The following is a 72,089-nucleotide window of genomic DNA, read 5'->3' on the forward strand; positions in this document are numbered from 1 at the left end:
TCTAAATTGGATTCATTAGAGAAGACTATATCTAAAACTGCGGGTTTTGAAAAGACTTTGAATGTATGCTTAAATTGGCGAATCATTTTGAGAAGGAATTTACATGTTGAAAGAGGTCTGGTAAATGGATCAATGGGTAATGTTGTTGATTTTGAGAGATACAGAAGTAGAGATGGAATTGAATTTTTAAAAATTAAATTTGATGGCAGTGAGGAAGTACAGCTAATTGGTCGTTGCTCTGCTAGGTTTTTGCTTGTTAAAGACTTATATGTTCGCCGTAAGCAGTTTCCTGTTTGCTTGGCATATGCGGTGACAATACATAAATCGCAAGGTTTAAGTGTAGACACTGCTTTGGTGAATATTGGCAGTTCTGTGTTCAAGGAGGGTATGGCTTATGCAGCATTGTCACGAGTCAGAACTTTATCGGGATTGTACTTGATTGACTGTGATGTCACAAACATTTGTGCGGATCTAGATTGTGTTAAGGAATACAATAGGTTAAGAAGAGAGTATGCGCCACATTTGCCTCAATATCCTTTGTTTGAGAAACGTGTGGTAGGCTGGAAACGAAGAAATATCAGTAATAGTAGGGAGGTTGATACAAAAAGACCAAAAGTCGATGAACCCAAAAGTGGAAGCAGCAATAAAATGAATTCTGTTGAAAATGTTGTTGGTTTTAAATTTGAAAATAGTTCTGGTGTCAACTGCTATGCTAATGTAGTTGTTAATGTTCTCTTTTCACTAGAGACTTTCAAAGAACAGATTGTGATCAATTCGGAACAAAGTTTATGCTGTTTGTAGAATTCTGTGTTAGAGAAATGTAGTGCTGATAAAACGAGAGTAGAAAGTGTGTCTGAAATTCGTTTTCTGTTAGACGAATGTTCAGGTCAAACAGAATTCTCTGAAAATATTCAGCAGGATTGTCAGGAGTTTTTAATGTATATGCTTGATGTATTGCAAGATGAAGGTGTAGATGTAGATTATCTATTTGGCCTTTCTTATCAATGGCTGCGATGACTGCGAGAACTGTAGGCTATCAAGTACTAATAGTGTAGACTCAGAAAGATTTATATATTTAACTTTGCCTGACAGTAAATCAGTATCCTTCAATAAGCTAGTAAAGGCAGCCGATCAAAATATGGAGTGCAGCCAATGTAAGTCTGGAATGCTGTCCACGTTAATTTTACGAAGTTATGGCCAGTATGCCATTTTAATGTTCCAACGATGTAGGCCTGATGGAACTAAATTGACAACTTTAATTAATAATTTTGTGGCTTCGCAGTTGTCAATATCAGGAAGGACTTTTAAAACTACTGCAATTATATATCATAATGGTCCTTCAACTAATTCAGGACATTATACAGCCTATTTGAAATCTGGAAACGGCTGGTCATTCTGCAATGATTCTGTTTTAACTTTCCAAAAAAGATTGCCTTTCCACCTTCAAAATTCTTACCTGCTGTTCTTACAACCAAAATTTTAGGAAAAAAAGCTTGGGATTTGTTCAGAGGAATTTCAAGATGTTCTAATGGCTCCTACTCTATATGGCCTTGTGGATAATTGTAGTACAGAGCGAAAACCTTTTGTTTTTATAAGCAAAGTCAAGTAACAGATCAAAATAAGGAGTAGAGGAAATGTAAGTCTGCAATGCTGTCCACATTATTTATGGAAACTTATGGATGAAATGTCATTTTACAATTTCAACTACATAAACTGGAAGAAAATAAGTTATCCAGTCTAATTAAAAATGTTTTGGCTACATAATCATCGATTTCAGGAAGAACATTTGCAACTGCAGCTATTATATAATATACTGGTCCTTTGACAACATCTGGATATTACACAGCTTATTTAAAATTTATAAAATGGCTAGTCTTTCAGCAAACATTACTAATTGACTATGAAGCAATGTTGCCTTTTGACTTGTTTTTTGAAGTCAGAATTTAGGGTAGGTAATTGGACTATAATGATTCTAGGTGTTGCTGTAACTTAGTCTGCTGTTTCAAATTGCTTTGTATGTCTCAGTTTTCTTAAAACAATTGAGATTATGTTTCAGAAAGTGGCGGGCAGAAAATAGTAACAGCACAACAGAGTATAAGCTGTTCATAGGATATCCTTTGACGTCATAGAAAGTAAGTTACTTTGGAGGAGTTCTTATTTCTGCTTAGTTATATTATTTGGGTTTTTTAAACACAATCATTTTGATTGTGTTTTTTTTTCCCCGCTGTTATATGATGAATACCTTCAACTCACTGTTTTCAGTGAAATTTGATATTTTCTGATAACAGCAAAAATAAACCATTAAATATGTTTAATTAATTTTCTACTTTGAATTGTGATTTCTAATATATATATGGATTGGTGTGGCTCACTGGTTAGAGGTGGCAGACCCGGAAGCAGAGGTCAACCCGGGACCAGGGTTCGATTCCTGACGTGGCAGGGTCTTGGGCCATGGTCAGCGGTCTCGATAATTCTCGCCTCGGTGCCTACTCCAACCATGGGTCCCACTCAGCAACTCTGGGCAATAGCTTGCTTAATCTCTACTAACGGCTCCATCAGCGCCGGGGATGCCTGGCTTCACCTTGGGGATGCCCAGGAGGGATCATCTCTCAGGGAAAGCCAGGATGGGTTCCCCAGCGGTATACAGCGCTGGGACGCCTCTTTGCTGGGGCAGCTGTGCGCTTTACAAGTATACCACATTTAACATTCATTTTGTCTCATGCTCACACTTTTTTTACCACCTTCTATTAATTTAATTTTTTTTGTTCTTTCTTACACAGATTAAAAGTATAAAAAAGATAATTTAGTACGGTAATGACAATTAAAAGGTAAGTGTTTAGTACTCTTTACGTTACATGTCTATCAGATTTAACTTTTATTAGTTCCACTGCTTCTTTTCTTTAACCCTTAGTTTCCTGTCTTTGCTACTTCCTTTATTTCTTTTTCTTTTACTTACTTATACTACTCTTTTCACTTCTTCTATCAGTCCCTCTTTCAACAGTAACTGTGTATTACTCTCTCTATGTGTCTTTCTTTTCACATTACTCTCTGTTTATTTCTTTGTCTTTTTTAAAAAAATATTTTTTTTAGTTCGCTCCCGGTTCGCGTACCGGAAAGCTAACGGGGAAGCGAATCAAAAGAAATAGAGGATGCTAGAGTGCTAAACATTCTAGCAATTTTTTTAAAAAGGGAAGGTAGTTCTGAAAAGAACTTTTTTTTATTCTTTTTGATGTTTTATATTTTTTTTAGTGTTTTTTTGGAGGAAGGGGGGATTCACTTCAAAGGGCTCAACAGGAGCAATAAAAAAAAAAATTACTTTCTTGGACAGTTTGGACATTGATGATTTTCAAATGATGTATTTATTAAAGTAATACTCATCTCTCCGCATGAAATTAATTTTCCACATGCTAGACATGTAAATCTCATCTGCCCAAAGTTCTTTTGGAGATTTGGGACCGTTTCTCTTGCCGCTGACTCACTTATTGCTAAGTCATTGGTGGATATTTTAGCCGGTCGGGGGTTATCCATCAGATCTCGAAGTTGTGCTTTAGAATAATTAAGAGGGTGCCACCTCTCCATGTGCCGATGCATGGTATGATTACCATAGCTATATTTTTTTTCGGTCCCTCTCGAGAGTTTTTTTTTGCAGATGAGGCAGGTAACGTATCTGGCATTAACTTTCTTTTCATGAGAAGGATGAGAAAAAAATTGCTAGATAAAATTCACTTTGATATGGGACGTTCTTGGCATTTCTTTTAGAAAGCCACTTGTCCCTTGCTCCTGTTCCTCGTCTTCCTCTTCTTCTTCCTGGTCGAAGATGACCTGGCTAGTCGGTCCTGTCTTCTTTGGTGGTGGTGGAGGTGGTGGAGATCCACCAGCTGCAGCTAATACAAATGCCATGTCTTAGCAAACAAAAACAGGTCTTTCTCTCATTAAAATGAAAGTCGGAGTGAGGAAAAAAGGTGGGACTTTCATCATTTGAGAAAGGAAAATGTTCTAAACCAATGAAAAGTGTTTATTTTACGTCATATGCTCAAGCGTTCCATCATTAGGAAACTAAAAGTAAAATGAACCAATGAAAAGTTTTATTAACAAGTCACATGACCTGTTATGCTTACGTTACGCGCTGCGTGCCGCGCCCCGGATCGATTACGAGCCTTTACGTTTCGCGCCTTGGTTCGCGTTCCAGAACGCTTCGGGTGCGCTAATGCAGAACGTCTTAAGGGACATTACGTAGTGACGCGATATGTTGCGTTTACGGGACGCATCGCGATGTGCCTTTCTAACGCGGTATTTGCACTAACGGAACGTTTACCGTTTCGCGGATCGGCAGCGAAACAAGAAAAAATTATTTAAACTATAATATAAATTGAATTTAAAAAATATAATACAAATATATATAAAATATATTTATGAATTAGAATAAGAACATATGTTACAGCTATAGATATTTGCTATTAAAAAACCATTGAAATTCACTGAAAAACCATAGGTTATAGACCATATATAGTTAGGAATTAGCATTTACAAAACCTTGAAAATTCACTGAAAAAACCATAGGTTATAGACCATATATAGTTAGGGATTAGCATTTACAAAACCTTATTTTACTCGCATAAAACCATTGAAATTCGCATATATAGTTAGTTGCGCTAACTATATATCGCGCACCCGCAATCCACTGCTGATGATGTCACATATTACATCATTCATGACATGGTCAGTGACATCACTGATGACATCTCAAATGACATCACTGATGACATCTCAAATGACATCACTGATGACATCAATGATGACATCTTAAATGACATCACTGATGATATCTCATTTGACATTACTGATCACATCACTGATGACATCATTCATGTGATTATACGATGAACCTCTTTAGACTCTGATATAACCTTAGATACACTCAGTGTAAACAGACACTCAGAGACTGTCACTCATCCATGGAGTTACTCACACACCTAGTCAGTCATGCAAAGAATCAATCACACCTCCATTTCCTCAACTATACAGTTATACACATCTTACTTATTCAAACATATACTAACACATATTTACTCCCTTATACAATCCCTGATACAAGTTCACAATGATCCATACAGCCACTCACACATTCACTGGCTCTTATGCACAGTTATTTATATATGTCAACTCTCACATGTACTGTGTTTTACATATGTACTTACTTTGACATGTAGCACTGAGATATCCATTCACTCACCAATACACTCATGCACACAGTCAACCGCCCATGCAGCTGTTTCCACATGCACTTTTGAACCCATACATCTAGTGAATCAACTGCTCACACATCTATGCACAGAGTCATACACCTCCCAGCCACCCCCACACACACTCAGTCTCCCATACAAATACTTGGGCAACCAATCAATAACCCATATAGTTACTCATATAGCTACTGATCAACACATGCAGCAGTTTACAGAACAACAGACATAATGATGCACAAATTAAGACAGTTTAGTCACTAACCCATGCACTCAGTGAGACACATTTAATCACTCTCTCATACAGTCAGTCATGCACCTACTAAATCCTTCATCCAGACACGTATACATCCACTCATTCTTCAATATGTAAGACATATTTTCACTTTACAGAAACATACAGTCACTGGATGGTGTCATCAGTGATGTCATCAGTGATGTCACTGACCATGTCATGAATGATGTAATATGTGACATCATCAGCAGTGGATTGCGGGTGCGCGATATATAGTTAGCGCAACTAACTATATATGCGAATTTCAATGGTTTTATGCGAGTAAAATAAGGTTTTGTAAATGCTAATCCCTAACTATATATCGTCTATAACCTATGGTTTTTTCAGTGAATATATATATATATGAACTTAAAGCCCTACCTGGTAGAACTTGCACCAGCCGATTCAGATATGATAAAAATACATCGGAATATGAGGCTCTGATTATTAAATTGAAGAATAACAAAAATATCGTTGTGCGCCCAAGTGACAAGGGTGGGAATATTGTTTTACAGACCAAGCAAGACTATGACAAAGAAGCCTATGCCCGATTAAATAATAGAGAACATTATGAACAAATTCATGCTACCATGACCAAAACTATGCAGAGTGAATATCACCAATGTTTGTCAAAATGGAGAAGTAAGAAACTGATACCGGAAAATGAATATAAATATTTGAAGAATGATTTTCCAATAATACCATCACTCTACCATATACCCAAGATACATAAGGATGCTAACAACCCCCCTGGCAGACCCATCATATCAGCCAGGGGAGGATTGATGGAAAATACCTCTGTATATATTGACTATTTTTTACAAGACTTTGTAAAGAACCTGGATTCATATATCCAGGATACTGGTGACTTTTTGTCTAAATTACATAAGGTTCAATGGCAGCAAGGGGATTGGCTAATGGCTTTGGACGTTAGTTCGCTGTATACAAGCATAAGACACTCTGATGGCATTGCAGCGGTAAAGTATTATTTGTCACGTAGAGACCAAGTATTGGAAAAGCACAACGATATGTTACTCTCTATGTTGGAATTTTGTCCCAATCACAACGTTTTCATGAACAACAACTTAGTATATAGACAGCTTCAGGGTGTGGCCATGGGGGCCAGTTTCTCCCCAAGCTATGCATGTTTGCACATGGGGGCTTGGGAGGAACTGGTCCTCCGGGTCGAGCACCGGGAGATTATGGATAGACATGTGATAACATGGTACAGGTACATTGATGACCTTTTTATAATTTGGAGAGGGAGTGAAGCTGAAGCACTGCGATTTGTGGAAACACTTATGTGAATATATATAATCTTAAATTCACTGTGACTTTGAGTGAGGACAAGGTGGCCTTTTTGGATACTGAAGTCTACGTACAAGAAGGTAGATTAGCTACACGCTTATTCAGGAAAAGTACTGCAGGCAATACTACACTGCATGCTGGAAGTGCGCATACAGCTCACTTGATATCAAGTATTCCATATGGTGAAATGATCCGCCTTAGGCGGGTATGCAGTGAGGAACATGATCTACAACAAGCACAGGCCCGCAGTACAATGCAATTTTTAGAATGAGGTTACTCTATAAAAACCATCAATAAGGCCATTCAGAAGTCCATGTTCATTAGCCGTGAACAGCTTCTCAGTAGATACAGTATCTCTGAAGAGGCAGTTACATTAGAGATGACTGTACCCCCCAAATCGCCAGTACCAGTTGAACCCTTTAGGATTATTAGGGGGTTCTGCAACCAACATAGAGATTTACGCAGAATTATCAATAAAAATTGGCCCACGGTGCTACAGGATCCCATCATTGGCAACATACTTCCCAGACAGGCATCCATCACATACAGTCGTGCCCCTTCTATGAGAGACAGATTGGTTGATACTGGACTAGAGGTTTTGGATAAGACTACATGGTGGCAAACAAACAAAGGATTCTTCAAGTGCAAAACTTGTAAGACCTGCTCCCATGGTAGCAATAGACTAACATATAAAGATGGGTTCAGCAATAAGGAACATGATATAAGTAAAGTCCTTACTTGTAAGACTGAATACGCGGTCTATATTTTGGAATGTCCCTGTGCCGTTCGTTATGTCGGGAGCACTAAGCTCCCGGTCCATAAACGGATATTACAGCATCTGAGGGCCATTACAAACCAGGACAATACCTACCCGGTAGGCAGACATTTTAAAGAGTTCCATCAGAGCAATAATAAGGGACTCATATAATGTGTAATTGACTCTATCAATGCTAGTAGAAGGGGAGGAAACAGAGAATCTAGGTTAAGAAAGTTGGAAACCAAATATATCCTCCAGTTAGATAGTAAGCAACCAGGAGGGCTTAACCTGACGGAGGATATGTACACTTGTTTGCACTGATATCTTATGTACTGTTAATATGATGAAATCAGAAATTGTGTATTTATTAAGATGATTTTTAGATAACTTTTTAACAATTTTGATAGTTATTTATGCCTTTTATAATGTCAACTTTTAGAGCATTTGATCTATATTTATAGCACAATTTGCACTTTTGTACAATATGGTATATATACCTTTCTAGGTATTAATTTCAACATAACCAACTTTCAATATAACCAAGTCTCAATGATGTATCTGTCAGGCCGGCATGAATATCTATGCCTAGCAATTATAGGGCTGTTAATTTTAGGTCTAGATTTATGATTTTGTCTTATCTTTGGATGTGTACTTTCTGATTTAAAGAATTTTTGTAATTGTGATTTTAGGAATATTAATTTGGTTGGTAACAGGACTACAGCAGTGCCTTGGTTTGCACAATACTCACGACTGGGCTCAGCGTGGGATTGTGCAACTCATTAGATTATTACTTATCAGTATTAAATTTTCATGATTTAGCACTAGTTTTGCACTTTATCACATTAGGATTTTAGGGTACTAGTCACGTGTTTTGACTTTTGGCTTAAGGGGATTTAACCCGTTATTTTAGAAAATACTAATATATGTATATTATCGAGTTTAATTTTTGTTATATGACAATGAACTTGATGTTTAGCAATGTGTAGTGTGCAATATCATACTAAGTTCAAGAGGAATTAATAGTAATTTTTTAAGAGTATGAAATGATACTTTTTAAATGTATTTTACCTTCATATGACAGTGCTTGGTCACTATATCTGATTTTTATGAGATCTTCATTATGATCTCTAAAATATGAATTGTAAATATAGAATTAAGTCTATATTCTTAGTATGATGGTTGATAATGAACAAAATTGAACTGCTTCACACTGCATTTTAGAATGTCTTCCATGCCTTTCACACATGATTTGTTCAATTGGTAGCACTTACACTTTAAATTCATGGCTCTCACATAACTACGCTGTCATGTGATCAAGGCCTTACGAGGCAGAAACGTTATGGCGGCAGCACTGGAATAAAGAAATCAGCATCTTAATTTGGTGGTCCGTGTCCTTTCTTACCTGGCATCTGAGTGAGCAAACAGAGCAAGGAGATCGGAGTTACTGATATATATCCCCGTGGGCGCGGCCACAGACCGTTGAACCCTGGTACTCGTAGTGCCTCGTTGTTTCCCAAGTGGGTTGTGCGCCTTCTCCACAGTAATTACAAATTAAAAATTAGTTTTACCCCAGTGGGTTGCAGAGTACATCAGGGCTGCCACCCGCATCTGTTCACTCCTTCAACAGCTTCCTTGTCCTTACGCCGCCTCGTCGTTTGGCGGGGCAGCAGGACTGCATGGAGTGCAGCGGGACATCGTCCGCGGCTCAGGCGGGGCCGCTGAAACATCCAAACACAAGTTGCCTGCTATGGACGAGCCCACACAAGGAGATAAGTATGCCTTTTCATTTATTGAATGAAGCAGCAGGAGTAACAGCACAGTGCCTCGGTAAAATCTTTTGCGCCGCCCGACGCGTTTCGTGCTTGGTCAGCACTTCTTCATGGGCTCTGGGAAAATCACACTGTGAGAAGGCACAACAGATTAATTGCAAATGTCCAAGTACCCACCCCCGTGGGCGCGGCCGCAGACCGTTGAATCCTGGTACTCGTAGTGCCTCGCTGTTTCCCAAGTGGGTTGTGCGCCTTCTCCACAGTAATTAAAAATTAGTTTTACCCCAGTGGGTTGCAGAGTACATCAGGGCTGCCACCCGCACCGTTCACTCCTTCAACGGCTTCCTTGTCCTTACGCCGCCTCGTTGTTTGGCGGGGCAGCAGGACTGCATGGAGTGCAGCAGGACATTGTCCGCGGCTCAGGCGGGCCGCTGAAACATCCAAACACAAGTTGCCTGCTATGGACGAGCCCACACAAGGAGATAAGTATGCCTTTTCATTTATTGAAGGAAGCAGCAGGAATAACAGCACAGTGCCTCGCTAAAATCTTTTGCGCCGTGATTGTGTGGCTGTATGGATGAGTGTGTACTTGTATCAGTGATTGAATAAGAGAATAAGTATGGATTTCTTTCTGTTTGAATACGTGATGTGGTGTGTGTATAACTGTATAGTTCAGTAAATGGAAGTGTGATTGATTCTTTGCATGACTGACTAGGTGTGTGAGTAACTCTAAATGAGTGGTGGTGTGTGAGTGTCTGTATAGGTGTATGAGTGCTTATGATAGTATTGTATTGATGAGTGACTACATGTATGAGTGATTGTATGGGTGAATGAGTGGATGTGTGTTTAGACCTAGAAAACAGTGAATGCGTATGTAGTAACTGGTATTGGTGTGTCGATGGTTTCGAAAATGGTAGTCTATTTTACAGTGGATGTATCAAAGGCTATATTAGAGTGTGAGGAGGTGGATCAGATTTTCAAGTGGATGATGTCATCAGTGATGTTATTTGAGATGTCATCAGTGATGTCATCAGTGATGTCACTGAACATGTCATGAATGATGTAATATGTGATGTCATCAGCAGTGCATTGCGGGTGCGCAAGTTATAGTTAGCTGAACTAACTATAATGGTGGAATTTCTTTGGTTTTGTACGAGCGAAATGTCCAACTAACTATAACGTCCCTGAAACCTATGTTTTTTTCAGTGAATTTTTAAGGTTATTTAAATGCTAATTTCTAACTATAACGTGCCTGAAACCTATAGTTTTTCAGTGAATTTCAAAGGTTTTTTAATGCTAATTTCAAATTATATTGTTCATTAAACATTATAATTTTGAAATTTTTTTAGAGATATTTTGTAACTTTAATATCCTAAAAATAGTTTTTGTAATTTTTTCGGTTTGTTATTAAAATAATATAATGTCTTCTGTTTTCTTAAATATTATTATATATATATATTTTTTGTGCAAAAAGTGGAGTCGCGCGCCCATCATGTACCTATCTCGGTGGGTGTGCGGATTCCAACCGCCATATTGGTAAAGTCGTACAGGATGCGCGTTTCAGCCAGCCCACTCTGCTTACACTTACAGGGAGGGAACTACAATGCTACATGTCCCAGGTCTTCCATGTAGTGATCTGCTGATCACAGGTCTAGTTGTCAGCATGCCACAGCGACTCCTTCACAGCTGGTTTACACCCACACCACACCCATTCAGCACAGGCATCACAGGACATGTGACCTTGCCAATAAAAATGGTCAGGAGCACGTGCTCGAGGACATTTCCATTCTCTATCTGGGTGTGTTTGTGTGGTTATTATGTATGCATGAGGGCCAAGAGATCTATCACATCACATTCCCCACTGCCGGAGGTAACATGATGACGTCCGCACCATGATATTCAATCATAAAGGGCCCATAACTTGAGGTGCATAGAGTTGGTGGCAGCCGAGGCACTTTGGCTGACATGGGCCTCCTGCAACGTGGTGATGACTTGAGGTGCACAGAGTTGGTGACAGCCAAATCACTTTGCCCGACACTGGCCACCTGCCACGTGGCGATGACTTGAGGTGCACAGAGTTGGTGGCAGCCGAGGCAATTTGGCTGACACATCCCTAACGCCATGTGGTGATGACTTGAGCTGCACTGAGTTTGTGCCACCAGAGCTGAGTGGGTCTGCAGCCTGCCATGATGTGTAGGCCTTGATACACCATCCTGGCAAACAAGTTGAATTGTGAGCTCGGCTTGACCGCGTATATGCCAAATGTAGCTGGCTGTACAAACATGACTCCTCGGCGAGGTGCAGCAGGATGCACTGGGGGCCTGTGCTGCAGAATTTAGCAACGGCTGAGGAGGTTGCTCGGGCACGTGGTGGGCCCTCTTGGAGACACGCCATAGGCGGCAGGTGATCATTGAGGTCTGGGTGCGCAGGGTCGGGCAGTCATCGCTAGGCGGTGGACTTGTCTGAGGACCAGGGCTGGGATGCTTGCGAAAGATGTAGGAATCATACACACTGCCTGAAACGTTTGGGACGGCATTAGTGTACAGGTCCGGTGTTCCAGTTTTGCCAGCACGTTGTTGGAATGCATGTGGTTTCTGTTGCGGTGATTGTGTGCGGTGTCGGCAGGGGGCACAAGTAGTTCATGTGTGCAGTCATTTGCCTCCAACTTGTGCAGGAAGCCTGCTATGGTGTGGTTACCTTGCTTGGTCTCCAGCTGTTCATCCACAGTGTGGGTGAAGTGAACATGCAGGTGTATCAAGCTGAAACAAACCATGATGCTTACAGGTATGATAAATCCTGCATAATAAGACCGTAATAGCTGTTCGTGTGGTTTTACATTCCTTTTCTTTCCTACGAAGTATAAGCCCAAAGAAACTGTTATGGTCATTTTGTGCAGCATTGATCATACCTGTAAGCATTGCGGTTTGTCCAAGTGCAATACATTGTACCATATTATGTTTGTGACCATACTAACGCTTGACCATTGTCTTCATTTATCCAACAGGATTTTGAAGACGGAGTATTGGGATTTCCAGGACGATCTACAGTTATTTCGATCCACAAGTTGCCCTGATGATGTTCCCCGCTGGGAATGTCACTCATTAATTGATGTTTTTGTGTTGTTAATTTATATTTTTCTAATAAAGTATTGTTTTTCCACTACTGTTGACTACTATACTTCATGACCTGGCGCACCCCCATTTCAGTGACAACAATCTTGGATCTGGAGCATAGAGGTGTCAAGCAACGGCTGGGGCTGGGGTTGGTTGTGCAGGAATACTCCGAATTGTGATGAGCAGGTGGTGCGGATGCAGGGGCCCTACATTGGTTTTGTGGACATGCATCCAAGACGTGTGAGGAAGTTTAATAGGGCTGCCTGTGAGACTCCTCCGACTCTGGCAGTTGTTAGTTGTTAGTTGGAAGGTACCAGAGGCCAACAGGTGCAGCACAGCCAGCAGCTTTGTCTGTGGAAGGATGTTGATTGTCCGCTGTGTTAGTACCGTCAGCCTGTGGGCAATGTGGCAGTGTGCACCAACTTGAGAATGGGGCAATAATTCTTTCGCCATTTTTGCTGCGCTTAAGTGCTTATAACTCGGCGATATGTCCCCATTGTTGGGTTATAGGGTGACTCTAAAATAAGCCTTTGTGTTTATTAGGACTTTGTTGTAGCTACATGCGAATCACAAGAACAAAGATGAAAAAACAAGAAAAGTGGGCAGGGTACAAACACCGTGTGTCAGGTCCGGGTGTCCTCAGGATCGTACGATGCTCAATGGGTTCCACCACTAGACAGCCTCTAGGTCTGAATTACCACAGACACAAAGGAGTTGTCAAGCGAGGGACAAAAAAAGGGAAGGGTAGGATAGGGACAGCAGGGAGAGAGAGCTGTAACGAGAACAAGGCACTATGAGTCAAGCACATACACTACGACCACTTTACACATAGGTTACAAGTGATACATACTACTATTCTGTACATAAACAAATAAGCTGCAATACCTGTAAAGGAAAATAAGTGTGCTTTGCCTGGCAATCTGGATATGCAGAGAACGTCCAAGTCTAAAATGCAAAGAACTACAGGTTATACTGATATCAACAGATCTATGACATGTCTCCACAAAAGATATCGCCACCACGTACCAATTGATATATGTAATAGGCTTCAACAGGGGGCTTTGGAAAACAGCCTGCCAGGCGAAGCTCAAGTACCCCTGTTGCAAGGAAACAAAAGATTGCGCAAATGAGTAACTCAATAATCCAAGTCTAATAATTGCGCTACGGGTTGAACTCACCCTGAAGTATACAACATGAAATGGTTTCAAATGAAACTCAGAGAGCACCTAAAAAGATACTTCATCAGTGCCCGTAGGCGAGCACAGTAATTCAAAGTCACGAGTACTCTCTTACATCTGAGAGTCGCTCCAAAGTCACCTCCTAAGTGTCCGAAGGTGAGTACAGTAATCCAAAGCCACATATACTCTCTTAACGCAGAGAGTCACACCAATGTCGCCACTTCCGTGCCCGAAGGCGAGCACAGCAACAAAGTCACGAGTATCCTCTTAATGCAGAACTTCCGTGCCCGAAGGCGAGCACAGCAACAAAGTCACGAGTACCCTCTTACTGCAGAGAGGCACACCAAATGCATATGAGAAAACTTCCCTCCCCACTGCTGGAGGACCGGAGCTCCTACCGTAAGCAAACAAATTAAACAAACAGACTTCAGGTTAATGAACCGTAGGAGCACAGCCTTGAAGAACGAAACCAACAAGGAACTGGAACAGGAATAGAAACTGACTGGAAATCAGAACAGGAATAAGCTAGATTTGGTGCGAACACCCCTACCGTGATCTTCCCTGATGAACGCAGAATCAACGGCGGCGCTCCGCAGTTCCCGGCTTCCTCATGATGTTTTGCGCAATGACGTCACCTGCCTCTTCCGCCGCGTGCTTCCCCTTAGGAGCCTGGGAATTGTAGTATGTCTGAAAAAGAAATGTCTCAAGGCAGTGTTCGAGCCCGCACTCCGCCATGGGACACAACACCCTGACCCCCTAGGCCTGCTTAGGGCATCCCAGAAAAAACCCCAGGGCCCAAAAATCTTTTTTTTTTTAAAGCGGCTGGATGCGCGAATTTGAAGAAAATAAATAAAAAAAAGATGTGACATATTCTCAAGGACTTATCGCCGAGTTATCGGCAGTTTAGCGCAGCAAAATTGGCGATAGATTATCATCCCATTCTCAACCTGGTGCAAACTGCCCATATCGCCAGTTTTCCAGCGATGGCTTCTGCAAAAAACATCGCCATGAATGAGAGCGACCACTAACGCTAATGATATGGGGAGTAGGTGTTCCTATGCAAAAAAAACCCCATAAAAACACCACTTCCCGATGTTTTCAACAACCAGTCAAATCTGCGATGCGATCCAAAAATAGGCGATAAGCCGCGTTGGCAGTAAGAATTTAACATTTGCTTTTTACTGGTCTAAAGCAGGATGACTACCTACAGTATGAAAGGGAGCCCAGCCCAAAGCCACATTTGAAGACCAACACATGTCATAGAGCTACTGATCATGCAGCTCAGACACCCAAGAAGGCCACAACACCCAACGCCACTACCCCCAGGACCTACCCCCGGACCACTTCCCCCATACTACCACCGAGGCAGCACAGAACCGGACAGTGGACATTCCCAAAACGTCATGGCCCTTCAGCCACACAATAGCTGAATGTTGGGAGAGGTTTTAACCAAGTATGTGTGAAGGAGGCAAGTCACCCATCAATAACAATGCACACAATGCCAAGTGTAGCGGTGATGTGCTAGACAGACCTCACTATGCAGAGCACAGACCTCTCCATGTGGACATATGCTGCTGGTGCTTGTAGTGTTGCGGAAAGTGGACGCAACCTTGTTACCTCAGGCAGTGGGGAAGATGTCGGTCATGTAGCTGTGTTGTTCCCCCCCCCTGTAAGCGGAAGTGGAAGCAGAGTGGGCTGGTCCAACGTACGCCACTCCAGAGTAAGAGTGTGAATAAATAGGTCGGGCACTGGGCGTGGTTCATTTCTGGGAAGGCCAACGCGTCTGCCAGAGCGGCGGCCCTCAGCCTACCATGAGGCCGCCGCCATGACCGCTGGCCTCCTCGACACAAGCCCCTTGCGAACCCAGCAGCACAGCACCACAGAGTTATGTCTTTACAGACTACTGTCTTCAATGTACACTGTGGACAGCAGGGCTCACAAACAATTCAGATCGAGTCGCGATTGCAGATGATGCAGTCCAGTAGGCAACAGACAGTGCTACCAGTGCGGCCTGCCTAGACCACACATCATCGCAAGCTGCGCACACGCTGACTGCTTCTGGTGCCACTAACTGTGCAGCTCAACTCAACGCCACGTGGCTGTGGGCCCTTGCAGACCGCTGCCTCTGACCTTCAGGTGCCACTAACTCTGCGCAGCTCAAGTGAATGCCACGTGGCTGATGGCCCTTGCTGACTGCTGCCTCCAGCCTACACTGTGGTCAGCAGGGCTGACAATTCAGATCGAATCGCGATTGCAGATGACGCAGTCGAGTAGGCAACAGACAGTGCTACTAGTGCGGCCCGCCCGGACCATGCATCATCGCTGGCTGTGCACACGCTGAGTGCTTCAGGTGCCACTAACTGTGCAGCTCAACTCAATGCCATGTGCCTGTGGGCCTTTGCTGATCACTGCCTCTGTCCTACACTGCAGTCAGCAGGGCTCACAATTCAAATTCACTCTTAATTCATTAATTTCAGAGTCCAGTAAGCAACTAACTATAACGTCCCTGAAACCTACATATTTTGACAATGTATACCATACATATTTCATCTTCAGTTACATACACCTACACTGCGGTCAGCAGGGCTCACAATTCAAATTCAGTCTTGATTTAGTAATTGCAGAGTGAATTGTACTCTATTTCCTCGGATTTTGCCAAGAGGAAGTGACAAAAAGCATTCCTCAATGTCTGTGCTGACTACTGCCTTCGATCTACACTGCGGACAGCAGGGCTCACAATTCAGATTGAGTCGCGATTGCAGATGACACAGTCCAGTAGGCAACAGACATTGCTCCCAGTGCGGCCCACCTGCACCACAGCATTATCGCTGGCTGTGCATACCCTGAATGCTTCTGATGCCACTTATTCAGTGCACCACAAGTCACCGCCACGTGGCCTTATTGAGTCAGAATTCATTAGGCAAAACACATTACTCCCAGTGCGGCCCGCTCAAACCACGTATCATCGCTGGCTGTGCACACGCTGAGCGCCACTATTGCCACTAACTCAGTGCACCACAAGTCAACACCACATGGTTGTGGGCCCTTGCTGACCACTGCCTCCGGCTTACACTGCGGTCAGCAGGTCTTACACATATCCAAACCAATCCTGTCCTGCAAGTACACACCATCATCGCTGGCTGTGCACATGCTGAGCTCTTCAGGTGCCACTAACTCTGTACATAACAACTCATGGACCCTTTATGATTCATGCTGTAGACACCAGGTGCAACAATGTCACCTTAGGTAGCAGGAATATTCAGAAGGGACATTAACAATTTCTTCACATGAGCACACTCATCTCTGGTGCCCCTACCTCACTGCACAACAACTGATGGACCCTTTATGATAGAATTTTTTGTGGATAATATCAGATCTGCTGCCTCTACCTCAGCGCACCACAAGTCATGAACCCTTTACAATAGAATATTTTGTGTGTTTTTTCAGATGTGGTACCCCTACCTTAGTGCACCACAAGTCATGGACCCTTTATGATTAAATCTCTGTGTGTATTCCGATGATCACTGTTATCGTTCTTTCCAGCACCAACCATTCCGTGAGGGCTGGCTTACACTCACCCCACACGCATCCAGCACAGACGTCACTGAACATGTGACCCTGGTAATAAAAAGGGGCCGAACGCACGTGCCCATAGCCAATTCCACTATCTATCTAACTGTGTTTGTGTGTTCATTATGTATGCATGATGGCCCTAGGCCCTACCACATTACATTGTGCTGTTGTCTGCGCATGCAACCATGTTACCTCTGGCAGTGGGGAAGACCTTGGTTATGTCATTTTGTCTGAGTCATTCTATGAGTACATGGGTAGAGACTGGATGAATAGAGTACTGCAAGGAGAGTGTATGGTAAATTTATAAGTGCCTGAGGATTGGCGGAGTGATTGGATAAGTACATATGTTGGTGGAGCCTAACCCCCGAGCATGAACTTGGCTCTAATTGGCTGCCAACCAGTGGCAACCCCGGCGGAGCGTCACGATTAGAAACCAAGCCTCGGGAGAGCCGACGCTATGTACGGAGTGCTAGTAGGCACCCCGCCAGTTCCTAAGGTACCCGCCTTCTTTGCTACAGGATCCCCACAGCCTTTGCTCTAGTACCCTGGGTTCCTGCCCACTAAAATGTGGGCCCCTGGCTAGCGAGATGCCACATGGATGCCTGGAAAACCGAGTCCAGGTGCTTGGAATTCTCATTGTGGTATACTGCATTCTCATTCAGTGGATACCCTCCCAGGTCGTTGATCTCTGGATCACAGAATTCTGACTGTTGGATCCCCAGAGTCCCTTCCACTGGATCACCTAAAGCGAACTGCTGGGTCCGTGGAGCACTGGTAATAAAAGGCCCAGAACCCTGTCTGCAAGATATTCCCAGCCCCACAGCTGTATCATTGACATACGGCGGATAGAATCTACGGAATTCTGTAAGCATAAGTGAAGTTGGCAGAGACGGCGTATGCCAGTCAGGGGCGCAACTAGAGCCAAATTTCAGGGGAGGCTGATAAAAATGTGTGGGGCTAATTCTTCCAGTCATAGGCAGAGTGGATATGCAGGGGCTCTAAGAAGGGGAGAAAATACAACGAAGCTTCATTAACAGGTAATTGGTCTTTTAAAGACCTGTGAAGTAATCGGGTGCTGCGCTGAGAGTCGCGCACCCAGCGCGTTCACACGAGGGGGCCACGCTGAGAGCCGCGTTAGGATCACCACTCCAAACTTTTCTTAAAAAAAACAGTCCACATCCCCAAATCTTGAATGTTTTTATTAATCATTAGGAAGGGGTGCTGCCTGGTCCCCCTTCCCTTGTCCACTTCTAGCCCCCGGGACCCCATCCCCCGGGGCCTGGCATCTTCATTGGGGACCGTGGGGGGAGCCCAAGCAGGCTCCCAGCCTCCTGCGGGAGACAGCATTGCTGTTCCACACGGGATGCTGTGACATGCAGCTCCCCTTGTGGAAAAGCAATCTGGTTTGCTTCAGTGAAGCAAAGCAGGGTTTGCTATGACAAGACGGGAGCCATGTCCCCGCCCTGACATAGCAAACAGCAATGTCCTGGGGGTGGGTACCCCGGGACATTGCATGAGCCGGCCCTGAGGGGTGGCGGTCCGCAGGGCCATCAAGGGCTCAAGGAGGTGGGTTGCGCGGTCTCTTCACTCTATTTTCAAAGCCCCGGGGAGGTGCTGGTCCCCGGGGCTTTGGGGGGCCCGCGAGGCCCCCCCTGCATATTCAATTAAAGCCACGGGGTGGATGTCTGTGGGGCTTTGGAGGGCCTCGGAGGCACCCCACTAATTACAAAACAAGCCCTGGGAAGGTGGTGGTCCCCGGGGCTGCAGAAGGGCCCTGTGCCCTCCCGCACCTAATTTACATAGCCCCAGGGAGGTGGCGGTCCCTGGGGCTATGGGTGGCCTGCAGGCACCTGCAATATAATTATAGGTTTGCCCCTACGGCCTGGCCCACCCTTTGGCTCATTTAAATGAAGTGGGGGAGCCCCCACTTCATTTTAAAAAAACATTTGCCTGAATTTGCAAACCCAGCACGCATTCGGATGTTTTAAAAAAATATTTTAAAAAATTCTTGGCCTCTGGGTCCTTGTGAGACCCCCTGAGCAGGCCTAGGGGGTCAGGGTGTTTCTAGCCTGCCCTCTTTTCTCCTTTTACATTTTTTTATACAATTGTTTTCTTGTGGAAGAGGTGTGGCGCAGCGGCCAGGGTGCCTGACTCCGGACCACAGGGTTCACGGTTTGATCCCCGACTCTGGCGGCAAGTTAGCCCAGCACCATGTGACTTTGGGCAATTGCTTGCTTAATCTTCCCGACGGCCCCCAGTGCCGGGACACCTTCGTTGGAGGTAACTGTGCGCTTTACAAATGCGGGCATTTAAATTTTTTCTTGTGACTCGGTTCTACCGAGCCACAAGATGGCTGCCAAAACTTCCTGGTTTGGAGTGTTGGCAGTCAATCACAGTGAAGCTCGTGGTCGGGAGGGTTCACGAACCCACAGCTGCCCCAGATATCAAAACCTTTATTTTTTTAATTTCTCAGCAACTACTGAACGGATTTACACCATTTAAAAAAAAGGTCGCTTTCTGAACCAAATGCTACCTTTTTGCCAAATTTGGTGTAATTTAGTTCAACAGTTCGGGCTCTAGCCGTGGCTAAAGTTTCCTATCGGAAATTGATTTTCAGACTTTTATTTTTTGAATTTCTCAACAACTACTGAACGTATTTACACCATTTAAAAAAAAGGACTCTTTCTGAACCAAGCGCTACCTTTTTGCCAAATTTGGTGTAATTCCGTTCAGCAGTTCAGGCTGTAGCCTGTATTAAAATTTCCTATGGAAATTAACATGGATAAAGCACTTTTTGTGACCCCCCCTTTTTTCTCAGCCCCCGCTTCACAAATCACCCCCAGACTTTCAGGATAGGAGCTAACCTGGACAGACCTTTTGTTTGGAGAACTTCACAAAGATTCATCAAACAAAGCCAAAGTTATTAGCAAATCAAAAAACTATTTTCCTATGGAAACTAGATTCTAACTATAACTACCTCCTGGCGACCACCAGTAGGTAATATATATATATATCTAGTTGCAGCGTTAACAAGGGCACAACTTGCCAGAAACGCGTAGCTGCTTTCTGTTGTTGTTCAATAAAAACAACTCTGCTGATGTGCTGTGGTCCGTCTCCTTCCTGTTTGCTGGTGTGCTGCGAGAGTGCTGAGACACCGAGAGATCAGAGGAGTCACGTGTTGGATATATATATATATATATATATATATAATATATATATATATATATATATATATATATTTTATATATATATATATATATATATATATATATATATATATATATATATATATTCTTTACCACACCAAACTTTCCATCAAAGAAGGCGCTGACTTCGTGAATCTCAGTTCAAACGTTTTATTTCATGCTCAGTTTCTGCTCAGACGCGTTTCGGCGGCTTGCTCCCGCCTTGCTCACTATATATATATCTCAGTCCAAAGTGATCCTTCGACTCCGCGCGCTCAGCTGTGGGTGCTCTGCATAGGGGCCGGATCCTGACCCAATTCATGCAATTTTACACCAAGGATGCAGCACTCGGGGTTTAAGGTTTAACAGCATATGTTTATTTTACTTCTCCAGCTCAGACCAATGCGTTTCAGCCTTACACAGGCTTTGTTCACGGTAAGTGAGCTTTTTTCTATGTTTACTATTTATTAAGGGTGGGCGTAGTTCGCGAAGTAGCGCTACGCGAAGCTACGCGAAGTGCACTTCGCACTACGCGAACTTCACGTAGTACTACGCGAGCTGCGTAGTAGCATGTTCGCACTGTGCAAGATGTGTTTTCAATGATTGCACAGTGCGGACAAGCATCCGGCACTGTGCAATCATTGAAAACGGCATCTTGCACAGTGCGAACTGTAGTTTTCTGCTGCTCGAGTAGATTATTACTCGAGCTGCAGCTTTCTCAACGCGAACTGGTAGTTTCTCATTGAGAGCAGTCGCGAGCATGCGCAACCATTCACAATGAGAAACCTTACCTCCCCGCGTTGAGAATCTCGCCGGGATGTCATTTTGCTTGCTCGCGGTCGCGAACATGACGTTCAGGACCGCGAACAAGCAAAAAATGAACTACGCTGCACTACGCGTGTTTGCACTGTGCTACGTGCAGCTCGCGTAGTGCAAAGTTGCGCAAACTTCGCAAACTCCGCGAGCGTAACGTAGTGCTTCGCCCAGGCCTACTATTTATCCCATTTTGCGATTAGGGTGCATTATGGGACTAGTAGTTTCCACCATACAAATATATATTAATGACATTTTTAACATGCAGTTTTCATATATGATATTACACATTATTTCATATCATGATATTCTACTTTAGTGCTAATGCGCTGCACTTTACGCGCCAAGGCATCTGAAATCAATATTTTTCGCATCTGAGACAATCCCATGGTATAGTACCCAGTGTCTCTATTACGAGTACATATTTGGTGTGATTACTTTCGTTCCATGTTTAGAACCCCATGTTTGAGTGTCAGTTCAATTAATTTGTGTATTAGAATGTTTTTAATCTAAATGTACATAAAGATCTTCATCGAAGTTCATCCCACGTGGCAATTTTGTTTTGAGTCTGATTATGTATTTCGATTCAATTTGTCTCAGTCTACGTTGTCTGTTCCCTCCTCGTTCGTCCATGTTGACCATATGTATTCCATAGTAAGACATGGCTCTCCAGTCGCTCTTTTGACACATAGCCATGTGTTTTGCTGTAGCATAGGACATATTATTGTTTTTTACAGCCCTAATGTGTTCCAAAATTCGTTTTTTCAGAGTGCAGGTCGTGTTTCCAATGTATTTTGACCCACATTTGCATTGTATGACATATACCACATGTGTAGAAGAGCAGGTGATTCTTCCTGCAATGGTGGTGCTTTTTCCATCGGGTTCTTCAAAAAAGCTTTTATTTTGGCCAATCTTGCACGCTTTGCGAACATTACATTTTTTAAAACCATTTTGCTGGTTCGTGAGCCAATTGTTTTTCTTTCCAGATGTATTTGCCTTAAAATGGCTATGGACGAGTTGATCCCTCAAAGAGGAGGTTCTTTTGTAGCTGATCATCGGTCCATCTCCTACCATTTTTTCTATATCAAGAGCCCCTGATATGAGAAGCCAGTACTTCTTTATTTTGCTTTTTATAATGCCACTTTCTTTGCTATAGGTGGTTACCAAACGAGGTTGTCCTTGTGATTCTTCTTTTTTTGTTTGAGTTGCTAGTATCATTGATCTGGTCTTAAGTTCAACTTTAGTTTTACTTTTCTCCAATATTCTTTCACTGTATCCACGAGATCTCAATCTTTCGGTTGTTTCGACAATTCTCTTCTCTGCATCTGTTTCCATCGAACAGTTTCTTTTCATGCGAATACATTCGGCATACGGTATGCTTGCAAGCAATGGTTGCGGATGGAAACTTGTCCCATGCAATATGCTATTTGTGGATGTCTTCTTGTGGAAAAGTGAAGTCTGTATTTGGTTGTTTTCGACATATACTTTTAAATCTAAAAAATCAATTTCTCTCCTATTGGTGGCATGTGTGAATTGTAGTCCCACGTCATTGTCACATAGTTTTGAGTAGTATGAATCAAATTCAATTTTTGCTCCATTCCAAATTAAAAACAAATCGTCAATATATCGGACCCATAAAATTATCCTGTCCAGGTTCATTTGATTTGTAGGGTTCCATGCAATGGTTTTCTCCCACCATCCCATTGTGATGTTTGCGTAGTTCGGTGAGAATGAGATTCCCATCGCCGTTCCACATTCCTGTTTGTATAGTTGACATGCGTTGAATGAGAACTATCTGTTGATTACCATTGATGCAGTGTCATTATACACTTCGATAAAACATGAAATTGGTCTAAACGCATGTCACTACTTCTTAAAGCAAGGAAACACCGGGGAGCTAAATCACACTGAAATGCTCATGAAGATGATCAAATTATGTCTTACCAACAATGTGTTCTTATTCAACAACCAACTATACAAACAGGAATGTGGAACGGCGATGGGAATCTCATTCTCACCGAACTACGCAAACATCACAAACCATAGACATTCCCCCGTTATAGTTAGTTCAGCTAACTATAACTTGCGCACCCGCAATGCACTGCTGATGACGTCACATATTACATCACTTATGACATGGTCAGTGACATCACTCATGACATCACTGATGACATCTCAAATGACATCACTGATGGCATCTCAAATGACATCACTGATGACATCTCAAATTACATCATCCTTGTGAAAGAGTGGCAGACCTCCTCTCAGCGTAATATAACCTTTGATACACACATTCAAAAATAGAAACTAAAATTTTCAAAAAAATGGAGATACCAGTACTAGTTACAACAACCTATTCAGTAATTCCAACATCTACATACACATCCACTCATTCACCAACAGTTCTATATAGTCACTCATACATGTACTCACTCATCATATGTACTCATACACCTATACATTCTGTTACACACCTATAGTCATCCATAGAGTTACTCACATACATACACATGCAAATAAACTATCAAACATCCATTTACTTGCATATACAGCTATACACACATCACTACACTTACTTCTACAGAAACATACTTACTCTCTTAAACAATCACTTATAGAAACACATACTTATTTATACAGGAACTCTTCCAATCTCTCGCTCTCACATATACTCACTTATATACATCAATACTCACATATACTAGTTTAAAACATATGTAGTAACTCATAAAGATACTATTGAGACAGTCATTCACTCACTAACACACCCATACACACACTCTTCCACCCATACAGTCCTGCACACATGCTGTCTTCAAAATACATACAAACAGTGAGTCAGTCATTCATGCATCTGTGCGCTAAGTAATACCCCCCACCAAACCATACAGACACTCATTCTGATACTCAAAAAAACAACTAATAACCCATATAGACACTCACCAACCCATGCAGCCACTTATACACAAAGTGAGGCACTGATACAGATATTTACATATTTAAACATTACTCGCTAATACATGTATCTAAGATACACTTTATAAGTAAGTTACACAATCAGTTTAGCAAAAAAAACATTTAGACACTTATTTACCCATTTATTCTTCCATCAACCTTTAGATATACATATATAAAAAATATTTATTTTTTAAAAAGACACACATTCACTGGATGATGTCATCCGTGATGTAATCAGTGATGTCATGAGTGATGTCACTGACCATGTCATGAGTGATGTAATATGTGACGTCATCAGCAGTGCATTGCGGGCGCGTGAGTTATAGTTAGCTGAACTAACTATAACGGGGAAATTCTATGGTTTTGTATGAGTGAAATGTCCAGCTAACTATAACATCTGTGAAACCTATGGTTTTTTAAAGTGAATTTCTAAGGTTTTTTAAATGCTAATTTCTAACTATAACGTGGCTGAAACCTATGGTTTTTTCAGGGAATTTCAAAGTTTTTTAAATGCTAATTCCTAACTATAACGGGTGTGAAACCTATGTTTTTTTCAGTGAATATTATATATAGACAGCATTGAAGAATCAGTGGATATATAAATATCAGGTTAGAGGATTTAGTAGCAATGTGATTGATTGTTTACATGAGTAATTATAGTGTCACACTAAATATATTGGAAAGTGAGTAAACTGTGTGAATATCTGTATTACTTGGTAAGTTGTTGTGTAAACTGCTGCACCAGTAGGTTACTAGATACGTGAAAGTCTATAATAATTATTGATTAGTTAACTGTTTATTTGTAATGTTGAGTAAATGTGTGTGTGGTTCGGTGGGGGATCTATGACTGCCCAAAGATATGTAAATAGTTAAATCAGTACGTATATGAGTTTAAGACTACGTGTTATAATAGTTGTTTGGGTGAGTGAATAACTTTATGGGTGTGGTGATGAGCAAAAACATTTCTCAATGGTACATGTCCAACAAAGTAGAAAAATAAAAGCCAGTGTATGTGACAGTTGTTGTATATAAATAAGTGTACATAATCAATCAATCAATCAATCAATCAATCAATCAAGAAATTTGTATAGAGCGCTACTCACCCAGAGGGTCTCAAGGCGCTAGGGGGAGAGGGTTCCGCTATTGCTCGAACAGCCAGGTCTTGAGTTGCTTCCTGAAGGAGAGGTGGTCTTGGGTATGACGGAGGTGGATGGGGAGGGAGTTCCAAGTCTTGGCTGCCAGGTAGGGGAAGGATCTTCCTCCCATGGTGGCTCTTCGAATGCGTGGAACCGCGGCGAGGGCGTTGTTGGTCGATCGCAGTTGGCGGGTGGGAGTGTAGAAGGTCAGGTGGTTGTTGAGGTACCTGGGGCCCAGGTCGTGCAGGGCCTTGTGTGCGTGGGTGAGGAGACGGAACGTGATTCTCTTGCTGACGGGGAGCCAGTGCAGGTCTCTTAGGTGTCCGTAGATGTGGCTGTGTCGGGGGATGTCCAGGATGAGTCGTGCGGAGGCGTTCTGGATGCGTTGGAGTCTTTTCTGCAGTTTGGTTGTGGTTCCGGTGTAGAGAATGTTTCCGTAGTCCAGTCGGCTGGTGACGAGTGCTTGGGTGACCGTCTTCCTGGTTTCGGTGGGGATCCATTGGAAAATCTTTCGGAGCATGCGTAGGATGTTGAAACACGATGATGAGACGGCGTTGACTTGTCAGGTCATCGAGAGGGAGGAGTCCAGGATGAAGCCCAGGTTGCGTGCATGGTCCGTTGGTTTGGGTGCGCTGCCTAGGGCCAGGGGCCACCAGGAGTCGTCCCAGGCAGAAGGTGAAGATCCAAGGATGAGGACCTCCGTCTTGTCTGAGTTCAGTTTCAGGCGGCTGTTCTTCATCCACTCGGCTACTTCTTTCATCCCTTCGTGTAGGTTGGTTCTGGCGGTGGCAGGGTCGTTGGTGAGGGAGAGGGTCAGCTGGGTGTCGTCGGCGTAGGAGATGATGTTGAGGTTGTGTTGGCGTGCGATGGCTGCGAGGGGGCTCATGTAGATGTTGAAGAGGGTGGGGCTGAGTGATGATCCTTGTGGTACGCCGCAGATGACTTTGGTGGCCTCGGATCTGAACGGGGGAGGCAGACTCTCTGGGTTCTTCCGGCGAGGAACGAGATGATCCACTCCAGTGCCTTCTCTTGGATAACGATGTTGCTGAGGCGTTGTACTAGGGTGCGGTGGCAGACAGTATGGAACGCTGCGGAGAGGTCCAGGAGGATGAGGGCCGCTGTTTCCCCGTTGTCGAGTAGGGTTCTGATGTCGTCAGTGGCTGCAATGAGGACGGTCTCGGTGCTGTGGTTGGCTCGGAAGCCGGACTGTGAGTGGTCGAGGGATCCGTTCGTCTCGAGGAAGGCGGCAAGCTGACTGTTGATGGTCTTCTCGATGACTTTGGCGGGGAACGGGAGGAGCGAGATGGGGCGGTAGTTCTTGAGGTCAGTGGGGTCTGCTGAAGGTTTCTTCAAGAGGGCGCTGAGTTTGACATGCTTCCAGCTTTCCGGGAAGGTGGCGGTGTTGAAGGAGCAGTTGATGATGTCCCGGAGTTGGGGTGCGAGGACGGAGTCGGCCTTGTTGAAGATGTGGTGGGGGCATGGGTCGGTTGGCGATCTGGAGTGGATGGTGTTCATCGTGTGGATGGTGTCTTCGGTGTTGACAGGGGTCCAGGGGCGGAGGGTGGTGGTGGGGGGCGTTGGTTCTGTGGTTGGGTGCGTGGTCTGTTCGCCGAAGCTGTTGTGTATGTCGGCGATCTTGCTGTGGAAGAACGAGGCGAGTGAGTCGCAGAGGTCTTGTGAGGGAGTGATGTCGTTACCGGCGCTGGGGTTGGAGAGCTCTTTGACGATGCTGAAGTGTTCCTTGCTGTTGTGTGCGTTGTTGTCTAGTCGATCCTTGAATGCTGACTTCTTGGTGGTGTGGATCAGCTGGTGGTGTTTGCGGGTGGCGTGCTTGAGGGCGGTCATGTTGTCTGTGGTCGGGTTTTTTCGCCAGGCTTTTTCGAGGGTACGGCAGTTCTTCTTGGACTTATTGAGGTCGTCGTTGAACCAGGAGGCTTTCTTGCTTCCGGGCCTGCTGGGATGGTTTTTCAGGGGTGTGAGGTCGTCAGCGCAGTTGGTGATCCACTGTGTGAGGTTGTTGGCTGCTTGGCTGGGGTCCGTTGATCTGGCGGGAGGGTTCTGGTTCAGTGATGTGGTGAGCTGGTCGGTGGTGATCTTGTTCCAGCTCCTGCGGGTAACCTGTTGCGGGTGGTGGTGACTCGTGGTCTTTCTGAAGCTAAAGTGGACGCAGCTGTGGCCTGTCCAGTGTAGTCCGGTGGAGTGGCTGAAGGAGATGTACTTGCTGGAGGAGAAGATAGGGTCGAGCGTGTGTCCGGCGTAGTGGGTGGGGGTGTTCACCAGTTGCTTGAGTCCGAGGTTGGCGAGGTTGGCCAGCAGGGTGGTGGTGTTGTTGTCATTGTTGTTCTCCAGGGGGAAGTTGAGGCCCCTAGGAGAATGTAGTCAGCGGAGGGGAGGGCGTGTGGGCTGATGAAGTCTGCGATGTCTTAGCTGAATTGTGTGCGGGGTCCTGGGGGTCGGTAGATGAGGGTGCCTCTGAGTGTGGTCTTGGGGTCGGTGTGTATCTGGAAGTGAAGGTGTTCGGCGGCTGTGAGGGTGTCGTCGGTGCTGGTCATGATGCGGATGGTGTTCTTGTGGACGATGGCGATGCCTCCTCCTGTCTGGTTGACGCGGTCCCTTCGGGTGATCTTGTATCCGTCGGGGATGGCTATGGCGATGTCGGGCGCTGAGGAGGCGTTCATCCAGGTTTCCGTGAGGAAGGCAACGTCCGGAGATGTGGTGTCAAGCAGGTTCCATAGTTCCACGGCGTGTCTGTGGACGGAGCGGGTGTTGAGCAGGATGCACTTCAGGTGGTTGTTGTTGGTGCTCGGCTTGGCGGGGGCGGGAGCAGTGCAGGTCCGGATGCAGGAGAACTTGCAGGATCGGCAGGTGATGGGTCGGTGGGTGCGTCCTGGGGCAGCTCGGTGGCAGCCGGGGAGTCGGCCGGTGTTGAGTGCGCTGAGGGTGGCGTCGTCGTACGTCCCTCGGGTGGGATGGCATCTGCGGGGGCCAGGGGGTCTGGCGCTGGGCGCGGTCCAGGCGCAGACAAGCGTAGACGGGCTTGCCTTTGGCGCGACCGCTGCGCGTGAACGCTGCGCGTACATGCAGACTCTGCCATAAATGGAGAGTGGGGGGCGGAGCGAGGGAGGAGCAGCTGGGAGGCGGGAGCGGGGTGGCGAGTGGGGAGGGGAGCAGTGATGCTGGAGGGAGCGGGGGTGGGGCCGCGGGGGAGCAGCGGCAGAAACCGGCGATGGAGGCACAGAACGATCAGGGGCACAACGATGCAAACGATAACAAAACAAATAGAGGCACAATACTGAGGTCAGGGGGCAGTGGGCAGAAACAATACTGGCGCAACACTGGGAGCGAGAACAGGCGCACAGGGGAACAGGGGTAAAACAGTTGACGATGTAAATGAACAATTACAGGCACAATTCAGGGGGCAGATACAAACTTGGCAGCGGCGGCGGCAAGCGGGTCCCGGGCACACTCTGGGTGAGCCACGCGGCGGGAGGAGCGACCGGCTCTGACCAGGTCAGGTCAGGTCACAGCTCCCCGCCTCGCTGACACCACCTTTTGTGTTCAGTGGGAGGGAGGAGCAGCTGGGAGGCGGGAGCGGGGTGGCAAGTGGGGAGGGGAGCGGTGATGCTGGAGGGAGCGGGGGGGGGCCGCGGGGAGCAGCGGCAGAAAACGGCGGTGGAGGCACAGAACGATCAGGGGCACAACGATGCAAACAATAACAAAACAAATACAGGCACAATACTGAGGGCAGTGGGCAGAAACAATACTGGCGCAACACTGGGAGCGAGAAGAGGGGCACAGGGAACAGGGGTACAACAGTTGACGATGTAAATGAACAATTACAGGCACAATTCAGGGGGCAGATACAAACTTGGCAGCAGCAGCGGCAGCGGCAAGCGGGTCCCGGGCATACTCGGGGTGGGCCACGCGGCGGGAGGAGCGACCGGCTCTGACCAGGTCAGGTCAGGTCACAGCTCCCCGCCTCGCGGACACCACCTTTTGTGTTCAGTGGGAGGGAGGAGCAGCTGGGAGGCGGGAGCGGGGTGGCGAGTGGGGAGGGGAGCGGTGATGCTGGAGGGAGCGGGGGTGGGTCCGCGGGGGAGCAGCAGCAGAAAGCAGCGGTGGAGGCACAGAACGATCAGGGGCACAACAATGCAAACGATAACAAAACAAATACAGGCACAATACTGAGGTCAGGGGGCAGGGGGCAGAAACAATACTGGCGCAACACTGGGAGCGAGAACAGGAGCACAGGGGAACAGGGGTACAACAGTTGACGATGTAAATGAACAATTACAGGCACAATTTAGGGGGCAGATACAAACTTGGCAGCGGCAGCGGCGGCGGCAAGCGGGTCCCGGGCACACTCGGGGTGTGCCACGCGGCGGGAGGAGCGACCGGTTCTGACCAGGTCAGGTCACAGCTCCCCGCCTCGCGGACACCACCTTTTGTGTTCAGTGGGAGGGAGGAGCAGCTGGGAGGCGGGAGCGGGGTGGCGAGTGGGGAGGGGAACGGTGATGCTGGAGGGAGCGGGGGTGGGGCCGCGGGGGAGCAGCGGCAGAAAACAGCGGTGGAGGCACAGAACGATCAGGGGCACAACGATGCAAACGATAACAAAACAAATACAGGCACAATGCTGAGGTCAGGGGGCGGAAACAATACTGGCGCAACACTGGGAGCGAGAACAGGGGCACAGGGGAACAGGGGTACAACAGTTGACGATGTAAATGAACAATTACAGGCACAATTCAGGGGGCAGATACAAACTTGGCAGCGGCAGCGGCAAGCGGGTGCCGGGCACACTAGGGGTGGGCCACGCGGCGGGAGGATCGACCGGCTCTGACCAGGTCAGGTCAGGTCACCTACTCATTAATTCATTAATTGCATGAGTGACTGTATAGATAACTGTATACTTGTAATAGTGATTTCATAACACGCTAAGCATGAGTTACTATCTATATGAATAAATGAAGTGCTATTTGTATAAGTGTGTAACTGAGTAAAGGTAAATAGGATACATTGTTTGCAAAAATGAGTAGAATGACTGCATAACTGAATAGTATGTGTGCTGATGTGTAATGTCAATATAAGTGATTGTGTTCTATTGATCATTGACAACATGTATGAGTGAATCTATAGGTAATTGATTAGATGTATGTGTAGAACTAGGAATCACTGAGTGGGTTTTTAGATACTTGTATTGCTGTGTCAATGGATTAAAATATGGCACTCTGTATTTTACAGTGACTGATGAAAGATTATAGTAGTGTATGATGAGGTGTATCTGATTGTCACGTGGATGATGTCATCAGTGATATCATCAGTGATGTCATTTGAGATGTCATCAGTGATGTCACTAACCATGTCATGAATGATGTAATATGTGACATCATCACCAGTGGATTGCCTGCGCTAGAGTTACAGTTAGTACAACTAACAATAACAGAGGAATTTCAATGGTTTTGTATGAGTAAAATGTCCAGCTAACTATAACACCCCTAAAACCTATGTTTTTTTCAGTGAATTTCTAAGGTTTTTTAAATGCTAATTTCTAAATATAACCTGCTTGAAACCTATGGTTTTTTCAGTGAATTTCAAAGTTTTTTTAAATGATAATTCCTAACTATAGCCTGCTTGAAACCTATGTTTTTTTCAGTGAATTTCTAAGGTTTTTTAAATTATAATTCCTAACTATAACCTGCCTGAAACCTATGTTTTTTTTCAGGGAATTTCAAAAGTTTTTTAAAAGATAATTTCATAGTATAACCTGCCTGAAACCGAAGGTTTTTTCAGTGATTTCGAAAGATTTTTTCAATAACAATTTTTAAATGTATTAGCTGCTATATTTATTTCTTTGATACTGATTTACAATTTTTTTTGAATACATTTATTTTTAGATATCTCATCTTTTAGATTACATTACACATTTGTAATATATATATTTTTTTAAAATGTAATATATATATATTTGTTTATATTTGTAAAAATATTTTTATAATATTTTCTGTTTTCTTTTTTTAAAATTTTTTTGAGCAGTCCAGCAACCAAAGCGCACCTCTCTCGATTACTGCGCAGAACGTAGCCTCCATTTTACAATTGTTCTGTAGGATCCGCATAGGGTGTGCGATGGGTGCGTATTTTCATGCGCGATTGCTATGCGACCCGTACGTGACTTCAAGTGCTTACGGAACATATACGTACGCCACACCGCGCGCGCGCTTATCCACATGACGTCAACTACGAGTTCAACACGGTGGGCGCACGGCTTCCGTGAAATTTTTCGATATAAAAAATATATATATATATATATATATATATATATATATATATATATATATATATATATATATATATATATATATATATCCAGGCTCCAAAGTTGCATTGGTGATCCCGAGGCACTCGCAAGCGGGTGCAGATTTTCGCGCCGATACCCGCGGTAAACAATCGTGGCTACAAATCGCTTCCGTTAAGAAAACGTTACACGCACTCCAGGGGTAAGCGGCAAAGATTTTTTATTTAGCCCACAAACAAGTGTAACAACCGTGTTTCGGACAAAAGTCCTTCGTCAATGTTTACATTCTTGACCGCCGGACCACATTATATATACGTCATCCAATTGTAACTGACAACGGACCAATACAAAAATATATGCGAGAATGGCGGCCATTTTGAAGGAGGTTTAGTGATATATATTTTACAATCTCTCCCATATCATCTCAGATAAATTATAAGAGCCGCTATTGCCGGTGAGTGTTTATAATATTGCTGTGTATCGGCATGTCACCGGCATTTACGCATACATCATCGATTGGCCCGTTGTATGATACAGTTAATAAAAGAGCACACACAAATGATTCAACATATATATGCAACAGCCACAAATATCAATGGCTACAGATATTAGAAGACATGGTCAAAGTGCATTCTTCTGTGCATAATGGACTGTGAACTAATAACCTGAAACAAAAAATAATAAATAATAATGCCGTGTATCGGCTATTTAGGAAAAATATCAGCATGTATACATCTTTTTTTTTTTAAATAAAATTTTTATTGCAGAATCAGAAAGGTACAGTCATATGTGCAATCCAGCCCGACTCCGCTTAACACCTTCCCCATAGTTACTACAACATCACACAGCCATTTAGCCCACATCCCGGAGGCAGGGCGGCAAGAGTTAAAGATCTGGGAGCAAGCCAGGTGATAAGACAGTAAAGTTAACATTCACTCGACTTCAGTACATGTGGGCCTGTTAAATGGATCTGCTTTTTTTTTAACCTACCCCCCCCCTCAAACCCCCAACCAACAACTCGCCCCTCCCGGTTAGCATTGAGGAATAATGATCTAGGTTGGCACCCTCATTCTACCCAAGGAAACTGAACTAAGAACCCCATCCCTCCACCACAATCTTCAATCCCCTCATACAATACACATCCTCATGCCTACCTCGGGCCCCCTTAACCCCCCACCCTCCACCCACTCCCTGTACTGTCACTGGTGTGAGCCAACTGCTGGCTTATGATCTGTCACTCAGGAGCTGAGGGAACAACACTCACGCAATCGTGCGCCACCTGGGAACCCACTGTCCGCCTCACTCTGCTTGGTCCCCTTCCTGTGACAGGTACTCAGTCAGCGCCTGTACCAAACTCTTCCACGCCCATGCCACCTCCAGTCCTTTCTCATCAGCAGTGCGCTTTGCTTGTCTAAGCCGGATCATACATTCACTTCTGGCCCACTTGCTCAATTCTGCCGCCCACCGCCTACTAGATGGTCCCTCCGTCGACTTCCAGTGCCAGGTGATCTCTCTCTGAGCCAAAATAAGACCCAGATCCATGAATTTGCTGGTAACCTTCGTTTTCCTCGTGTGAGGAAACCATAGCAGCAGGCAGGCTGCCTTGTCGAAGGTCACCTGCCTCTCCGTCACTTCATCCAAGAGCTCTCCCACTTCCGTCCAATACAATCCCAGTTTCGGGCAATCCCAAAACATGTGGTACAACTCCAACCCTGGGAGGGAGCACCTCGGGCATGCTGCCCCCTCGACATGGAAATGCCTCTGTATCTTGCCCGGGGTTAAATAGGCGCTGTGTACTACAAAGAAGTGCACTTGTTGAAAGCGGGCAATCCTGCAGCCCTTCCCCGCCCTCCTCAAGAGCTGACCCCAGGTTTCATCCGGTATGGGTTTCCCCACACTCTCCTCCCATTTCAGTTTTAACCCGGTAAGGGGTGTCAGTCCTTCGTGGAGCATTCGTGAGTGCAAACACGTAACCGCCTTGAACAACCCCGCAGACATCACAACAAATTGGCACGCCATCGTTGTCATTGGCTCCGACTGCCCTTCCCCCAGTGCTTCTTTATTGCCGCTGTAACGGCCATATACAAGAGGAAGTGCCCAGTCGGGATTCCGAACTGGTCCTGCACCGTCTGGAAGGGCAGCATTTCTCCGTCAGCATACAAATCGCCCACCACGTGGAGCCCCATCTCCTCCCACTCCATGAGGGGGGACCAGTCTCCTCCATGCGGTAGCGCCATTAACATGCCCAGAAGTATTTCCGGGGCATACGGGTGTACCACTCCCGCTCGTTTCCGACTTCTATTCCAGCATAGCCGCAACGTTTTTTCTTCGAGCGTCAGATCTCGTACGTCAAGCTGTTGGTGCATAATGATGTAAGACAATACATGTCTCGGGATCCCCCCCATCGGTGCAAGGCAGGTCCCCGAAATTCCCTAGCCACGTGTTGCGTAAGGATATGCAACTGCGCCGCCAAATAATATAATTTGAGATCTGGCACCGCCATTCCCCCCTCGAGTTTCGGCCGTCGCAGCGTGTCCAGCGCCACCCGTCTCCTTCCGTTCCCCCATAGGAACCCAATGGTAAGGGTCCGCAGATCCTTAAAGAACCTAGGCGGGATCCATAGTGGTAAGGTTCTAAAATAATACAGGAGGCGCGGCAAGGCCACCATTTTGAGCAGCGCCACTCTTCCAACCACCGACAGCGGGAGCGTGGCCCAAAATGCCACCGAGCCCCTCAAGGCTCTCACGCACCGACCTATGTTCCCTTCTAGCAAATCCTCAGCACTATGGTAGATCCTCACTCCCAGGTAAGTAAAACAGGAGTCCTCCCAAACCACATCCGCAGGCAACGGGGGCTGAGGCGTCCCCACCTCCAATGGGAAAAGACAAGTCTTACGCCAGTTTACTCTGAGACCCGACCGGGCTCCAAACGCGTTAAGCGCATTCATTGCCCCCCTCAGCGCCTCAGCCGTGTCCTCCAGGAACATCAGTAGATCATCCGCGTATAGCGAGATGTAATGCTGCTCACCCCGGCAGATGATCCCGCCGTACACCGTCCCTGACCTAGCGCGTATCGCCAGGGGTTCTATCGCCAAAGCGAACAATAGAGGCGATAGCGAGCATCTTTGCCGCGTACCTCTCTGTACCGGATATGCGGACGATATCACCGAGCCCAGTCGCACCCTGGCAGTAGCCAAAGAGTATAGTACTCTCGTCCAGCGCCTGAACCTGGTCCCTAGGCCAAACCTCTTCAACACCTCATCCAGATAATCCCACTCTAAGCTATCAAATGCTTTTTCTATGTCAATAGATAACACCGCAGGTCGGTCGCCCGGGTCCAGCTCGCTCCCCAAAACGCGCACTAGGCGGCGGATATTAGCCGAGGTATTCCGGGTGGGGATAAAGCCAGCCTGATCCTCGTGGATCAACGCCGTCATGTACGGCTGCAATCTAGTGGCCAGAATGCGACTCAAAATTTTGTAGTCCACCGTCAGCATAGACAGTGGTCTATAGGAGGTCACATCCGTACTCGCTCTCCCAGGTTTAAGTAGGGGCACAACCAGAGCTTCGATCATCGAGCTGGGTAGGCGGCCCTGTTTCAACACTTCGTTATAGACTTCCAACAGCTGGGGCGCCAATAGGTCAATATATTTAGCATAAATTTCCACCGGGAGGCTGTCTACCCCAGGTGTCTTTTTCCTTGCCATGTGTTTGACTGCCCCCCTAACCTCAGCCAATGTGATCGCAGCGCCCAGGGCCTTAGCCTCCTCCTCCTCCAGCTGCGGGAGAGTAATCTCCGCCATGAAATCGGACAAATCGCCATCCCCCGCCTCTAACCGACTCTTGTATAGGGTCTCATAATACTCATTGAAACGTGAAAGGATCGCCATCTGAGAATACACTATGTCCCCCAACTCCGTCTTCAGAATCAATACCGAACACCCCCTTGGCTCCGGGTTCGCCAGTCTCGCCAGCAGCGTGCCGACCTTGTCGCCCTCTGCATGGACCCTCGCTGTGTACTGCTTCGGCCTTACCGAAATCATTACCAGGTTCAGGAGGGGTCACGCTGCTCTCACTGACCAGACGCCGTGCAGCACCAACTCACCGCGCCGCTGGGTCCCTGACGTTGTGGTCGCCCCCGCCGCCGTGCAGCACCATCACACGGCCGCGGAGAGGAGCGGACAACAACTCCCAGCTTGCCCGGGCCACTGCACCGCCCACTTCCTGCTGACAGCGCCAGGAGGCGCACAAAAGGAGACGGCTTCCTCCGCGTCGCGGACGCGCGCGGGCGGCGCCGGGCGGAGCCCGGGCAGAGGGCGGGCCGTCTAAGGCCGTCCAAGGACAACCAGGGACGGGACGGGCCACATCCCTTTCATCATGGGTAAGCGCAAACTGGCTACATCGGCGGCAGGCGAAGCTAAAGCTAAGGTGCCAAAGTACACGACTAGCATTATTACGTACTTAACAACTAAGGTGGGGGAGCTATCAACGCAGATTGCAGAGTCAGAGCGTGAGTTGGGTCTTGCTACCAGCCCTGGGGCTGTCAACACATCCAATGCTTCTGTTATAAACTGTATTCCGCTGGAACCTAGGGTCATCATTGAGTCTTGTAGACCCACCCTGCCACAATCCCCCACAGTTCTTCCGTTCCCGGTTTTGCCTGAAACAGTGATACCATCATTCCCTATGACCCCGGGGGATGCAGGAAGGACTGCATTTAACCACCCTGGGCCTCTACAGCCAATTTACGTAACTGAGGAGGGCATCTCGTCTTTACTGGAAAAACTGTTTACAGAAAGACTGGAAACCGCATTAATCCAGATTGCTTCCGACATCACTGAGACTCTGAAGGATTGTGTCAAGAGCCTTGTTGCAAAATGTGAGCGCATCAATGATGCCCTTAATACCCGGGCCCCCTCTTCTTTTACACCTATGGCGCCATGTCCTACAGTTGTGCAGGTTTCTGCCCCTAAGGTTGGTGGTCCTTCTACAAATAGATCCACTGTCACTTCTATAGTGGCCACCGATAACCCTGTTCAAAAAAAAAAGGGAAAGTGGACAAGGGGATATATATTCCCACGACGGAGGCTGCTCCCAGTGTAAATACCTCAGTAAGGCCTAGAGGCCAGCAGGGGGTTGTGGTAAGAAGGGCACCCCCAGTAAATCTACCTCCGGATGCAACACCTTTTGTAGCAATTTTGGTTAACGTGCCTAAACTTGCAGATGGGGTGGTGGAACATCATGACACTCTTCTTAAGCATGTTAAAAAATGGTGTAATGCTAACTGCACGGGAGAAAGTAACATCGCAGACAATATTGTAACAAGTAGAAGGGTCAACTGGGTGGGCACAAGCAAGAAAGAGGTAGCTGGAGATTGTGTAATTGTTAATATTAAATCTAGAAATGTCGCCAGCCGCCTCTTCTGGGATGACTCTCCTTTGGACCCTGTAGGAAAAGGTGTTCGAGCGATGCCCCTTGGCTTTTTCTACCCTCGAGCCTATAGGCCAGGTGATGGTGAGAACAACAAGTCACATTTTACCGAAAATGCTTGGGCAGAGGACAAACTTATTTCGCCTATGTTTGTTAATGATTGGGTGACAAAGCCACCCAAGGGCAGTGGCCTAGCTAAATCTGTAAGGAACATTCATTCAAAGGACTTAGTATTGTCAAATAGGTTCACGGCTCTAGCCGATCAAATAGATATTGAATGACTAGAGCCTGAGCATGATAACCTGACTGTCCCATGCCTAGATAATGCAGAGGTTACCACATCAGATGACACGGTTAATACTGCTATAAATGACTCTTTAGAACCGGGCAGGGGGCACATCAGGTTATTATCATGGAACATCGCGGGCTTACGGGCCAAACAGGATGACCCGATTTGGCTACAACAATTGAAGGAACACGATATAGTTGCCTTACAAGAAACTTGGTCAAAAGAAAAGGGATTCTGGGTAGATGGCTATATTTCATTCTTTGTCAATGCGCAGAGTTCCACGGCGGGAAGGGATAGAGGGGGTCTGCTACTTCTAGTTTCAGTTAAAATAGCAGGGACTCTCAAAGAAATCCCCAGTTCCTCACACTTTTTTCAGCTGGTGGAAATTCTTTTGGCAGACAAGAACAAGATTGTGTTTATAAATTGTTACAACTCCATGCAGGGGGGGGGCCCTAATTTTGTTCTAGAAGGTTTATCCTCCTTTTTTATTAATTACATGTCAAAACAAACCACTTTTGTTCAGTTAATTATGATGGGAGATTTTAATGTTCATTTGTGTGAGTCACACTGCCAGATTGTAGATGATACCGGTCCAGATCACACATCGTTGCCACATTTTGAACACAGTCCTAAGGGTGTGGCAATGGAAAATCTGTTATCATCTAATGATTTATATGAACCAGGGTTCTCAGATTCAACAAACCGTGTGGTCACGTATAATGCAAGGGGAAGCGAATCGATTATCGATTACTTTTTTATGTCCCCGGGGCTCTTACGTTATGTATTGTTCTATAATGAAATTGTAAGCGGGTTCAGTGGCCACAACCCGGTGCTGTTAGTTTTGGACGCTCTTTCTGGCTTGAGCAAAGGGGATCTGAGGGCCACCTCTGCAAGGGATGTAAGGAGTAGAGACCAGGGAAGGCGCCTTAAATGGTGTAAAGTTTGCCCTGAGGACTTTCATGGTCTAATTGAGCAAAACATGGCAGTAGAAATTGAGAAATGTAGGGACGGAGAGAGGAGGGGGAAGGAGGTAGTTAGTGCCTTTGAAGCTATTTGTGCCAGAGTAGAAAAAGAGCTCACAGCTAAACCAAGGAGGGGTCCTGCTCCAGCCTTTGGGTGGTTTGATCGCACTTGCTCCAAGGCACACTCGGCTTTGTTGAAAGCCCTTAAACAATCCCCTAGAGATAGGTCTTTGGTGGCTCAGTTGAGAAAAGAATATGCTATGGCGGTTAGGTCGCGAAAAAAGGCCATCAAAGATGAAGCATGGGATTCTTTAATGGATTCTACAACCCTTAAACAAAGTTCCAAATTCTGGTCCATAATTAATAATCCTTTATTTGCTCAAACAAATAACATGGATCTTGAAATTAACATCCCTGAAGCAGAATGGATTAAACATTTTTCTAATATATATGGCTCAAATGAAATAGTTGAGGCATTTGCAATGCCCTGCTCCCCAACTTCTCCTACTAAGTTAAATTTTAGTAAATCTGAAGTAGAGCTGGCAATTTTAGGCTCTGCTGCTAATAAAGCTCCCGGCCCAGACGGGGTCCCTCTGGACCTCTACAAACTTAACCCTGAGATGTGGGCTGAGATCTTAGCCAATGTTTTCAACTGTGTGCATGAGGGGGGTTTGCCAAAAACTTGGGCATGTTCAATCATAGTACCCATTTTTAAAAAGGGCCAAAGAAGCGACCCCAAGTGTTTTCGACCAATTTCTTTATTGGATTCTTCCATGAAGATCCTGGGCAAAGTTTTGCTAGCAAGAATTAACAGTTGGTCTCTAGATAACGATATTTTAACAGATGCCCAGTATGAGTTCCGTTCAGGCAGAGGAACAGAGGACCAATGCTTAAATCTTCATTTGATAATTTCGAAATACACTACTGCAAAAAAGGGGTCAATTTTTGTTGCATTTATGGACCTGTCCACGGCCTTTGATTTGGTTAATAGAGCCCGGCTCTGGACCATGTTGTTAAAATTGGGACTTGATCCTCCCCTTGTATACTTTTTGGCAGAACTCCACAAGGATTTAAAAGCTTCTATTAGAATGGACCAAGAAGGAAATCGTACAGCTTGGTTCAAATCAAGTAGGGGCGTGCGGCAGGGCTGCATTCTTGCTCCCATGCTGTTCACTCTTTATATAAATTCATTAGAGAAGACTCTTTTAACTGCTACCTTGGACACTACGCGTGCAGGGGATACTCGCATCCCTGTTCTCCTGTACCCGGATGACGCAGCTCTGATAGCTCGGACCCATTTAGGTTTGCAAAGACTTTTAAATGCTTTTAATGATTTTATGACTTCACTTGACTTAGTGATAAACAACTCCAAATCTCACGTCATGGCTTTTGGGGCTGTCAAAAATAATACCAAACAGTTCTATTGCAATGGTGACGTGATCACTAATGTCAAGATTTTTACTTACCTGGGTGTAATTTTTGACACCAAGGGAAGCTGGGCTCCCCAAATTACAGCTAAAACTAAAGCAGTTAGGAGCTCGGCCAATGCTATTTTAAGTTTTTCTAGGAGACTGGGTGGGAAGCCAACTGGTGCTTTATTAAACCTGTATAGGGCAAAATCTGTGGCAATAGCCAGGTATGGCTCAGGTCTGTGGGGTTATGTGAATGGTGAATCTATTCAAAGGGAAGAAAACAGGTTCCTTCGATCCATATTAGGGCTTCCCCAATCAACAGCCACGTTTTCAGTTCACCAGGAACTTGGTTTAGGGTATATTATTGATACCCTTTTAATGGCCCCTATTTTGTTATGGATTAGGACCTGGACCAATAACAATCTAGGTTTGAATCATAAAATACTGGCGGACTGTTTAAAATTGGATAATTCTAAAAATATTGCTTGGCTATCATACATTCATAAGTGTTCTTTGGACCTTTGTCGTCCTGAGATTTTTTCTGCCCCTCAAGGTCTAAAGAAATCTGATTTAGATTGGGTCAAGCTCAACTTTTCCAAACTGAAAATTGTGGAGAGGGAGGAACGCCAACTTACTAAACCCACGGTCAGAGCACATTTTCTGACCATCACCTGCCTTACTATACAAACGTACCTTGCCATTGTTAACATCCCTTTTCACAGGTGGCTTCTGGTTAAATTTCGGTTTAACCAGATTTACACGGTCCTTTGTGATAGTCAAGGTTGGTATAAGGAGGAGGATGCTCCTGTCTGTAATTGCGACAACTTCTCAACGCAAGATAATATGCACCTTACGTTGTTTTGTCATTTTTTTATTGTGCCCAGACAGAAATAACTGGTACCTTTATTGAAGGACAAAGCCTTCCATCAGGCAAAACCTGCCCTCCTGTATCTCCAATTGTTGGATTCAGCTTTGGCTATGTTTAGCGTGGCCAATTATCTTGTTGCTGCTGTTAGGATCAGGAGGAGACGACTTAAAATGTAATATAAGGGTTTTGCACGGAAGGATGAAATGGAAAATGTTTTTGTACCTGTAATTTTTTTTTTTTTTTTTTAGATAAATATTATTCCTTTTTAGCTGTTTTTTAAATTGTGAATATATAAATTACTATTGATGTTTTTTAGCTGTTTGTAAATTGTGAATATATAAATTACTATTGATGTATGTAATTTCTCATGAATTTGTATTGTCCCTTTTCCTTTGATTGTAGAATGCTTTTATGATTTTTAACTAAATCGAATAAAGTGGTTTTTGACTTGACTTGACTTGACTTGCTTGTAATCATAACATCGCAACCTTTCGGTCTCCGATGCCACTAATTCCTTAGCCTCCAAAAGCTGTGTCTGCAGCGCTCCCTGCTCCGGTCTCCGCTTCTCTAACTCTCTCAGCGCCTCCTCCGCCTTCCTGACTTCCTCTAGCACCACCTTCCGTTCCCCAAAATATTTACCAATACATAGGCCTCTCACCACCACCTTAAATGCGTCCCACTCTAGCCCCCTAGTAGATGTCGTTCCCTTATTGACCGCAAAGTATGACTCCACTCCCTCGCGGATCTCAGTGTGAAAGACCTGATCCTCTAGCGTGTCCAGGTTCAGTCTCCAATTGGGAATCGCTGTCCTCACTCGCTGCCACTGGAGGGAAAGCAACTGGGGATTGTGATCTGAAATGGTCCTAGCTAGGTACTCAGTGTGTTTCGCCATGTTAGCAGTGGTGGGGTCACAAAGAAACGTATCAATCCTGACATGCAGCTCATGGAGTGCAGAAAAGAAGGAGTAGTCCCTATCCTCAGGGTGTAGCCCTCGCCACACATCTATCAGCCCTCATTCATTCTGCCAATCCCTTCTCTGTTTCGCTACCCTGCGCACCGGAGACTCAATCAGTGGTGGATGGGACCTGTCCAGGGCAACATCAGTAATGGAATTAAAATCGCCTCCCAGTATTATCGGCCCCACCAGATAATGTGCCAGGAATCCCGAGATGGCGCTAAAAAAGCGGGGCTGGTCCGTGTTCGGGGCATAGATGCTACAAAGCGCCACCTCCCGGCCATACAGCCTCCCCGCTACCCCCACATATCTACCATCCGGGTCAATCGTCTGACTCGTTACCTGAAAGGGAATCCCCGCCCTCACCCATATCAGTACCCCCCTCGCAAATGCAGAGTATGCTGTGCCAAACACCTGCCCTCTCCAGCGCTTCTGTAGTGCCACACTCTCCAACTTGGTAAGGTGGGTCTCTTGGAGCAACGCTATCTGAATCCCTCGTCGCACCAAATATGCATGCACTTTGTAACGTCGGGACATAGTGTGCAGTCCTCGTACGTTCCACGTGATGCACTTCAGCTCAGGTATAGTCCCCATCGCTACCCTTCTTTTGCATCACTCCCTCCATACCCCGCCAGCCCACACCAGCATCAGACGTTCCCACCCCCCAAACACCCCTCAAAACCCCCAACGCCCATTCCCCCAGAACAGGAACTAACAACTGTGCATCAGCCCCCATCCAAACTACACAAACCAAAGAAACAAATCTATCCTGCAGTAGCCACTGCAGGGTGCCTTAATGGCAATAGGAACGTGGTTGTACCCCGACAAGCGGCAGCCCTCACCCCAGCTCCCCGCCCCATGATCCCCCCGTGGCCTGATACAGCTGCAGTTTACCAAAAGGTTACCATGTACTCCTGCATCACCAATGTTGTCCGTGTTCCACATGCCATTCCGGAGGGCATGCAAATCACAAATCGTCCGCTGAGCGAGGAGTCACCTCCGGACCAACATTACTATCCACATCTGAAATTTCAGTCCCAGAGTGTCTCTTGTCATCATCCGACGCCGACCCTCCAACCAAATCCTCTTTCTGCGACCCCGTGATCGCCGCTGTTGCCGCCAGGGCCCCCTGTTTGTCCGCCGCCAGTTGCGCGAGCAGCAGGGCCTGTTGAGTCTTGTGTCGCTTGCGGATGCGTTGCGATTGGCGCACCCTCGCCTGCTTAGGTCGATCAGTTTCAGCCTTGTGTCTGCGATCCGTTCCCGCTCTGTAGGACTCCAGCCAAGTCCAAGCCTCCTCAGGTGTCATAAAAAACTGTGTCGTACCATCAGGATAATCCGCAATTTGGCCGGAAACAGCAATGAGTACTGAATCCCCTCAGTTCTGAGTTCCTTTTTGACTGCTAAGAAGGAGGCCCTGCGATGTTGGACATCCTGGGTGTAGTCCGGGAAGATTGTGACCGAACTGTTCTCCACTGTGAAAGATCCCACGGAGCGCGCATTTTGAATCAACAGATCTCTGTCTTTGTAATGAAGGACACGTGCCACCACAGGTCTGGGTGGGCGCCCCAACAATGGCGGCTTAGCTGGTACCCTATGCGCCCTTTCTAGCGTGAAGAAGGGGGATAACCCCTCCGGGGCTACCTGCGTCCTGAACCAGTTCTCCATGTAAGCAATCACATCCGTCCCTTCAATTTTCTCCGGCAGGCCAACCACCCTCACATTATTGCGCCTATTCCTGCTTTCGGAATCCTCCGTTCTTTTTTCTAGCGCCGTCAGCCGTTGTAGCGCACCTTCCAGCTTACGTTCAACTGTCACCACCGCCGGTTTCAGATCCTGCACAATTAGTTCAGTGTTCTTCACCCTGTCCACCAGATTTGAGTGATCAGCCTTCAGGAGGCCCAGCCCTGTAGCAACCTGCGTGATATTGTTATGTAGGGAGTCCTTGGTCGTCGTGATGGCCTCTAGGATCTGATCCAGACGTTTATTCAGTCTCCTTTCAATCTCCGAGCCCCCCATCGCCTCTCCACCATCCGGGGCAATACTCTGTGTCGCTTCAACTCCTCCTGTTGCTCCCGGCTTCATCATGCAGGCCGCTCCACCCACAGCACCGCCCGATAATGTCCTCTGCTCCGGCTCTTCCTGGTCAGGCAGCAAGGAGCGCCCCCTCACCTAATGCCAGGAGAATGTCCCCAATCTTTGACCGCGCTTCGTGCCAGCAAGGCAGCAGTCCCTCTGTATCAATTTGAAGCTGTGCCAGCCGCCACCTCTCAGTCAGCTCCACCCAAGCGGTCTCCGCGATACCACATCAGCTGCAGACCCCTGCAAAGTCCAGTGGTCGCGGGAATGTCCGGTCCTTCCACAATCGTCCCGTATGCACCGGGCTCCTGGTCAGCGCCAGCCTTCTATCCCAGGGGGTCCCGGAGTCTGTCCAACAGGCCGTCCTAGGTCCCCAGTCGCAGGCACTGCTCGGCCTCTAGTCCGACTCCTCTCCACCCTGGTTCCCGGGTGTGGCGCTAGAGAAGGCGCCTCTCCTCGCTACCCTGTCAGGCCGCCGCCCATGTGGCGCTCCCAGCAAGGTAAACCCACAGCTAGTAAACGGCGCTCTACTCGGAGCCCCTCACGGAGCACGCCGGACCCGAGCTCCCAGCTGAACTCCCCAGCTCTCACCTCCGTGGAACTCCCACTGCTCATTCGCCCTTCAATTGTCCATGCCCAGCGGCCTGCAGCGCTCGATCCCCTCTTGGCCCTGGCGATTACTTAGGGGCTCCCAGGGTGCACCGCTCGTAGGGCTCACCACTAATAATGCCCACAGCAGGTCCTGGTTTCTACCGCACTCAACGACCTGCATGGCCCCGTAGGCAAACGAGGCCACTGCTCTCCTTACCGGCCGTGCGCCATCCTCAGTCCACCGGGGAAGCCTCGCCACCTCCCGCTACTGCCGGGGGCCGCTCCGGTGTAACGATCACCGCTGCGCATCTAGGGCGAACCGCTCAGGGAGAGCGACGGTTCTCAGCGTGCTTCTGTGATGCGGTCGCTCACCAGGGGTGCACCTTCATAGAACGCCCCAAACTCCGCCGTTCAGTCCCGACCGCTGATGCTCGCCGCCATCTTGCCTCCTCTTTGCGAGCTCGCCCAGCAGGTTCCTCCACAGTTTGCAGGCACAACAAAGCCTCCACCGCCCAACTCTCAGTTCCTGACGGCCTCCTCAGATGTTCTGGTGACTATATCTGCGTTTATAGCCGTACCAACTTTGATTTCTCAGGATTAGTTAAGGGATCGGGCCGTGAGCTAAGCGCTCACGCCGCCTCCTCCATCGGCGCCCAAGCCACGCCCCTCAGCATGCATATATCTTAATCCTAATTATAAAACATTAGGGTATATAAAAATTCTTGTCACCACTCCCTGCAGTGCTGGAGAGAGAGAGGTGGTTAACGTGGTTAATTCCATAAATTCTGACATCTCGCAGTTCATTACAGATCCAATTCATAACCTTTCACATCATATCCATTAAGGTCAACAAAAACCATCTTCAGGAGATAAATTAAATCAGCCATCACTACAGTTTTATACATTCCCCATTTTTACATACATTATTTATCTCCCTAGATGAACAGTAAGTTCTTCCCCACTATTAAGGCCTTGAGGATGTTTTGTCTGCATATCAATGATATAGCGAGACTCGAGTCTACGCAGACTGAGTAATCTATCTTCCCCTCTTGGATTTTGGGGTATGTGATCCAAGCCAAAGTACTGTAACAGCTCCCTGTTACTTTGATGTACCTTGACGAAATGTCGAGCTACAGGGTATGCAACATCTTTATTCACAATTGCTCTCTGATGTTCTAAGATACGCATTTTCACATTTTTGATAGTACTCCCGATGTATTTGAGTCCGCATGGGCAGATAAGGCAATAAACAACATAGGGGGTTGTACATGTAATGAACTCCTTAATAGGCTTCAGTTGGGACATCCCTGGGATCTTATATGAAAATACCCGTTTACTGTTGTAACAGGCACGGCATTTCCCACATGGAAAAAATCCCTTCATGTCCTTGAGTGTCCCACTCACTCTCGATTTTGCTGGTGTAAGATGGCTATGAACTATTTTGTCCTTAATGGATCTCAGTTTTCTAAAAGTTATTAAGGGTTTCAGAGGAACATCAGTCCCAATTATGGGATCAGTAGGGAGAATATGCCAGTTCTTTGAGAGTAGATTTCCTAAAGTATTAGCCTGATCTGAGTAAGTTGTAATCATACGAAACTTATTGTTAGTCTCAGATAATTGATCTTTCTTGTTCTTGCTCTCTAATAGTTGTTTTCTGGGTATTCTGGCTACCTTCATATAGGTCTTTTCCAATTCTGCCTGATCATATCCCCTTATGCGAAATCTGATGACGCACTCTTCTGCTGCTTTTACAAAATCAGAGACTTGTGAACAGTTGCGCCTCAACCTGAGTAGTTCGCCATAAGGTATACTTCCAATCAGACTTGGGGGATGGCTGCTTTTGGCGTGGAGTATACTATTCCCGGCCGTCGGTTTTCTATACAGGGCCGTCTCCAACCTCTCCCTGTTCACAAAGACCCTTAGATCTAAATAATGTACCTCCGAAGTGCTGATGTCAGCAGTAAATTTTAAGTTAAGGCTATTGCTATTCAAGTCCCTGATGAATGCTTCAGCCTGTGTGGAGGAGTCCCTCCACACAAGAAAGAGATCGTCGATATATCGACGCCATACCACAATGTTTCCAGCCCACTTGATGTTTGGTCCTGCTAGGGCCACCTGCTCCTCCCACCAGCCAACAAAAAGGTTCGCGTAGCTGGGGGCGAAGCAGGTTCCCATCGCAGTCCCTGAGATTTGCCTAAATAGCTCGTTCTGGAACAAAAATATATAGTTCCTAAGACAGAACTCTAAAAGCTCAATCAACATGGTACTATGTTCCAAGTACTTAGCGGGTCTTTTGTTCAGGAAATACCTGACTCCCTCTATCCCTTGTGTATGCTGGATACAAGTATAGAGACTTGTGATGTCTAATGTTATGAGCACATACGTGGTATCCCAAGTGATCAATTCAAGCTGTTCTACAAAATGCTTTGTATCTCTTACATAGGACTTCAAATCAACAACAAATTTGGATAAAAAGGAATCAATATAAATAGATAAGTTCTCAGTCAATCCTCCCTTGGAGGATACAATAGGTCTCCCCGGGGGACAATCACGATCTTTGTGAACCTTGGGGAGATGATACAATGTCGCGGTAACAGGTTCAGGATTACGAAGAAACAAAAATTAATTAGTGTCCAACATAAGTTTGTTTCGCCATTTGGTTAGAAAATCATGATAGGCTTGAATGCTAGACTGATATTCCACTTTATTACTTTTCACGTAATTCTCCACGTCTTCCAATTGCCGTAGAGACTCATGGCAGTATTGTTCCCTTGTCAGAAGCACAACGTTACCCCCTTTGTCGGAGGGTTTTATAATAGTTCCTTCTTTTTCCGATATATTGGAAAGTGCAATAGATTGTCCCTTACTCAAATTATTCATCTTTGATTTCTTGTTTTTTGTTGCAGGTTTAGTCCTTAGATCCATGAGGTCCTGAATAATAGCATCTGAAAAAGTGTCAATGGCGTCGTACGGCATTTGTGGATTAAACTGAGAAGGCGCCCGGAAGTTTGTTATGGGGGATTGTTGCTCTATTCCTCTAAATTCACCAACAGCAGATGTTGACTGCGTCTGCTCATCTCTTAGGTTATCCAACGTGTTGGCCACATTTAGATCTCCAATTGTAAGTACATCCGTAGGGTGTACTCCTGTCTTTTTTGTGGTTTTCTTGGATTCACCAGTCATCAGTTTTAATTTATGGAATTTGTGCAGTTTTATCTTTCTTATCAATTTGAAGAGGTCGATTCGGGTCTGAGTATACTCGATTTTGTTATTCGGGCAAAAGGTCAATCCCAATTGCAGAGTTTCTTCTTCCGCTTTGGTAAGGGTATCTTTAGTCAAGTTAATGACGGTTAGATTTTCACTTGTATCTACCATCTGTTGCCCTGCTTTTTGCGAGTGTTGTAATTGGAGGTCTTGACCTTTCCTCTTCCTCTTCTAGCCCCCTCTCTGGGTTCTTCGTCGTCCTCTGGTGGTTTGACCTTGCCCCCTCTGAGCCATGTTTTGCGGATGAGATCGAATTCCTGATGAAAAGGATTCTTCTGGCTCTCATACATATATATATATGTATTTAATATAAATATTAAGGGGAAAAATTAATATTCTTTCAGTTTTAATAAACTTATATTACTTTTAAATGTAATTTGGAGAAGTTACACTAGATGCGTGCTGCGTGTACGCACCCAACGCGGATCCCATGTGACCAAAAAAAAGAGATTTCATTGGTTTATAACACTAAGGGGGACATTAGGATGGCGGGCGGGCTTTGCCCGCCCGCCACCCTATCGGGAAACGGGACCGCCCGCATCGGGGGCGGGGGTCCCGAAATGTGCATTAGGATGCGCCCGCCACAGTGGCGGGCGCAATCCTCATTTTATCATTGTGGCGGGCGGAGCTCACTACACCGCCCGCCACAATCTGCACAGCAAATGCACGCATTTGCATACACGAATCGGCAGGCACCCCGCGGTGCCTGCTGCTTGGTGTATGCAAATGCGGGGGGTACCATAGGTAACCCCCATTGCACCGTACACCTCGGCCATCACCAGGGGGGCCCGCAGTGGGCCCCCAAACCTAGGACCGCCTGCCTTTCCGTGGCGGCAGAAAGGCTCCACAGAATGCCAATTGTAATATGGCTGGCGGTGTCTCACAGACACCGCCACCATATTGAACATATTCTGCCCCGGCCACAAGGCGACCGGGGCGGAAAACAGCCGGGCGGTGTTTTTTACCGCAGCGGTCTCCCCCGCCATCCTAATATGGCGGGGGGGCATTTGGCAATGGATGTCGGGCGGATTGCCCCCGCCAGGCCGGCGGTGGCTACCGCCAGCCTGGCGGAGGCAATCCGCCCGACATCATAATGGACCCCTTACTGTTCTAACTATTGAAGAACCCCACCCATTTCAATTACTCTTCTTAGACCTTCCATAGGAGAAGACCTATCCTGAAAAGAACGTCACTTTTTGTTCATTGGAAACCAGAACTTCTTTTTTGGAGTCAACAATGGCTACACCACTGCAAGAATCATCTGATTCTGATGATTTTGTTACTGAACAATTTCTACCAGAACCTCACCCTCCCAAAAGATACACATCCATCGTATGGAAATTTTTTACTTTTCCGGAGGGGCAAAAGAAATGTAATGTTTCCAAAGTAACATGCAAAATGTGCCAGGCAGTACTGTCCAGAGGAGATCCAAACAGGAAATACTCCTGTGGTACTGCTAGTATGCGCAAGCACCTCAAATCCATGCATCCTATGAACTATGCTCACGAAGAATGTAGAAGACTGCGCCAAAATTTACCTCCACCACCGGCAATACGAAGTACCTCTGGGGCATCACCTTCAACATCACCACCAGACATACGTCCCGAATTCGTGAAAGTTAGAATGCACTGCGTGAAGTGAAAGTGTTTAATTTGTCATGGGGAGCAATCAGTAGACCTAGTTTGCAGAGCAATTGATAACCATCAATGCCAGTTTTTTTTTTATTTCTTCAAAGTTCATGGTTTTGTTTGTCCTGTTGACTTTTTTCTTTTAAAAAAAAAAAAAAAAAAAAAACGTTACAAATATATATATATATATCTATATATAAAAGTACAAAAAACAAGAAAAAAGTTATTTTCAGAACTAACTACTCTGGTTAAAGAAAGAGCTAAATTTATATGCTAGTGTGTGACCGTTTACATAAATGTATATGTACTGCATAATTGACTAAAGAATGCATTTGTGGTATATGGTGAATGTATAACTGCAGAACTATAAAGATGTGCTGTAGCATGACACTGTAAGCTCTTTAGCTACAGCGTGCTGAGCTACTTCTGAAGCACAAAGATGCAACATATGTGCATAAATATGTTGGAAGTCTGTCCTTCCCTCTGTACTGCTGTTTAAACTGCAGGCATGTGGTGATACAGGCACCATTGCACCATGGTGCCAGAATATCTGTGTCATGTGGAGTTTGTTTTTGTGCAGGAAGACACACCTTCCTGCACAAAAACAATCAGTGAAGGTATTTTTCTCCTACAATGTATGCTGTGCATTACAGCATACATTGGAAGGAAAAAATGAGGAGAAATGAAAACAATTCTGCGGCAGATTTACAAGCTCTCTGCGCCACCAGTACGTCACTTTTTGTGACGTACTGGTTGCGCAGGTGGCTCAACATATTTACAAGGAGAGAAAAAGTTACCCTCTGTGACTTTTCCTTTCCTTCTAAATACGGCCCCTTCATACGCAGCTCTTTACGTATATATATTACATCATTCATGACATGGTTAGTGACATCACTGATCACATCACTGATGACATCTCATATGATATCACTTATGACATCACTGATGCCAGCATCCAGTGAATGTGGTTTGCTTTGTTATTTAAATATGTATTATATAGAGAGCAATCTGCATTGAAGAATGAGTGGATATCAAAAAAATCTGGATAAAGGATTTAGTAGCAGTGTGATTGATTGTTTACTTGAGTAATTTATAGTGTCTCACTAAATATATTGGATAGTGACTAAACTGTGTGAATATCTGTATTACTTTTCAGTTCTGTAAACTGCTGCACCAGTTTGTTACTAGCTACGTTAAAGTCTATATTACTTATTGATTAGTTAACTGAGTATTTGTATGGGAGAGTGAATGTGTGTGTGGTTCGGTGGGGGGTGTATGACTGCCCAAAGATGTGTGAATAGTTGATTCAGTAGGTATATGACATTAAGACTACATGTTATAACAATTGTTTGGGTGAGTTCATATATTTATGGGTGTGATGATGAGTAAATATATCTCTCAATGGTACATGTGCAACAAAGTACAAAAATAAAAGGCAGTGTATGTGACATTTGTTGTATATAAAGAAGTATACATATGGCTCAGTGCTTGCATGAGTAAATGTATGGATAACCGTATACTTTTAATAGTGATTTTAAACACTAACTATGAGTTACTATGTATATGAATAAATCAAGTGATGTTTGTATAAGTGTTGGGGTAGTGTTTTAGGGTTTAGGGTAGGGTAGTGTAGTAGTGTTTGTGTAGTGAACGGGTTGCGCTGGGGATAGATTTAGGGTTTAAGGTAGTGCATTGGTCTTTGTGTAGATTAGGGGTCGTCTTGGTGGTAGATTTAGGGCTTAGGGTAGTACAGTGGTGTTTGTGCAGTGTAGGGGGTCGTGCTGAGGTAGTGTTTTAGGGTTAAGGATAGTGCAGTGGTGTTCGCCTACTGTAGGGTGTAGTGTTTTAGGGTTTAGGGTAGTGCAGTGGTGTTTATGTAGTGTAGAGGTTCATGCTGGGGATAGTGCTTTAGGGTTTAAGGTAGTGTAGTGGTGTTTGTGAAGTATAGGGGTGTGCTGGGGGTATGTATTAACATTACACTATGAACACCCTAAGCACAATTATCAGTAGTAACCACCAAAATATTCCAGGTGAAGTTATCAGCAGAATGCTAGGAAAACGTTTTTTATGTTATGTTATGTTATGTTATTGGAATTTATAAGAAGCGCACGATTACCTGTGGGTGTCCTGGTACTGAGCTAGGCCTAAACATACGTTGATGCTATCAGAGTGAGAAAAGCCAGGTCTTCAGGCCTCTTCTGAAGGAGGACAGATTAGCAGCGTTCCTCAGGTGGAACGGCAACTCGTTTCACGCCTTGGATGTGCAGGTGATGAAGCTCCTCCCTCCCCAGTCAGCTTTCTTGAAGGTCGGTGTTTGGACCAATTTAGCACCCAGGGATCGAAGTGCCCTTCCAGGGATATACCATTTAAACCTCTGCCTCAAGTGGTCAGGGCCTATACCATTAAGGGCCTTGAAGGCTATACAGAGGGCCTTAAAACGAAATCTCTGTTTCACCGGGAGCCAATGTAGCCGAGTTAGTTCTGTTCGGACTGAGACAAATTTAGGTACACCTGACAGTAGTCTAGCCACAGCATTTTAAACTATCTGAAGCCTATTAGGCAGTTGTTTCTGGGCATTCAGATATATGCTATTACAATAGTCAAGTTGTGACAGTACAAGGACTGTGACTACCGTCCTAAAATTGTCATCTGAAAGAAAGGGTTTTATTTTCCTTAAGACTCGCAGAATCAAGAAGCAGGCGGAGACAACTGAAATGATGTGAGCACAAAAGGTCAGTTTATTATCCACTATCACACCCAGGTTTTTCACTTTAGAGCTTGGAGTGGGGTGGTTTCCTATATCTGCTGGCCACCAATCTGGAGTCCATACATGGGGGTTATTTCCAAATACAATCAACTCCGTTTTATTGGAATTCAGTTTCAAACAATTTGACGACATCCAGTTTCAATAGCCCCATGCAGTCACCTGTTTCTTTTACCTGACCGTCCTTGAAGGATGGTACAATCTGAGTGTCGTCAGCATAAGAGGTCAACTGAAAACCATACGATCTAATCAAGGCTGCCAGGGGCATCACATAGATATTAAAGAGCATAGGGCTCAGTGACGACCCCTGCGACACCCCACATGCAAGACTAAATGGCTGAGATTTGTTATTATCTAGGTCAGCCGTTTGTGATCTCCCTGATAGAAAGGAGTGTAGGAGTTTCCACCCCAGCCCCCGACAACCTGTCCATCAAAACTTTATGATGGACTGTGTCGAAGGCTGGTGAGAGATCTAACATTATGAGAATAGCCTTCCCCCGCAGTCCAAGGCCTCCCTTACTTCCTCACAGGATTTAATGAGGGCCGATTCGGTGCTATGGTCAGCTCTGAAGCCATATTGGGTGGGGTCAAGTACGTTATTGCTATGAAAAAGCTACTAAGCTGTACATTCATGGCCTTTCCAATGATTTTTGCAGGCAGGGGGTGTCGCAGGATAGGCTGATAATTCCCCGGGTCTATAGGATCCAAATTGGGCTTCTTTAAAAGGGGGAGTATCGAAGCCTTCTTCCAAGCAGTCGGAAAAACTCCAAAAGTGAAGATATTATTAATCAGAGGGTTCAAAACTGAACAAATCACTTCAGAGATGGATTTGAGTATTGGGACCGGACATGGGTCAGTAGGACACCCTGAGCGGGCAGAAGATAACAATTTAACAGTTTCTTCAAGCCTTAGGGGGTGAAATGATCAAAAGTAGATCCTGAGCTTAAATCATCCTGACTAAGACTCACTGGACAGCGCTCCGACCCTTTCAGCTAGGGAGTAAATGCAGAAAATATTACCTCCACCTTTTGCTGAAAGAAAGTGGCCAGATTGTCACAAAATTCCGGACTACTAACAGTTTTAGTAGTGTGAGGAGAAGATAACCTTTTCACCGTTTTAAAAAGTTCTTTCGGGTTGGACTTGGCTTGAAGAATTTCCTTAGAAAAAAAGTTCTTCTTTGTTTCCAGCAATAAGTCTTTGTACTGTTTTAGACTACATTTATAATTTGCTTTATCAACGGTCCAATAGCCCCTCCTCCAGGCCCTTTCAAGTTTGTCAATATTAAATGCTTCTAATCAAGTAAAATTCAAATCATCACATGCAATGTGCCACAAATGGTATTAACACAGCAGCAAGTTTCCCCAACTTAGATTTAAAGTGGATAAACATGTTTCATGTGACAGACCCATAGGCCAACGTTGCAGCTTCCACATGCTTCAACACCCTCCACATACTCAGCAAGACCTTCAAATAGACCCACCCCCCGAATCAAGGAAGACCACCACCTAAGCACTCATCACCAGCAGGCTGGACCACGGAAATACCCTCTATGCCACAAACAACAAATCTCTACTCCACAAACTTCAGACTGTCAAGAACACTGCAGCCAGACTCATCCTCAGCATCCCATGACAAGACCACATTACCCAGCATAAACAAGCACTCCACTTACTCCCCGTCAAAAAAGTAGTGACCTTCAAGCTGCTCACACACACCTAGAAAGCCCTCCACAACACCGGACTCCAATACCTCAATCTCCTTCTACACCCCCAAAAGAAACCTCCACTCCGCTGACCAGGCCTTGGCCGAAATCCTCTGTATCCACAGAACCAGACAGGAGGCACACCCTTCTCCTACATCATGGCCAAGACCTGGAATGAACTCCCCCTCAGCATCAGATCAAGCCCCACACTGAAAGCATTCAGGAAGAGCCATAAGACCTGGCTTTTCGAATGACCAAAGCTGCACAAATCCCCCCACATACTCCCCCAGCGCCTGGAAACCCTCACAGGTGAGTAGTGCGCTCTATACATCCCTAATTGATTAATTGATACGCCACCACAGTGTGTGTTTGAGAGTTATCGCCAGGCCCTGCCATTGGTTTGGCTGTCTGTAACTCTTAAGGGTAGTGTAATAAGCAGTGCTACCTTCTTTAATATACACAGAATCTCTGAGATTGGCTTGGTTTGGCTTCACCTCTGAGAGCTACTTTCAGGCTGCTGGTGAGCTACCAGTAGCTCCCGAGCTACTGGCTGGAAACCCCTGGTATGTATAGTGAGTGGGGAATTGTGGTCCTGCAGCACAAATGTGAAGGTTATTACACCACTACATGCATAATACATAGCACGTTGATTCACTCCATTCCCTAAAGCCGGGCTTACTGCATGAGTACAAGCTTACTGACTGAATGATTACATTAATATAAGTAAAGACACTGGGTGAATTCTTAATTGGTTGACTTTTACTTTAGTGAATGAATTACTACATGGTACTGAAAGAGTCATTATGAAATTGCAACAGCAGTCACACTGTGTTTGCTGGAGTATATGGTAGTGACGGGGGAATTGTAGGCCTGAAGCACAAATGTGAAGGTGGTTACACCACTACATGCATAATGCATAGGAGTTGGAAGCACTGCATACCCTAAAGCCTGGCTTACTGTAAGAGTATATGTACCTATGTAACTGCAAAAACATCAACCAACCAAATCATTCTCTCTCAATTTTCCCAAATGAACACTGACTCACAGTGGGATTCTAGACAAATAACAGTATCCCTTGCAGTGTATAAAGAAAGATTACAAATATTAGATAAATACATGTATTAAAACTTGGAGTAATGGAATTAAATAAATTAATACACGGATATAAATTAGAATACTCTAAGATTAATAGAGAGTATCTCTGGCATAGGATGCAGGAAAAATAGGGGTTTAGGGTAATGAAGAATAATAAAAAAAGTTTTTTTAAAAAAGGGAAGTTACTAGAATAATAAGTTGAAAAAAAAGGGAAATGAATGTTAATACTCGTATGAAAAAAAAGAAACCTATAGAAATGCTTTAATAAGAAAACCAAGTTGAAATAAAGCATTTTAGAAATTATACGAAAATTAAAAAGTATGGAAAGAGGCACGTTTACATAAACACGTGACGTACTAAAACAGTGGAAATGAGAATACCTGTCAACTGAAAATTGTGAGTCAAATGTCAACTGAAAAACGTGAGTTAAAAGTGGGAGGAGCAATACATTGATCCCATAGAGTGTTAAGTAACCAAAAAGTATATAAACCACACCCGTGGGATGATTAGTTTAGTTTCAGAGAATCAATACGGGCGAAGAAACTACGAGCAAGGTAATGATTCGGGGCTGCGGAAGCATCTTGAGAATATCCTTTATTTCCTCAGAGGGAACATACTGTTAATGTATATTTAAAAATACATAAAACGTTATGTCCCCTCCAGAGGAGTTGGATGAATTTCGACGGAGAAAACAAAGAATATCGAAGAGAGGTAAATTATCTGAATGGGTATATGTTTGATATTTTTAAAAAGAAAGCAAAAATATTTAAATTACAGAATGTGGTATGATTACGTTTAAATGGAATATAATAACGAGTTGACAAAAGAACCATTACAAGAAATATAGGTTAATTAAGGAATTACTATGTGCATAGTAATGATTAGGAGCAATGCCATCATCTTGAGTTTATCTTTCATTTCCACAGAGGGATCATATTGTTAATGTATATTTTAATTTACATTCAACTTTATGATCCTTCAAGTGGAGTTGGATGACATTCAACAGAGAATTTGAAAGAATAATAAATGATATTTTTTTTAGTATGCAAGTATTTCTTAATAATTGAAAAATGTAGTATAAACAAACTATCGACGAAAAAAGGAAATACTTTGGAATAAAGGAGAATACTCTTTATCTTCTTGAGTGAAAATGGGGCAAAAGTATTTATACTGAGTAGTGCTTTTACCAATTTTCACTTGTGAAGAACAGGAGGATTATCTTCGCAAGCACTTTTCGTGAAAAAAATAATATAATTGTGGCTTCAAATGTTAATTAATAATGCTTTCCATTTTTAAAAATGAATGTTAAATGTAATAATGAAATGATATGTACATAAAAAACGAAAGAGGAAGTAGTGAGGGAGTGTTTGTCGTAGCACTTCTATTCTACTTTATCTGAAAGTAAAAAAAGCCCAAACATTTAAATAAAGATGATGGGGCAACACTTGTAAACATAAGGAATGAGGGCTTATGATAAAATAAAAAAAATGTGGTCCAACGCGTGATACCAATGAATGAAAAAAAGATTTTGCATTTCACCCATATGATGAATATAAAAGACTCAATAAAAATATTTTGAAAACATGAGCATTTTTCTTTCAAGGATGGTTTGAAGAATTATACATTTAATAAAAGAACATATTACTCCACGCTAAAGGAGAAAAGTCAGCAGTATTATGATAGAATAGAAAATAGAATAATATTTTTAAATACCTTTACAGTCAACAAACTTGTAAGCAGAGTACACAGTTTAAGTTAGAAACACCCTACCACAACTAGTTTTTGAAACGCATTGTAAAATAAAGTGCGTCACAAAATGGGCTACGTACATGATGAGAGCATCGTAACGTCACATAGAAAAAACAAGCCAATCAACATTAGGATCAGGAAGGTAACCACACAATAGCCAATCATATGTTTTTCAAAATCTGCGCAAGGAAAGGGATTGGTCGGTAATACGTCTTCTAACAATGCTTCACAACCAATGAAAAAGAGTTGTAGAAAGTTTCTGTTTTTAACATACGAGCAAATCAGATGACCTTGCAAGTACACACAGCGGGAGGTAATTATTGAAGATGACTTGCTTTTGCAAGACCCCGAAAGGCTTCTTGCAGAATAAGTACGCACTTATCTGACAGACCCCATTTAATGATTAACCAGGCTCTCAAGCCTAAACACTTGGGAAATCATCTCTCGTCACTTTCTCTTCTTTCAGGTTCACCGTGAAAGTGCGTTTCTCCTTCTCCTTTAACTCCATTCTTTTTCATAGTAATTGTTACTCATAGTCTATCCAGCAAATACCCCACAGATGCAACCCCCTGGATTTGCAATAGTAATTGTTACTCATACACTTTCCAGCACCTACCCTACAGATGCACCACCTTGGGGTTGGAATATTTTTTTTTTACTGATACACTATCCAGCACATACAGTACAGATGCACCCCCCTGGAGTTAGAATAGTAATTGTTACACCTACACTAACATGCACTTACCCTACAGATGCACTCCCCTAGAGTTAGAATAGTAATTGTTACCCCTACACTAACCTGCACTTACCCTACAGATGCACCCTGCTCTCTCATTCAAAATCCAAACCAGATTTACAACACCTGTGCACCATTTTTGTGTCACTTTTTCCCATCTTAAAAGTAATGCAATAGTAACGCAATGAACTTGTAAATCTGCCCCTATGCACATTACGAGCAAAACAAGTCCACAACTCATTCAATTCTTTATCGATCACAATTAGACAGTGTTGCTTCACGATTCACAATGAACTTCAATAAATACTTCGTGCCTATTTAAATGAAAGACGAAATTGTCGACATTACAAAACTTAGTGGCATATTTACAAAGACAGAGTTAAAATTGTTGTAGTTTTAACGCCTGCAAAGTACAACAAAAACGCCGAAAATGGACTTTAAAATCCTTTGTTATCTTACCGGAAGATTTTCTCAACATTTCTGTTTCCTATACAAGACTGAGAGCCACCCCCCGGGGCTATAAAATAAATGGTTGTGAGGGGCTCCAAGGCCCCCCCCCCCCTGCAAAATTAGAAGTGTGGGGACCTCAACGACCCCCCTCAAGCCCCGGGAACCACCACCCCGGGGATTTGTGTATTGTGGGAGGCAGACTGCGTGGCCCTCGGCCTGGAGCCCTCGAGGTCCCTGGGGGCCGCTACGCCCCAGGGCCAGCTCCTGCAGTGTCCTGGGGTGCCTACCCCTGGGACACTGATGTTTGCAATGAGAAGGCGGGAGTCTTGCGGCTCCCGCCCTCCCATAGCAAACGTAGGGCCATATTATCAAGGAAAGGTGATAACCGTATTGCCGCTTTAGCAGCAGGAAACTGCCGCTAAAGCGGCGATAAGGGGCTTGATAATAGGCCCTTGTGAATTGGCATAGAAGCCCAAGTTCTGGTGTGAACCTGGGCTTTTATGGGAATTCACAAGTCCATATTATAAAGCCCATTTTCGCCGCTTTAGCGGCAGTTTCCTGGCGCTAAAGCACCGATAATTTTAACGCCGTTCTTGATAATATGCCCCTTAGTTTGGATTTTTAAAGACACAGCAGTGGAATCTATTCTCACATTCAAAATCCAAACCAGATTGCTTTTCCACATGCAAGTTACCATCTCCCCATGTTGAAAAACAATGCTAGCTCCCAAGGGACGCGGGGAGCCGGAGGGACCGTGGGGACATTGTGGCTCCCCCCATGGTCCCCAACATTTTTTATAAAACCTGGGGGATAGGGTCCACGGGGATATTGGAAATTACTGATAGGGGCTATTTTTTTATGGGAAAATTAAAAGTCGCGCACCAAGCACAGCGCTCAGTACGGCCCCCTGGTGTGCACGTGCTGGATGCACGACTCATAATCTGTAGGGTGCGCAACTCCAGCGCCTTTGGTGCACAACTTCTTCGTGTTTGGGACCCGGCATTGCTTTTCCACATGGGGAACTACTAACATGCAGCTCCCCATGTGGAAAAGCAATCTGATATAGGTTTTGAAAGAGAGAACAGATTTCCTTACTATGGGAGGACGGGATGGACACCCAGAGACACTGCAGGAGCTGGCCCTTCCACAATACATAAAGCCCCGGGGAGTGGTGGCCCCGGGGCTTTGGAGACTTTGCAGCCCCCCCAACCATTTTTTTTTGTAGCTCCGAGGAGTAAAGGAGCCCTTGAGTGCTCCAGGAGGGGGGCCACACAATCCCCCTCCCACAAAACATAAAGCCCCTGGGGTGGTGGTCCCCGGGGCTATGAGGACCTTGGACCCCCCCACCATTTTTTTAGCCCCGGGGGTGACCATCCCCGGGGCTTGGGGGCTTCTCTGGGCCCCCCATAAAATTTTATAATTTCGCCCCCGGTATATAGCCCCCCGGGGTCTATTTATAGAAAAAGCTCTGTTTCATTTTATTTATTTTCGGCAGAGTCCGCGCACCCTACACACATCTGCCGGGTCTTTTTAAAAAACAAATTGTGGGCTCTGGGGGTCCTTCTGGGACCCCCTAAGCAGGTCTAGAGGGTAACATTATTGCTACCCTGCCCCCTTTCTACGTTTTCCACACATATTCCACTGACTTCCTCAGCCTCGCTTCTCCGAGGCACAAAATGGCTGCCAACAGTTCCTGGTTTCGAATGTTGACAATCACTTGACAGCCAATTATCTTTCAGCACGTGATCGGAAGGGTGCGCTCATGGTACGATGACGATGCGCGCAGACTCCGCGTATCCACCGCGCCCATATATATATAAATGATTTTAACTGTGATTTTCTCAGGAACTACTGAACAGATTGACACCATTTAAGCAAAAGGCACAAGTCTGAACTGAGGACTACCTCTTTGCCAAATTTGGCGTAATTCCGTTCAGCAGTTCGGGCTGTAGCTGTGGCTAAAGGTCCTACGAGAAATTGCATGGGGAAAACATGTTTTGAGACCCCCTTTTTTTTCGGCCCCCACTTGACGAAACACCATGAAACATTCAGGATAGGAGAGGACCGGAGCTGGCCAAAAGTTTGGAAAATTTCGCAAAGATTTATCAATCGGCGCCAAAGTTATTGAGAATAGAATGTTGCGGATTTCCTATTGATAATAGGTCCTAACTAAAACTACCCACTGGCGACCGCCAGTAGGTAATATATATATATAAATATTACCTACTGGCGGTCGCCAGTAGGTAGTTATAGTTAGGACTTTTTTCAATGTTAAATCTCAAAATTCTATTTAGAATAACTTTGGCACCGCTTGACGAATTTGCCTGAAAATTTCCTCAAAATGGCCTCGTCGAGTTCCGGTCTTTCCTTGAAAGTTTTGGGGGGATTCGTCATGCGGGGGCCGAGATAAAAGGGGGGTCCCAAAACGCGTTTTCCCCATGTTAATTTCCGTAGGGCGGTCGATTTCACTTTTAGCTCGAACGGCTGAATGGATTTACACCAAACTTGGCAAAATTGTAGGGACTAGTAGCCCGATGTGCCTTTGCTATGTCTCAAGATATGTGCTCCAGTGGATTTTGAGTAATTTAGGTTAAAAAAAATATATATATCAATAGGCGCGCCCCGGTACGCGCACCGGGGAGCGCACCGGGCGCGCCACGCGACTTGCGCGCAGAAAGCTGATTGGCTCTTGGGTGGCGGTAAACATTCTAAACAGTCTGGAGCGGCCGCCATCTTGTGTCTCGGTAAAATCGAGACACAAGAGGTGGCAAAATCAAAGGGGGGAATTGACTATAAGGGGCAGGGTAGACCCCCTCCTGACCCCCTAGGTTTAATGTGGGGGCTAAAATAGGGTCCTGTGGGGCATTTAAAAAAAAAAAAAATTCGATTTGCGCGGGGGGAGCGCCCGGTACGCGCACCGGGAAGCGCACCGGGGAGCGAAGCACAGGGAAAATCCAGGACCATATTTATGAAGGCCTTGCACTGCCAGTTTTGCGCTGCCTGTGCGTCACTTTTTGTGACGCACCAGCGGTGTAAAAAAATGTGCCTTGTTACGCTATATTTAAAAAGTGACGCATCTACCTAGATGCGTCACTTTTTAAATATAGCGCAACGAGGCGAATTTTTTTACACCGCTGGTGCGATGCGTCACTTTTCTGTGTGCACTCCTTACGACATTCCAGATGTGTCATATTTAATGTATGACGAATCATGTCGCAAGGAGTTACAGATACGTCATTATTTCTAACATATCTGTAAACATAAAAGTGACGCATTGCTGGAGTGCGTCACAAAAGTGACGCAACTCCATTAATGCGTCCTTTCACATGGGGAAAGCACCATGTGAAAGGTCTTGCGTCAGTGTTACACTTGCTGTGAGGCAGGCGCAAGATTTTGACGCAACAGCATCCTAAAAGTGACGCAGTGAAATCTCATAGATATCACTGCGTCGCTATTACCAAGCTTTTTGCGGGGGAACGCCCCCTCTGCATACATTATACCTGACGCAGATATAATGTGGCGCAGGGTTATAAAAAGTGACCCATCTACCTAGATGCGTCACTTTTTAAATATAGCGCAACGAGGCGCATTTTTTTACACCGCTGGTGCGATGCGTCACTTTTCTGTGCGCACTCCTTACGACATTCCAGATGTGTCATATTTAATGTATGACGAATCATGTCGCAAGGAGTTACAGATACGTCAGTATTTCTGACATATCTGTAAAAATAAAAGTGACTCATTGCTGGAGTGCGTCACAAAAGTGACGCAACTCCAGTAATGCGTCCTTTCACATGGGGAAAGCACCATCGCACCAGAGGTGTAAAAAAATGCGCCTTGTTGCGCTATATTTCACGTAGCGATGCGTCACTTTTCAGAAATGAGGCCTCCAGTTTATTCACTGTGTCACCTCTACGACCCTTTCTTGCGTCAATACGTCCCTTTTGCATACATTACACCTGACGTAGGAATATTGTGGCACAGGGGTTTACAAAGTGATGTATTTACCTAGAAACGCCACTTTGTAAATATGAATAAATAAGGTGCATTTTTTATTGGACTGTTGTGTCACAAACAGTGATGCTTTGGTAGCGTTAAAGTGACGCATGGCTTCATAAATGAGGCCTTCTACCTTCAACTCCAGCAATGCATCTTTTCTTATCCTTCAACACTCCTGTTCTTTTTCAACATTTTCATTGAATATCAACATTCCCCATATTCACTCTTCTTCTCATAACTTTCTTTCCTAACACTCACCTTCTTTCAGTCCTCCTACTTCACTTCTTTTTTCCTCTCATACCTTTCTGTTCTTTCGTACTCATTCTCCTTTCAATTATCAATGCACTCTATTTCACTTACTCTTTTTCATTTTTTTAAGAATATAGCTCTTTGATGAGAATTGGAGGTAGTTCTGAAAAGAACTTTTGGTTTTCTTCTTTTTTCAAAACAGGAACAAAAACAGGGAATGGAAACTGCTCAACAGGAGCAAAAAAAAACAAAAAAAATTAGGGGTGGGAAGGGCAGTGATGGTTCTACAATGCTCGAACCATGAGCTGGACACTTTGCTCCCCATAGGTGAGGAGTTGATTGCAGTATCTGCATCTGACGATACCATGGTTAAATGCAGGTTGAATGTTTGGCACCTGCTCCTGTGATTGCCCCCTCCCAGAAGAAGTTGCTCCTCCGGTGGATGTAGAGGCCCCATCACTGGGAACCTCTTGTGCCAGAGCCCTGACACTTTCCCGGGCAAAATTCTGGGGGTGCTTCCTCTCCACATGCCGGATCATTGTGAAGTTCCCAAAAGAGTACTTTTTCAAAGGGTTACCTCGTGACAGCTCTTCTTTGCAGATCCTGCACTGCACTTTTGGAGCATTTACCTTTTTTTGTCCAGGTGGGATTTTAAAAAATTTCCAAATGAAATGTTCCTTAACTTTTCGTTGAGGAGGCTCTTCATTAATGAATTCTGGGTCATCCTCAGCTGGATTGTCTGGCAGCCATTGAAAAACCAAGAAATATCCTGGAGCAAAACGGCAGGTCTTTCAGTCACAAAAGTGAAAGAAGAAGTGAAGGAAATGGGTGGGGATTTCATTCTTTGTAAAAAAAACTGTTAGCAACCAATGAAAAGTGTTATTTTAAGGTCACATGACCCGACGCGCTTATGCTGCGCGCACCGGAGCGCTTCCGGGTGCGTTTACGTGACGCGAACGTAGGCGCTTCCGGGGCGCATACGTGGCGCGAACGTAGGCGCTTCCGGGTGCGTTTACGCGGCGCGAACGTAGGCGCTTCCGAGGGCGCTTACGTTGCGCGCCGAAGAGACGTCATCAAACTTTTACGGAAATGCATAATCATTTTCCTTATTAAAAAAACTGATTTTATTTGTATGGTACGAAATGTTTTGCATTATTATTAACTTTTCATTCATATTTTTTTTCACGAACGAAAGTAGCGCTCTGGGTGCGCTTTCCGGTGAGCTTACCGGTTAGCTTACCAGAAAGCTTACCTGAGAGCATACCGGAGAGCTTACCGGAGCGCGCACCCAGAGCGCAAAAGAAAAAAATTATATAAAAAAAAAAGAAAAAAATGAATACTTACACAAAACAGCAAATTGTAAAAAAAAAAAAAGGTTAGAAACTCGATATAGAAAGGAATTAGCATTTAAAAAACCTTTGAAATTCACTGAAAAAACCATAGGTTTCACACCAGTTATAGTTAGGAATTAGCATTTAAAAAACCTATCAAATTCACTGAAAAAACCATAGGTTTCACACCAGTTACAGTTACCTGGAAATTTTACTGACATAAAACCATTGAAATTCCCACGTTATAGTTAGTTGGACTCACTATAACTTGCACGTGTAATGCACTGCTGATGACATCACATATTACATCACTCATGACATGGTCAGTGACATCACTCATGACATCACTGATGACACCATCCAGTGAATGTGTGCCTTTCTGAAAAATAAATAAATATTTTTTATATATGTATATGTAAAGGTCAATGGAAGCATAAATGTTTAAATAAGTGTCTAAATGGATGTTTTTTTAAAAAAAAATGATTGGTTAACTAGCTTATTAAGTGTATCTTAGTGAATACATATATTAGCGAGTAATGTTTAAATAGTTAAATATATGTATCAGTGTTTCACTTTGTGTATAAGTGGCTGCATGGGTTGGTGAGTAGCTACATGTGTGTGTATATGGGTTATTAGATGTTTTTTTTTAGTATCTTTATAATTGTCTGTTTGATTTGGTGGGGGTGTTACTTAGCACAAAGATGCATCAATGACTGACTCACTGTTTGTATGTGTTTTGAAGACAGCATATGTGTAGGATTGTAAGGGTGAATGAGTGTGTATATGTATGTGTTAGTAAGTGAATGACTGTCTCACTAGTGTCTTTATCAGTAACTACATATGTTTTAATCTAGTATATGTGAGTATTGGTGTATATAATTGAGTATATGTGAGAGTGAGAGATTGAAAGAGTTCTTGTTTTAATAAGTATGTGTTTCTATAAGTGATTGTTTAAGAGAGTAAGTATGTGTAAGTTTCCTTAGAAGTAAGGTGGTAGTGTGTGTATAGCTGTATATGCAAATAAATGGATGTTCAATAGTTTATTTGCATGTGTGAGTATGTGTGTGAGCAACTTTTGGAAGACTGTCGGTGTGTTAACGGATGTATAGGTGTCTCGCTACATATGATGAGTGAGTATATGTATGAGTGACTATATAGAAGTGTTGGTGAGTGAGTGGATGTGTATATAAATGGTGGAATTACTGAATTGGTTGTTGTATCTGGTATAGGTATGTCCACTTTTCTTTTTAAATGTTATTTTTTATTTTTCAAAATGTGTTTCAAGGGTTACTTTACAGTGAAAGTAGGTCAGTCTCTCTGTCACAAGGATGGTGTCATCAGTGATGTCATGAGTGATGTCACTGACCATGTCATGAGTGATGTAATGTGTGATGTCATCAGCAGTGCATTACACGCGCAAGTTATAGTGAGTCCAACTAACTATAACGTGGGAATTTCAATGGTTTTATGTCAGTAAAATTTCCAGGTAACTATAACTGGTGTGAAACCTATGGTTTTTTCAGTGAATTTGATAGGTTTTTTAAATGCTAATTCCTAACTATAACTGGTGTGAAACCTATGGTTTTTTCAGTGAATATATCTATATATATATAAAACAATGCTCGTTCTGGCGCAAGCCTGCGCCGCCAATTAGTTAATTCAATCGGTCTCAGAACGAAGAGCTGAACCCAGATTCGGTGCCAAACAACAAGGTGCTTTATTTATGCATGTTACTGAGCCTGTCCGCCATTACGGGTTTCGACTGTCTCCACAGTCTTGATCACATGGTAAGGTCACATTACCATCATTGGATTTAAATAATCAACACAAAGGGCGGACTCAACATTCCCGCCTCCCACTAAGCATTTTTTAGGCTTCTCAAAATGGAAACAGAAAGAAGACTACGAATAAATATCCACAGTCTATACATTCAAAAAGAATAAACTCTCAGTGAGTATTTACATTTGCTCATAAATATTTAAAAATGTGCAAAGCATGCCTACAGTGTAAGACATATATACATATTCACATATTTACATTGAATAAATAAATATATATTGTAATCACTAAAAACATTTAGTTGATGTTGATAGTAAAAATCTCAAATTGTTTCCAAAAGAGAAGCCTGCAAAACTACGTTTACCCTCTGTGGGGTTATAATAAATTGCTTAGTGCAAATTCACATTCTGTGGATGCTATGAGCATTATACAACATTAAAATCCAATGTAAATGGTATAGAGCAGCAATCATAGCATAGTGCAAATAATCTGAAAAAGTGAAAGTGCTATTTTTAGTGCAAAATTCATACAATTAAAAACATTCATTTTTATCCCAAGGAAACATTAATTAAAGAAAACTGTAGTAGGAGCCCCTACTAAAGCAATTGAATCCTAAAAGTGAATGGTATACTGTATAAAAAATTATTAAACCAACTATAATGGACTAAAGGATCTACATCAAAAGAGAGAAATTCATTATACTTAAAGTAAAACATTTTTTAATACCTCTCAATAGTTCCCCAAGTACAATCTATTGATGGTTTTATTGTTTCTGTTTATATGAATGTTATTATAAACAGGTATACAAATCCTCGCTGGCGTTGAGCCCTCCTGGAGTGCGACTGTCTAATTCAAGGATATAACGCGTCTCCAGGACCCTGAGAAGTGCATCCCTATTTCCACCCCTTTTCAGGGGTAAGACACTGTCGATGACATAATATGTCAGATGTTTTGGGTCACTATCATGGGTACTCTCAAAGTGGCGAGCTACGGGATACGATTGGTCCTTGGTATTGATTGCTCTTATGTGCTGCAATATCCGCCTGTGAGCCGGTAGGCGGGTGCTACCCACATACCCAAGCTCACAGGGGCACTGCAGCACATAGACTGCAAACTCAGTCTTGCAGGTCAGTTGTTTTGTAATAAACTGAGGTTCAGTTTTAAAAGGAGTCATATATTGTTTTCTACTACAACCATATTTGCAAGCCTTACAGACTGAGCATGTTTTAAAACCTTTGCTGAGTGCCATAAAGGTTTTGGATGATGGTTGATCCAAATGGTTTTTGACCAGTCTGTCGGCCATTGAAATGAATTTTCTAAAGGAAAATTCAGGTTTTCTGCCAACTAGTTCCCCAATAACCGGATCCCCGGTTACCAGGTTCCAATTGCGGCTGAAAATCTTGCGAATTTCCTTGTGTTGTCTATTGTAGGTAACTATGACTCTAGATGACTCAGATTTAGTCTTAGTGCAGGAAATATCTGTCTTTGTTCTAGAAACTAATGCCCGTGCTCTCGTCATATTAATAGAGCGAGCCATGGCTTTTTCCACTGTCTTCAATGAATATCCCCTCGCAAGGAAGCGAGATTTACTAGCCTCCTGAGCTTTCAAACACTCATCATCTGAGCTACAAATTCTCCTAATGCGCAGCATCTCCCCAAAAGGGATGCTGCGTATTAGATGTGGGGGATGTTGGCTAGCTGCATGGAGGACAGTGTTGCCAGCAGTTGGCTTTCTGTATAACCTAGTTGCTATTGTGTCAGATTCTATGTATACTTCCAAATCTAGAAAACATACAGAGGATGTGCTTATGTTAGATGTAAATTCTAGATTCAAATCATTATTGTTCAACTGATTGACAAAAAGTTCAGCCTCCTTATGAGTACCCTGCCAGATTAAAAACAGGTCATCAATGTATCGAAGGTATAGGGGGACATGTTCTTCCATCATGATGCGATGTTTCCCCATGAGGACCTGTTCCTCCCACCAACCCATGTGCAAGCACGCTAGGCTGGGAGAGAAACAGGCCCCCATCGCCACCCCTCGAACCTGTTGGTAGACTTGATTGTTGAACAGGAAGTAGTTTTGCTCTAAACAGATCTTAATCATGGAAATAAGCATTATGTTATGTGCAGAAAAATTGATTGAGCGTCTATTGAGAAAATATTTCACCGCTGCTATAACATCATGATGTCGAATTGATATATATAAAGATGAAACATCTAGCGTCATTAATATGCACCCTGACTTCCATGACACATCATTAAGTTTCCTTATAAAATCTGAAGAGTCCTGCACATAAGAGTTCAAAGTTTTTACACTGTCCTGCAAAAAGTAGTCTATGTAGGACGACATGTTTTCGGTTGAACTATTTATTGCAGAAATTATTGGACGCCCTGGTGGATTTTCAATTTGCTTATGTATTTTAGGAAGTAAGTAAAAGGTTGGAATAACCGGGAATTCTTTTTTCAAAAATCCAAATTCATCTTTTGTGATTAAGTTAGAACTCCTCCATGTAGTCAGTTTGGCATTTTGATCCTGCCATGCCAATTTAATATATATTCACTGAAAGAACCATAGGTTTCACACCAGTTATAGTTAGCTGGACATTTTACTCATACAAAACCATTGAAATTCCCCCGTTATAGTTAGTTGTACTCACTATAACTTATGCGCCCGCAATCCACTGCTGATGATGTCACATATTACATCATTCATGACATGGTCAGTGACATCACTGATGACATCTCAAATGACTGATGACATCATCCATGTGACAATCAAATACACCTCATCACACACTAGTATAATCTTTCATCACTCACTGTAAAATAGAAAGTGCCATATTTGAAACCATTGACACACCAATAGAAATTTTTAAACACCCACTCAGTTATTCATAGAACTATACACACATCTAATCACTTACCTATAGATTCAGTGTTATATGCAGTGAATAATCAACAGAACACTATCAAATATAAGTATACGTCTATTTCAACATTACACACCCGCACACATTGTATTCACTTATAAAGACATCCTCTGACTTATGCAAACAATTAATTATACTTACATTTACTCACCTACACACTTATACAAACACCACTTCATCTATTTATATAGATAGTAACTCACACTTAGTGTGATATAAAATCACTATTACAAGTATACAGTTATCCATATAGTGACTCATACAATCACTAAGTCTTAGGCACACTTAATTAGATATAACTGTCACATAAACTGCCTTTTTTTCAAGTTTAATGGAGATGTACCATTGAGAGAAATATTTCATCACCGCCACACCCATAAACATACACACTCACTGAAACAACTGTTATAACATGTAGTCTTAACCTCATATATCTACTGAATGAACTATTCACACATTTTTTGGCAATCAAACACCCTCCACCAAACCACATAGACATTCATTTACCCATACAAATACTCAATTAAGAAACCAATAACAAATATAGTCTTTAACATAGCAATTAAGACAAAGCAATAAAGACTTTCACACAGTTTAGTAACTACACATTATATATAGTGAGACTCTACAAATTAGTCAAGGAAACAATCAATGACACAGTTACTAAATCCACCATCCACACATTTATATTTATATATCCACTCATTCTTCAATGCAAAGTAGTGTATTTATAATACATATTTAAATATCAAAGCAAACCACATTCACTGGATGATGTCATCAGTGATGTCATCAGTGATGTCATTTGAGATGTCATCAGTGATGTCATGAGTGATGTCACTGACCATGTCATGAATTTTTTTTTTTTTTGTGCAAAATACATGAGTCGGTTGGTATGAGTCATTCTAATACAGTATACATTATCACAGAGCAAATCAAAACATGTTAAGATACTACAAAAATCAAAACAAAACATTTTACACCAAGCAAACTTAAAAAAGTACATTATGAGCAGTCAAAAAAAAAACGCATTAAACTATGGAACAATAAGAATTGAGACATTTGACTTAAATCTACCAGATGACACAGGAGAAGAGAAGGAACCCTATTTAAGACTCAAGATATTGTGTGCCTAAGCCCCATATTTGTTCACCAAGCTTCTTTTTCCGTGTGCCCTGTAGAGCATAAAGACTATGTTTCATGTTATGTACTGCAAAGAACCTAGACCGCCATACCTCAAAAGAGGGTGGTTCCTGTTGTAACCAGAACGATGCAATAGAAAGTCTGTAAACAGATGTCACTACAAATATTAATTTAGCATGCTGCTTCGATATTCCAATATCCAGCAGACCCATTTCTACCCCTAGGAGGATCTGTGTTGCAGACAACTGAATTAGGTTACCTGCAATTTCTGAGACACATTTTTCTATCTTCGACAAAAGGGGTGCCAAAGATGGGCATGCAAACAAAATACGTACATCATCTGCGGAAATAAAACCGCAGTGAAAACATTTCCCAATCGCATCCCCAGGCCATTTTGACACCTTATCCGGTGTATAATATAAATTAAAAAGTGATTTAAAATGTTGCGCAGAGAGCTTTGCAGACAGGAATAAATCTTTCGCCATTCCCAAAGAAGTTTCAATTTGAATATCCTGCCTGTCTAACTTAGCCCCCATTTAAGATTCTGCTGTTCAATGTCATTAGCTTTAGTACTTAACATAAGATTATATAGCATGCCAATCTTTGCCCCTTTTGTATTACCCTCAATCAGGGGATTTGGTTGGAAAGTGATACCACTGTTCTCCAATTACTCCCTAACCTGCAGATATTTAGAAAAATTCTCTCTGGGAAGCTGATATTGTGCCCGTAGTTGTTCAAAAGATTTGAGAGAACCATCAGAATAAAGATCTCCCACCACCCTTATTCCTCTCCCCCTCCAATTATACACCACTCTATCCCATAGATCAACTGGTAAAAATATTGACCATACCAATGGTGTGTACCATGAAATTTTCTCGAAGCCAAACATGTCCCTGACTGCTCGCCAGACCTTGTACGCTGCTTCCAGGGTCTTCAACCGCGTACGCTTGTATTAGCTCCATTCCAGATACAAGAATAAGCAATTTTTTGTTTTTACCCCCAATAGCATTTGATATATCGAGGGGCATTCCGCGAGCTGCGCCGGAGCTGCCCCTGTCAACAAAATACCCATCCCTTGTAGCATACATGCATAATAGTATAATACAAAATCCGGTACCGACCAGCCTCCTAGATTTTTTGGCAATATCATGAAACGCCTAGCCCGTCGTGCTTTACGCCCTGACCACATGAAGCGCATACAGGTTGCTTGCAGTTGTGCCAAGCTAGCCTTAGGGACCTCCAAGGGTATGCAACGAAAGAGATATAAAATGTGTGGGAGAATCATCATTTTTAATAGATTACATCGCCCCACTAGGGAGAGGTGCAAGCATTAGGCACAATCGAATTGTTTCTTTACTCCGACCAAAAGCTGATCCCAATTTGCTTTGACCAGAGTAGTTGTACATGCCCGAAGCTTAACCCCCAAATATACAACCTCTTGGCATAGCCTTGGGTCAGCATACTTCGGAATATTTGCACTCAATAACTGAGTCTTGGCGTAATTCAAACTGTAGCCAGATGACCTACCGAATACTACAGCCAATTGTTCAATTGCCTGCATCGCTATATCTGGATTCGACGTGACTACTGCCACATCGTCTGCGTATGCTAGAACCTTAAATTGGTAGGACTGTATAAGTAAAGGAGGTATACGCAAACTGGATTCTAGCATCCTTAAAAAAGGTAGAATATATAAAGAAAATAAAAGAGGAGAACAAGGGCAACCTTGCCTAGTACCTCTACAAATTTGTACCTCAGCCGACTGGAGTCCCATAGCATTAATACGAGCAACAGATCGATGATAAAGTGTCTGCAATGATTTAATGAACTGTGGTCCAAAGCCGCGACTCCTCATAACGTCCCATAGGAAGCACCATGTAACACGGTCAAAAGCCTTCTCGGCGTCTAATAAAATTAAACAAATTGGTTCCCGAGTAACTTTCACACAATCAAAAAAAGTTATCACGCAATTAACGTGATTTGTTGTACTGCGTTGAGGGATAAACCCATGCTGTATTGTCGATACTAGTCCTGAAATGACTAAGGAGAGTCTATTGGCTAAGATCTTCGAATATATTTTCCCATCTCCATTTAAAAGCGAGATGAGCTGATATGATCCAGGCATATTCGCCGGCTTGCCCTTTTTGTGGAATACTACTATACATGCCTCATTCCATGTTTTAGGGGCTACGCCTTTCTGTGCCGCTAGCATTGTTGGCAAGAGATCTGTCTTTAGAGCAGGGAAAAAGGTTTTATATATTTCCAACAGCAGCTTATCTGGCCCCGCCGCCTTCCCCATCGCCAACCCATGTACTGCTTTTTCCAGTTCTTCTAGTGAAATGGGAGCCTCCAACAGTTCCATCTCCTCCGCCGGAAGATCCCGCATACAATATTGAGTGATCAAAGTAGCAGCACCTACATCATCATATACGTCATTTTGGTACAAAGTCTCATAAAACTGTCTGAACACCTCCAAAATTCCCTGATCGTCCTTAACAGAATCACCATTCACATCTAGTACTTCGTCTATACGCTGGGCTGCCTCCCTTGATCTAACTTTTTGGGCGAGACATCCGCCACTTGCCTCGCCATACTCATAATGAATTTGCTTCTTAATAAAAAACTTTTTTGAAGCCTCTTTAGACCAACTCAAGTTTAACCTTGCCTTAAGCCGTGCCACTGCCATAATCTGATCCGCTGGATCTATCCCAGCCTGAATACACTGCATAAGAGCTTCCTTGGCTGTTATCAGCTCCTGATATAATTCTTTTGTTTTGGCCGCCTGCTTTTTTTGGTTATATAAACCGAAACTCAGCGCCTCTCCACGAAAAGCAGCCTTAAAGCAGTCCCACAGACATCCCACACTACTACTCCCTCGGTTAGTATTAAAAAAGAATATTATCCATTGTTTCATATGGTCGATAAATTGCTGTTCCAACAGTAGTTTACGATCGAAAGAGAAGCCCCTTGGCCGCATAATTGATGCTATACCTGCTATGGACAGAACTACTGGCCCGTGGTCCGAGGTGATTCTTGGATATACCTGAATTGTTGCCTGATTTAACAGTGATTGAGAAGTAAAAAAATAA

The sequence above is a fragment of the Lissotriton vulgaris genome, chromosome 1_1 (assembly GCF_964263255.1).
Source record: "Lissotriton vulgaris chromosome 1_1, aLisVul1.2, whole genome shotgun sequence".
NCBI classification, from domain to species: domain Eukaryota; kingdom Metazoa; phylum Chordata; class Amphibia; order Caudata; family Salamandridae; genus Lissotriton; species Lissotriton vulgaris.